The 60,592-nt window shown below is 34.9% G+C and overlaps 2 protein-coding genes across 2 annotated transcripts; one reads left to right on the plus strand and one right to left on the minus strand.

The window, feature by feature from the left end:
* Positions 1–21,158: 21,158 nt before the first annotated feature.
* On the minus strand, positions 21,159–41,515 carry botv (exostosin like glycosyltransferase 3). Its single transcript, XM_089235604.1, has 10 exons — positions 41,452–41,515; positions 36,733–36,967; positions 36,156–36,326; positions 32,549–34,208; positions 32,195–32,296; positions 28,986–29,140; positions 28,519–28,646; positions 27,758–27,902; positions 26,768–26,896; positions 21,159–25,655 (listed from the first exon to the last, which is right to left on the minus strand). The coding sequence occupies exons 2-10, from the start codon at positions 36,874–36,876 to the stop codon at positions 25,446–25,448; spliced, it is 2,844 nt and encodes a 947-aa protein (XP_089091730.1). The 5' UTR covers positions 36,877–36,967; positions 41,452–41,515; the 3' UTR covers positions 21,159–25,445.
* A 264-nt stretch (positions 41,516–41,779) lies between these two features.
* RagC-D (Ras-related GTP binding C/D) lies at positions 41,780–59,630 on the plus strand. The gene is made up of 9 exons (XM_089235605.1): positions 41,780–41,908; positions 45,153–45,304; positions 46,170–46,264; positions 47,024–47,157; positions 49,017–49,216; positions 50,921–51,035; positions 52,343–52,485; positions 55,717–55,865; positions 58,591–59,630. Exons 1-9 carry the CDS (start codon positions 41,906–41,908, stop codon positions 58,737–58,739), a joined length of 1,140 nt encoding a protein of 379 aa, XP_089091731.1. The 5' UTR covers positions 41,780–41,905; the 3' UTR covers positions 58,740–59,630.
* The last annotated feature ends 962 nt before the right edge of the window (positions 59,631–60,592 follow it).

A 60,592-nucleotide genomic window follows, 5' to 3' on the forward strand; every position in this document is an offset into this window, starting at 1 on the left:
GTATATGTTTTTCCTATTTATATTTTTGACAGTGAGCACATTTTACAAGTACGCATAAATTTATTCTCCTGTTTATTTTTCACCGATTTACAAATTATTTCTCGGATTTTCACCGATCCGCGAAATTTTTCAATTGCTTTTACCGGTATAACACTAAAAATAATGTCAAATGAGCTTCTCTTCGCATGTTTCTCATGAGTTGTAGCAATTTCAACGAATATTCCCCGTTCGTATCTTACATTAATCGCAAGTCGAGACATTCGCAGGTCGATCGTAGTCATCATCACCGTGTTTCAAAAAAAAACAAAAAAAAACCGCCCTCTCAGAATTCCATTTTCACGATCTTTGCCATAAAAGAAAATATCCAGCTGATATCTCATGCACACACCTACGCATTTTTTTATATTATATATAAAAGAACCATTCATTCACTAGACGCGGCCTGACTAGACTAGACTCGCCCACGGATAACACACCGAAACCGTAACCTAATCAATCAGAAAATGATAAGGGAGAGGAAAAACGATTTTGGTACTACCGGTCACACCTGAAAGTCCGACTGTTGGTTGTAATAAACGGCGAAAAACAGCCAAGAACAAGCGCCCGATAGTATCAATCATTTGAAAAGTAGAAGGGGGAAAAGAAACTTCCTCTCTCTCTCTTTATTTTACTTTTTGTGCGTGCCCCCCCCCCCCTTTGCACAACCTGTGGCCACCCGTTGAAACAGGAAGCCAGTGACCGCTGTATGGGGTTGACCTTCAAAATAAAGAAAGATCAGGGAAAGTTATCATTATATAGAGACATTCGTACGGAAGAAAAATAACAAGAAAACTTTTTTCGAAATGGATGGTCCGTAATTGGCTACTGCTGCCATTTTCCTTATACTATTAAATTCTGTACTTCATGGCACTCACATGGGCCAATGGGGGTAGGGCTACTAATACTACTTAGCCCTATAAATGTTATTCGTACACATTACTCTGCGGAATTTCTAGGGAATTGGTACATGTCGGAATGTGTTGTGTGATGATCTTAACGTATTCATGTTGTTAGAGTAGCGCTTGTTTCGTGTTCTTGCTGGTGCTGCCGCCATCTGTGTTTCATGTTTTGAAGTAAAGGGGGGTCGACGCTTGAATTTGCATGCATTTACCATCTTAATAATTGTATCGTTGTTTAGAATTATTAATTCATTACACTTCACTCATGGTTAGATGTCAGCACACTACACATAACAAACATTACACAGAAGAAAAAAATTTCTGAAAAAGGGGGCGATGGAACAAAATGTTTGGGAAACTATGCTTTGGATCATTTTTTAGCTGTAATGCAATTTTACTTGCCTTCGACGATTTTTATTTTAGCTGTAGTTGCCATCTTTATTTGCATTTAAAATTATTATTTTTTTCGGTGATGAATGGTGATACCCTATAGGCATCCCGATTTCTCCCGTATCATTATGGAAGTAATATGATCAGTCTAGGTAATATTATCGTGTTTGTTGTGTACTGATACTTTTCTACAGGGACATCTCTCACGTTCCGGAGGCTGTGAGCACGCACACCTGCTTTAAAACGTCGATAATTGTAATTTGTAATTTCAATTTATAAGTACTGGTCGAATAAATTCAATTTTTATTCCTTTCAATAGATTTTGAGATCCTGAGCCATTTTCTAAAATCATTACTGTGCGTGTGGGGTAGTTTTCAGCAAAACTCTAAAAAGTCTACTGCAGTCAAAATGACCCTATCTTGTGCTTTTGGGAAATTCCACGAAACTTATGATGGAAGGAGAAATTAAGGTAAATAATATAAATTAACGTAATTCACTTAAATTAATAAATTTCTAAGACACAATTCTCACACATACACATTTGAATAACGAAGAGTTAGGTTTTATGTGTATAGGGGAGAAAATAGTGGTATCATGACTTACTCCATTTATCGGGTCACTCCGCTTACAGGGTCGTATTTTTTCCTTTCCCAAGAGTGACCCATTAACGAGGTTTGACTGTATTAATGAAAGGCTTTCCTCTCTCGAATTTCCACTCCCATCTACGTCTTTCATTTTCCGAAGGACCATCTTTCTTCGTTCTTATTACCAAAGATGTTATTTTGCTGAGTTGTGATGCCATTCGAAGCGAGAAAACATCAAGTTATCCCGAGAACGAGGGTGTATAATAGACTCATATCCATTGTTCCTTTTATGCTTCATAAATCTACATGTTGATTGAATGGGAGGAAGAGGATTCACGATGACAAGCCCGTGTTCCTTTGTATCTAGTGAAAGTACTGGAACAGTTCATTTCAGATTGGTTTTTCCCCCCTTTCCTTAAGAAAACATTTGACCATGAAAAAGGTCGAGAACAAGGTGGAGTAATTAAATGGTAATTATACAGCTTGTGATGCAGATTGCGCAGTAGCGAGGCTCCTACCATTGATTGAAACTCGTCAGGGCCGGACTTGGGCTGGTTGCAGCGGCCGCTAAAAATTGTTGGGAATCCTTAAAAATGAATCTTAATACATTATACAATGATAACCACGTATTATTTTGATTATAACTGCTCAACGAAGCTATAGTTTGGAATCTTTCACATTTTTAACCACACATGGTTTGGATGCAAACAAAGATGCCAACATGAAGAAAGTATTGAAGGGCCTTGAAAAATGTTTAGTTTTGTGGGCAGCAAAATGGAATATTTTTTTAAAATTTCCGTAATAAGTCTAACTTCAAAAATTCATGGATCGACTCATGCAAAATGCCAATGAAACCTGTCTCTTATATCTTATTAAGAAAATACAGAGTGTCTCACATCAGGTATGCAAACTTCTAGGAGGGAGTAGAGTCAGGGACGTCATTTCTACTTTTTCCGGTGGGGGGGAGGGAGCAAAAAACATGTACTCAATGTATGTATATATATATTTCGACAAATTTTAAATTTTCATAATGTTCATTTTGACATTTTTCTATATATTTGATATATGTGTATATATATATATATATATATACCATTTTTAGTGTATTTTCAAAAGCCGGGTGGCAACGGCCCCACCACGACCCTTCCCAAATGACGGGCCTGGGTAGAGTATGCTTCTTGACCAGTGGTTTTCAACCTTTAGAAGCCCGCGCCCCGGTTGATTTCTTTTATGTGAGTGGAAGGCCCGGTCATACGTACGCCTAATTGGGGGTGTAAATGGGTAAAAATAAATCGGTGAGCTATTCATGGTTCGGTTTGACTGGTGTCATTGCCCGGCGGTTGAGAAACACTGCTCTAGACGACTCGGAATCACATAGCAATGCGTGGTTGGAAATGCTTCCATTATGCGGTAGGGCACATGGAAAACACCACAAGTGAAAAAACGCCACGTAAGTGAACACGTGTTTTAATAATAAATGTGCATCGAAAAAAGTAACAGAGGTCAAAGGTGTTCTAAGTGTCATCCACGAACTGTAATGCAGGTCTCACATATCAGGCGCATTGAATTTCGAATAGTCTGAAAGATTATAAGGGCATGTCAAGGAATTCTCTGCAATGCAGGCAACAAGTTCCTCAGTGCTGGCAATAGGGGGATGTTTTGATATGTTTCCAGTCGGGTTATCCGAGAGAAGTAATTCAGGCATGATAGATTCAGTGATCGAGCGGGCCGAAAAATGCACCAAACACCCGGACGTCACACAGCAATGCTATGTGATTCCGAGTCATCCGCGCATTACCCTACCCCTCCCAGAAGTTTGTAAACCTGATGCTGAGGCAACCTGCATACAAATATTCTATGGTGCCACCAAATCCCTAATCAGCTGAATGTAAGCTGACATAGACACTCGTAAATGGGAATATTAACGAAGGTGTCGGAAGGATATGGCAATATATTTTAAAACTTGTATTATAGTATTATATGCCTAATTGAAACACCAATCACACTGGAAAATCTGATGAAAGCTAGGAAAACTTGTAGGCTCAAGAGATGTACTGTAATCGTGTATTTCTCTCCGCCCCCCCCCCCATTCCACTAGAAAATTTCTGTCTGGCATAGATGTAAACTTGTATCCCGCACATGGGCCTGAGGGTTCCTCCCCTCTCAACATTTGCCACTATTAGGTTTGAACAATTAGGTTTATAGGGTCCCCTTCCCCCCATAACTCTGAGATTTCCCGATATTTCCAGTAACTTTGCACCTGTAGTCTCTGGAGAATTTTCTCATTTAAACGCTGTCAACTGGTGTCGTGCTCTGAGCGACCCGTGCCTTTGTGCGGCAAACGGTGTGGCAGCACAGAGCACGTAAGCTTTCAGTCAGAGCCCGAATTTGACTTAAGGGGCCTCTGGGCAAATCGAAACCTAAAGGCTCCCTCTATTATAGTGTTTCTCAAAGTGTGAGTCGCGTCTCTTAGAGACGTCGCCAACCTTTGTCAGCGGTATCGCGGCGAACTGGAGGTATTGTGTGCTCATTTATACTTTGAAGTGGTCCTTTTATAAGTGAGAATATCTACTATTAACTATTCTGATGAGTCGCAGACGAACCATGAATTGGGCAAGGGAGCCGCAGATGAACCATGAATTGGGCAAGGGAGCCGCCGGTGACAAAGATTTGAGAATCACTGCTCTAAAGGACAAATGTAAAAAATGCAGTAGTTTGCATTTTCCAATGGTTTCCAACATGTGCTCCCCGATTCCGACCCTTGCTCCGAATGAACTTTTCAGGGGCTCCCAGGCCACTGCAAGAAAATAAAATGAATTTATATATGCATAAAAAGACGCCTAAGGAGAGAGGCTCAGACATAGAAATTGATTCTAATAGAAAGGATTCCGCAAGTCAGAAAGTTTGCGAACTGCTGGCTTAAGCTCATAAATATATACATGCGATCTAAATTCACGGCCCTTCAAATTATAGGGGCCCCTCCCAATCTGATATTTCGCTAATTCACATTGAAATCACCTCTCATCAAATTTCAAACACTAACCACTTAGTGTTCGATTAAGATACATGTCCACTAATTAGTTGCACAGACGCAGACTAAACCAGGAAACAATCTCAAGGGTAGGCTCATTCATTTGCTATTCACGACCTTGGGGAAGCATACATTAGTGTAAATAAGCGGACACACACAGGAAAAAATAAAAATTTGGAAATGAACCGTGAAAAACAAGAAAAACAAAACGATTCAACTCCTCAAAAATGTCTTCGATGAGCCTTTTTCTATGGACATATATTTGCATAGTCAGGCTCATCATACTGCACAATAGAATAAGGGTCAAGAGACTCGAATTAGCAATCACGACAACGTCGAGTTAGGAAAAAGAGCATTTGAAATGTATTTTTCTCTCTCTCTCTCTCTCCCTGTACTAACCCTTCCTAATTTCGCTACTGTGTTGTGTGTGTTTTGCAATAAACAATAGAAAATTCTTCCAAGGCCGCTCGCTTCACTATTATCATCAAGCTGAGCATAGGCTATATGCTCTCTTGCAACACACACAATTCAACAAACACACAAAACAACAACAAAAACGTGACTGAAGGCTCTCTCTCTTTCTCTCTGACAACAGAATGAGAGAGAGAGAGAGAGAGAAAAAAGGGCTTCGCTGATGATGATGATGTAATAATTTTTCCTGAGTTGAACGAGACCTTAAATACATGCCCAAATACAATTCACGGTTTGTTTACCCTTCTGGAAGAGAGACCAGCGAGGAATGAATCAAATCAAAAAAAAAAAAGATGGCATCATCCTCGGCTGAGAGAGAGAGAGGCTCTTTCTATTTCTTTCGAGATAATATCGCTTTGTTTAGCTTAAGAGATTAGCTCATCAAGCTTTTAAACATGCGTGAATAAAATGACCATATGACCCGTATTTTCTCGTAATTTGGCTTCACAAAAAAGTCCCGTTTTCTCTTGTGTTTTCAATTTCTTTTGAATATCAACTGAAATCTTCGATTAGAAGATAACTTTCTCGTTCCTAGAAATTACACCGAAGTAATTATGACTATAAGCAGTGCCGTCTTAAACTCGTCAGGGCCGGACTTGGGCTGGTTGCAGCGGCCGCTAAAAATTGTTGGGTATCCTTAAAAATGAATCTTAATACATTAACCACGTATTATTTTGATTATAACTGCTCAAGGAAGCCATAGTTTGGGATCTTTCGCATTTTTAATGGCCACACATGGTTTGGATGCAAACAAAGATGCCAACATGAAGAAAGCATTGAAGGGCCTTGAAAAATGTTTAGTTTTGCGGGCCGCAAAATGGAATATTTTTTAAAATTTCCATAATAAGTCTAACTTTAAAAATTCATGGATCGACTTATGAAAAATGCCAATGAAACATAGAAACCGGTCTTAACACGTGGGCCCATCTGGGCGCGGCCCGGGAACCTCAAGAGAAGAGGGGCCTCAGAAAAATCACTTGGCCCAGAGGCCCATGATGCTCTTAAGATGGCCCTTACTATAAGTATAAATATTCATCTCACCAGGGCTGTCATAATATCATCGTGCCTGTCCCCGTCCCACGGAGAAGTGACGTTGATGTTCTGTCGGTCTCCTACCTTGCTCAAAGAACAAACCTACTAGTTTACATATTGCCAAACTTGGTTATTACGAAGAAAGATTCGAAAATTCCACGAAATATTGTCGTTATAACCGAGGTGTCGTTACAACCGAGGCTGACGTTGAAATGGGAGAAGATGATGGTACTCGTCAAGACAAAAAATTGTTCAGATTTAAGCTAGGGTCACTTACGATTTTTTTAAAATCGAAATTTAATTTGCAGTTTAAGCCACAGACGCCACAAAATAATGCCAAAGAGTGAAAAAGGTGGGGAAATAATATTTTCCTGTTACTTTTTTCATATCACAAGAGAGTAAAATGGATACATTTCCCCCCCTCCGTGATTGCCTATGACAGAAAGTAAGAATTCCAACCCTCTGTCACCATCTATGACAGTGGTTCCCAAATAATTTTGGAGACTTTTGCATTGAGGTAATGCACGAATCTTTGGAATTGGTGGGTTAAGACCCTTTATTCTGTTGCAAAAACTGTCTGTGTTGACGTGAACTACTACTTCACCAAACACCAACTCTTGCGCGCCATATCGCTATATTGCAATTTACTGTCATTAATGAGATGGATTGGAAATGTGAAGGCACAGTCTATCGGTGGTAGCCTCAAGCTCGTTAGGTGAAAACATCTTATCGATGTCCTCCCTCAGGTTTGAACCTGGGACCATGACGACAACCTTCACGACGGTAGACGAGCATCTTATCACCACGGCACTTGGGCGCAGTTGTTGTCGTAAACTATTACTCTTCTTATTGTGGCGTCAAAGTTCTGTGACAATGCCGCCTTAACGCATGGGCCCCGATCGGGCACTGCCCGGGGGGCGGGGCTCCTAAAAATGAGTTCTGGTTAAAATTTTTGCGTGTAAGCATGCAAATTGGTGGACAAGCATTTCTAGCCAAAGAGAGGGTAGGGGCTCAGAAAAATCACTTTGCCAGGGAAGGGAATGATGATCTTAACACGGCCCTGCTGGGACGCCTTGTACAGTCAACTCATATATAAATGGCACTTGCTGTTATCGCAACTCGTGAACTTCTTCCTATATGAGTACTTTAAGGGAATACTAGGCTGCATCGACTTCTCTATCTTTTAGAAAACATTTTTCTATGCTTTAGGTATTCAAATCATGGTGATTCAACAGGCCGTGTGTGTATACTGTATAGGTGGGATGATATCTCGGGTAATAGCTTTACCGCGTTTGATACTACAGAAGTAAATTATTGTGCCTATTGGGGCTATCAGTAGGCACATAGAGGAGATATACGAGCACTTTTGCAGAAACTACAACCCCTCCGAAAATTGTGTATTTCCCCTCGTTACCACATTCCTCCGGACGTCGATCTTCACTATTATCCTGATAAGTAAGCGCCCTCCTCCATGCCTCTAAGACCTCTAAGAATTCTACAACAGAACTTTGGTTATGCGATACTGATGATGATGATGCCCATTTAATTTAGAGATAACGTTTGCCGACACATGTCTAGGTTTGTAATCAGCTCTCATAAAGTAATACTCTGTACGAGTATTTCAGGTTAGCGTTATGTAGGTCTATAGTCTCTGGTATTTACATAAAAAATCATCAAGCATTCATGAAAAAAACTATTTTAATCTAGAAAAAAATTGTAATCGTGTCATAACTAGAGCTCGGATTATAAGAAAATGCATGTGTGCACATGCACCTGCGTATTTTGACCATTTTTTTTAGCATTAATGCTTATTAAATGCGTAAAATCAAAGAATTTTTAGAATACGTGCATATATTTTTGAAGGTTAGCCTAATTTAAGCTCAATCACTTTTTTTTACATAATTTTCAAATGAATATTGCTCATAATATTTTCATAACATCGGTTTTTTTTCTCCGCAGTTGCGATTTAGTGAATTAATAGAGACATGTTTTTTGTAAGATATTTTCATAATACACATGACAACTGTTTATTGTAACGTTATTTTTAGAACAGCGTCAAAAATGTTTAACTCTTTTAGAAATACCTAGGACTTTTTCTAGAGAAATAGCGTAGAAATTCTTTTGTTATTGGTGTTTCGTCAATGAGCAGCCACGACTAACTAGAAATTAAAGAATGCCTGAATAAAAATGCAGTATGTTGAAGCTATTTGCATATGCAGATTCTGTATATATATATGTAGGATATTTTTTTGTAAGTATGCGCACTAAAAATTAGAAAATATGCATTTCAAAAACAAAAGTTTATTTATTTTTTCGCATAGTGATTTTTTAGCGCATATTTTGTCCTTTTGGTACATATTTTTGGAATTGTTTTTAATTTTCCAGGATTTTTAGAATATATATTTTGTATTTCGATGCATATTTTGGCATTTTAAGTGCATCTTCTTGCAAGTTTATACTTTTCAGGCGTATTGAATTGAACCCCCCCCCCCCCATATTTTCTCTGCATTTTAGATTTTTTTCAGTTAATTTATAGTATGCCTATCGGAAATTCGAAAACGGCGCTCCCTGGATTTTGTTTATGTGATTTTTCCCCCATAAACCAAGTTCGACATGGTCTGGTCAAACCTTTAACAGCCGCATCTTCGATCGCATCGGCGATCGAGCCTGGCGAGGAAGTATTCGGTTCGAAAAGTGAAGAAATGTGTGAAGCAAGTGTTATCTTCCAATCTGGAAATAGATATCTAGTACCCTGCGTGAATTTTTAGTGCTGCCATCTTTATTTCGAATCGTGTGTTAAGTTTGATGGTTGAATATTTTTAACGTTGTAGGTCTGCAGCTCTCTGTGGCGAGACTTTTTCGAAGGGGGAGATCGGCTCGCATTCGTTCCTCGAAGTTGGGAAATTCAGAAAACCAACTTAGCCGACTTCCACTGTGCCGTCTGTAAGGTTTGAACTTGGATCCTTGCTGTACAAGTCCATGACGATATGTATGACGATATATATCGATACCCACACGACCGCACAGCGGCTGATTATGTGATGTCGGTGGTCAGAGCCGGGAATGAGGCGGCATGGTTACGGGGGGGGGGGATTTACTATGAATGACGGTGCTTTCACTCACGGAAATTTTTACACATAGAAATAATTTTGAAGGGAAAGTGCTAGTGGATAACTAAGCGCAGGTAAATGAAACACTTTTTGGTGTTGAAAAATGCTGCTATTCAATGCTTAATTCATCTAACACACCTTTCTTGCCATGGGCGTACCCAGTGAGGGGCAGAAGGGGGGCAGCTGCCCTCCCCCCAGAAGAGAAATTAAAGTGTAGCAATTGTACACAGCACTGACGTATCAATTTAGTATCGGTGAGAGTTGCCCTCTAGTTCAGATCCTGGGTAGGCGCTTGTTTCTTCATCTTCCAAAAAGTGTCACCTACCTCTAGAGAAGCTGGAGATGTACCACCTTCTGATTCTCAATAAGAATCCGCTTCTTCAGGTTTCTGAAAAAAAATTAGGTTCTTTCTCTTTTTTGTTAAGAAAGAGTGATATTTCACTCTTTATCACCGTCAAACCGAAAGATACCCAGGCCACATCGCCATATGGCAATATCGGCTCATTGTCCACACGGACTGGATACCTCTGGCAATTTATTCATAAAAAGCATACATTACAAAATATACATTACAATCATAACAACTATAAAATCATAATCTAAGTGTAAAATCAATTGCGAGATCACAAATCTACGTATACAATCGGAAATCAAGCATATAATCCTATATATTCCATATTAAATCTTAATTCGAATATAAAGTCCTAAATCACATATTGAAATCAATAATAAAAATCAGATAAAATTCATAATCGATTTCATCCTCAATTTAAATCGGCCGATTTCCATGACATTATACTGGTCTTGTGCTCTATCAGTCAGTCTTCTTTGTAGTTGATCAGTTTCTTTTTTCTTTGTGAGCGGCGAGGTGGGGCAGTTTGTACTTGTGCTATAGAACTCACGAGGTTGGAGCCCTGTCAGCCAACTGGAAGGCATATTCACAAATCCAGAGCTGTGATTATAACCATCACCAGAAAAGAACTCTCGTACAAGAACTGTAACACATGGCTTCAACTGAAATAATCATAATGATAATCATTGAATCATAGGGTGTTCATTTGAGTTGTCTGTGAATATCTCCTGAGCATGAAGTCAAGCATCTATCCTCAATGCTTTAAGCGAGTACTATAACCTCTACAAGGGTAGGGCTGGCAGGGCTCTAGCACGGGGACCGGGACAAACCTTATTGTTTTTTACACTAAAAATTCGCAATAGAAGAGGCCCCACTAAAGATCTCAGTAAGGGGGGGGGGGAGCTCCAGGATGGGGGTGATGATTAGCAACGAGTTACTCGGGGGGAAAGGGAAAATTTTATTCCACCGTGAAAAAAATGTGCACTTTAGCTTTTTTTTCCAGATGGCGACACATTGCCTTTTATTTCATCTGCACAGCCCTGTTTCTTTACTCATAGACCTTCGATATTTTTACGGAATGATAAAATAGCATGCTACCTTATATATTATAGGGAGTTTCTTTTTGCGCAGCAAAAAAAACTCTGTGTACATGGAAGCATTCTCAGACTCTAAACGGCTATAGTTTGTAAACTTATTCACCATGAAAAAAAGCTGCCTTTTCTACCTTTTCCATACTTTTGTCCATAACCAAAAAAAGGGTAAAAATAAAATTTCATGAGCAAAAATATGCCTTCTAGAAAATATTGAAAACTATATACAGTACAACTATATTACATGTGAGATAGACATCAATAAAGTAGAACTCCTTCCGCCACCTATCGAATAAAACTGTTACAATTTTTCCATTGAAATTAGCAACTGAACAAACAATATGACATGCGTAAACGTCCTCAATTTTCGTACTGTTATAATAGTATTCACGGAAGATCAAGGATAACTGATTAATTGAAACTACAGGCAGAATTTAATTTTTTTTATCGCTGCCCAACACGAGCTGCCTACACTTTACGAGCGTTACTGATGTTTTCTTACCACACACAAATATCAACTGTTAAAATTTCGAGATAAACACAACAATTTAACGAAAATATTATTGTTTATAAAATACTAACTAATATTATATCATATTAACTTTTTCATGCGGTACATTAACCAAAATTCAATTGCTGATTTTGATCCAATAATTGTAACAGTTTTATTTAATAGGTGGCGGAAGGGGTTCTACTTATTAGGGATTATCACGTGTAATACAGGGTGATTCTAGATTCATGGGACAAGCTTCAAGAAGTGATATAAAACACCTAAAAAAGCACTTTTGGGGGTCATAGAATGTGTGGTCGAATCGCAATAGCAAAGACGGTAGAGGGTGCTTTTGAATAGTGCACAACAGCACTTCATTAAAAACATCTTTCAGACGGATTTGCTACGACATGTGCTATCATTCATTCGAGGGTGCATATGAACCTTGGGATTGGATTGGAGTTTGTTTTTTATTGGTGCGAGGACGATCAAGGTTATGCGGCGTCAAACAATGATCAAGCGGTATAATGACTTGTGGCGGAATTTGCGTTACCGGGTTGCATCATTAGGAAGCCTACCACATTATATTACCTTGCACCCTGGTAACGAGCATTGGCGTACACAAGATCGGCCTGTAGGGGGACACATTAGGTTTTGTGGAAGCACAAGGAATATCTCCCAGAGGAATTTTGAGTTACTAACATTCAAAAAGCATTTTTAATTGACAGAAATTAATAAAGGTAACAGAGACGATGTAAAGATATTTACTTCGGATATTTTCACTTTTTCCCTAAAATATTTCTAATTTTTGTTCGTCTTGGGGGGAACTCCCCCATGTTCTTGCGCACGCCTCTGGTCACACACGCATGACCTCGGGGATGTCGCTTCGCTAAAATATTTCGCTGCAACGTATAAATAAAAAGGCAGGAAAAACTTATCTTTATATATATGCTACGCGTGTACAGGTAATACAACGCGGGGAATCACGATTTTAAAAACAAGGGAAATGAGGAAAGCGATTCTTTTATTTTCAATAAGTAAATTTTGACTATGGATTCAGAATAAATGTATTAATTAATTAATTTTCATGTTTTTTTCATAAAGTCAGCAAAAGTACATTTGTGACACTTGATTTGATTGAATAAGATTGTTCTTCAAATAACTTTTAGTAAATTTTACGTAGAATTTTAATGTGCTACATGATATATATGTGTGCTAAATAGCTTAATTATTTCTTCGAAGGGCAGAATTTTTTCCAAAACCCTTAGGAAAAAATTTAAACGGGTGCGACCCACTATATGGGACCACCCTCTCCCTTCAAAGAATAGTTATTAAACTGATTTGATATATTTACTCTCATCAGGACGTTTTTATTTAGGAAATTCTCTCGCTACATCTAAAACCATCATCAATTCCTACACCCCCCCCCCCCATCCAAGGTGGTCGTGATCAACACTTTGGGAGCCACTGTAGCAAAGTAATAGAGGTAAAGAAAGTAGTATCTTAAGGACGGCAAAATATTATTCGCCTCAAGCAGCAGAATTTCCAGGACCGGCCCTGTAAGTGGTAATGTCTATTTAGGGCGTTTGTTCAATCTTTAGGAGAGTACAGGAGACTTCATTGATTTGAAAACGCGTGGCGGGACACTTAAATAAGTGACCTGGAACTGTGCCGCGGTCCACTTGGGTAATCTATATTTGTTCCGTTGGTCACTCAAGTCATTTGTGAATGTGCTACGGGTCTGGAACTGTCACGTGGTGATCTGTAAATATGTCATGGGTAACTTAGATGAGCTGGGAATATGCTGCAGGACACTTTGAGCATGAACTGGGCTTCGGGTTTCTTTGATGATCTGAAAATGTCACGCGTGATACGTAAATGATCTGGAAATGAGCCACTTAGTCGATTTTTACAAAATCTTGTTTGGAGTCGTGGGCCACATCAGATGACTCCGAAGGCTACATTTGGCTAGCGGGATGTGGGTTGAGCATGTAAGATTTAAAGGGATAAGTTCCCTTATTAATTATGAAGTCTCTAGGCAAAATTCGAATGAGCTCATTGATTGAGACGGCCATGGGTCAATATGGTCATCACGAATAGTAAAAATATGCAGCAGACCTAATTTTATTGCTGACCCTATTGTAAAAGTACCCCGAACCACCCAAAAGAATGTATTTTTCATCCCTCGCAGTATAATATACTGTATGTTACGACTTCTTTTCTATTCTTCCAGACAGAGAAACTAAAATAAAAGAGATTATTCTCTCTTGAGTACGTGTCTAATGAATTTTTGTACTCCAGAATAGAACACTTGGATTAGTGCAGGCGCGGAATTAGGGCGACGTGTTTCAGCTGCGAATGAAATCGAGTAGACAATATCCGCTGCGAAAGAAGTGAAGGCAGACATCTTTAGCTTAGAATGGAGCAGTTTCAGCTCCATTCTAAGCTAAAGATGAATAAAGAATAAAGCCAAGGTAGATATCTTCAGCTCCGACCGGAGCTGAAGAAACATGCTCAAACATGCTTCGAATTGAATATAGGCTGACATCATCAGCTGTGAATGAAGTCAAAGCGGACATCTTGAGCTGCGAATAAAGTCGATTAGCAACGAATGTAGCGGAAGAACACACCATCAGGATCGTTAAATCGTCCCGTACTTTTCCGGGCAGAAATTTTACCCACTCATTTCTTGGCTCTTAAAGGGGGCGATCAGCCCTCCCCCCCACCTAGATCCGCGCATGGATCAGTGTGAGCAACTCCGTAAAGTCGTGGACGCGATATCACATAGACACATCATTTTGCAAGAAAATGATTCATTGCACAGAGACATATCATTTTGTACTAACTACTAACGTAAGAACGAGCTCGAATACGATTTCTGTGAGAAAGGAATTTGTTTCCATCGGATTCACACCTGCATCAGCGCACGTGCAAATCGAAGATACTAGTCGCTACCAGCAGCACTGTCAGAGTTGTATAATGATAATAGTAATAACGATTCCCTGCCAACAAGCAACAACATTATCATCATCATCGTCGTTTCCCTCATTTACTTTCACTTTGGTCCGTTTCTCATTCTCTCACCCACCTCCTTTTCCAAACACTAAATTATAGAGAGAAAGTGCAACTAATGTATATATATATACACACACGGCTTTATTTATTTTTTCTCCTATTTATATTGCCAGTGGCCTTCGATGGACGTATCCAAGGACATGTACGTAACTCCGTGAAAATGGCCACTCCTTTTGACCATCTTCACGTGTGATCTTGAACTTGGACGATTTTGAAAAATGACTTTTTCTCTCTCTCTCCCTTTCTTTCTCTTGTTTCTTTTAATTACGGATAACACTGTAACACGAGCTTGCAACGAATCCGATAAGAAATGCGCAGGAGTAAGTAGATGGAAAAGAAATAGTATTTATATATGGTGCACAGGTGCGGTAAATGCAGGCTTTTTTTCTTGCCCACTTGACCTGCAACTTTTATACATAAAAAGCTCAACGTTATTTGAATAGTGAAGTAAATGATATAATATGCATGAAGCGTTGATTGTGCGCATTATCAAATTTAGAGACTTACCTGATTACACTGTGCTGTTCGATTACTGTTACCGAGGCCCACCAACACCCTCTAGAGCAAGAAGGCATTTCTCTGCTTTAGAAGGTATTGGGCCCACCCGGCTACACGGTCGGAGAGGGGAGGGGCTCAAGTGCTTGAGGAGCCTCGTGACGATGAGAATTTGTGCTACGATTCTTCTAGAGTAAAGTTTGGAAATTTCTATCAGGTACATTCAGCTAATTAGGGGTCCCAGAACATCAATTGCCCGGGTGCTCTCCATGGGGCTGTTAAGACGGAACTGCTCTCTGTGTTAATGGACAGGGGCCTGGGACAGTGTCAAGCACATGGCCCGGTGCGAGAAAACAATCGCGGCCCTTTGCAATTCAGTTTAAATCAACAGGTTGCATAGCTAATTCCTCGGATTGCAAATTACTGGTGAACGTTGAGCCTAGAGGCGTACTTCCAATAAGAAAAAGATCCATATTGCAAGATTCATATTCCACAGATTCATATTGCAAGGGGCCCTATAGTAACTATAAAATTAAAATAAAATAAAAAAATTATACGAACAATCTGTGCTCAAAAAAGCTTATGGGAAAATTATTGCCCTGTCTCTCCTGAGGTAAGTTTCTAAGTGCAATATTCGCTGTGATATTTGAATTCAAAATGGGGGGAACATAAAATGCCCTTTTCTCCCTTACTTATGCTGTGTTTTTTCCAAACTTTTCTCCCCCTTTTTTAAATTCAAATTTTTCAGTGAATATTGCACTTGGAAACGTGGAACTTCTTTCGCATGCTCAGGAAAGACGGGGGCAAAGACTTTCTCATTTTCTAGTTTTCATTTCTCGGGTTTTTGAGCACCCGGGGTGTTCGTATATAAAAATTAATTTTTTTATTCAAATACCTATACAACACCTTACAATATGAATGAAGTATCTGAAGTCCACACGACATTTGTATACTTTTTCTCATTGGAAATATGCCTCAAGGATCAACGGTTCGCCAGTAATTTGCAATTCGAGGAGTTATAGCACCATATATGCAGGGTGTTGCTTTGAAGGGCGAAAAACTTTTAGAGGCGTGATATCAGGCACCAAGAGGAACAAAAATTGCCATAGACCATGATATCGCAAACCACGTTTAGGTGGAAATCGCAAAAATACTTTTGAAGGGTGTGACATCGAGTGGGACAGAAAGGCAAATAATAAGTAGAAAAAAACATTTATTTGGTAGCATGATTACGACACAGCCTGTGGTGTACAAAATAAAGTACAATAATAAGTACAAAAAAGTAAAATGAATGAGTGCAAATCTATTTACTTGACAGCATGATTATAATACAGCCATACAGCTGTGCATCGCAGTTCGATGTCAGAAAGTAGATGAAGAGAAATGATTTACAGGAAATTTTGTACTTATTATTGTACACCAAAGCCAGTGTTGTAATCATGCTGTCAATGAAATGTTTTTTCTACTTATTACTAACGGAAGTAAGGTGCTTTGCATCAGTCCGGGGTTGTGAGCGGTTCTATCTACTTATTACTGCCTCCCTGTCCCACTCGATATCACACACTTCATAAGTATTTTTGAGATTTTCACCGGCTAAACGGGGTTTGCGATAAGAAGCTCTATGGCAATTTTTGTTAATCTTGATGCCTATTATCCCCTCTGAGTTCCCCCCCCCCCCACTTCAAGGCAACACCCTGCATATTATTATTTTGCACGTAATACAAAACAAGCATTACACAGAAACAAACTTCAAGTCTCAGGTTTGCTACACATGCATACACATTCCAACATGTACCAATTCGTTAGAAGTTCCGCAGAGGAATATGGACAAGGTGCATGTCTGGTTTAGTAGTAGTGTATTATTATCATTATCTTACTTATTGTCTTTTTTTTAAGCCCCTTAACTCGATCAAGACGGGTGCATATATTCTAAGGTGGGCTACAGGAGAAAATTAAATTTATCACTTTTTTCACTAGCTTTTGGCAGGAAATTTGGATTACCTCTATTTGACGGATCGGCGAAAAATCTAGTATCCTAACCGCACGTTGGAATAGCGAAGAAAGGGAGTAAAGAAAAAATGGGAAAAGTATAATAGATAATAAGGTATCAATTATACTTTTATATTATTATATCTAAAGGTCTGATCTTTAAGTATAAGTATAAGGTAAAGTATAATAGATACGAGAGTATTTTATTTTACAGTCAATGTTCACCCTCATCCCTACCTGTTCTCTTTCGCTCTTAGGCTGAAAAAGGACAAGAGGGCAAGAACTCAAGAGAAAGAGCATCCATTGGAATCATATCAACATATTGTCACATTTTTGCTTGATCAAATCCTCAAAACCGAGACACGACTAGGGTGACCGTATGACCCCTATTTCCCGAATTATTCTAGTATTTTTGACCATTCCATTGTTTTACCGTCATTCCCACGATCTCAACAGAATTTTTTATTGAAATTAGTAATTAAAATTATTTCCAGAAGTTCATTATGATAATTATGGGTGAGAGGTATAAATATTCATCTCGCTTCAATTCACTTTTTAATTCATGTTTTAATATTTTTCTCATGAATTACATTTTGAAACACCGTGATTTGCAGTAGCACTTCATTTCCCGTGATTTAGCAATTTTTCAAATTATTTAGCCATAGTTGACAGTTTGCTTACCATTGGAACCATTTTTGGTGACAATCGACGAATTCCCATATTTTTCTCGAGGAAATACGGTGAGACAAAATATGACGATATACATCTCCGGACAATACGGATTTATTGGATAGGTGATATATGATCGAAATTACAAGAACAAGTGTACCATTTTACAAAAAAAAAGCACATAGAGTAATTGCCCCCTGTTCCGGCGTCCTTGTTTGTTCAATTTGGCCTCTGTTTTCAGTTTATCTCTGTGAACCTTTTGATACCCGCTACTACATAACTACATTATGTAACAATGCCAAAAATTAATGGATTAGCCTACTAGTGTTTTGTTGATCATAGAAAAGAAACGCAAATTTTTCTCGTTCACACGTTTCGGTTGTCCAAAGTGAGTTTAGGCAATACAGGTAAAGAAAGGAAGAAGGAAACAACAAAAAAAAACGACAGAGATGAGACCCAAAATAACAAAAAAACAATTTATTAAATAAATTTTCCAACAAAAAGATTTTACTCAGAAATCTCTCCAAAAAAACGGCGAGATCAATATTGATTGATATTAAATAGATAAACTAATTTCAAATCAACAAATTATGAACACGAAGGAACTACCAATAACAGTGTATTGTATATACTGCAAGGTTATTATTAAATGCAAGTACATAAAGGTTATGGTATTTATATAACTGCTGCGCACAAATGTAACAATTTGAATGCATGCAAAAAAACTTTGTAAATCAAGAGTGTACATGCTAGTATTTCTTTTCTCGGAAAGCATTCAGATTAAAAGGGACTCATTCACAAACATTAAATAAATTAACACAAGAATAACAACATGTATATCACGAAAAATGGCACACGAAATACTCCAAGCGATTAAATACATGTATGCAACACACAATACAAAAGAATACACATTACGAAAGATCAAACAAGCACATGAAACAATAAATAAATACATGTTTTAAATGCTGACAACCCATAAATAATTGCAATAAAAAATGTGTGTCTGATACAGCATACAATGTAGTCATAAGGTTGTGATTCTCAACCAGTGTGCCACATTCACAGCACCTTTAGGATGTCACCTATGTGAAGGCATCTAAAACCATAATCAGGGATGCTGCATATGCAAAAAAAGTTGGGAATCATTCTCTGACTTAGATTTAGTTAAGAAAGTGAGCACTGCATATGATAAAACAGAGAAACAACTGAATAATTCTAACATTGATCAACAATCCTCACTTGATTTGCGATTGGTTTTTGTATTTTCTACTGATGATGCCTGTTATACTTGCAGAAAAAAGTGCCTATTTGAATTTTAAATTTTAAACCAAGGAGGAATAATCTAGAACAGCGGTTCTCAACCTTTTTTGACTCGCAGAGAGCCCTTTTCAGTATATAATTTCTATGGCAGAGCCTTTTGACTCGAGAAGCCCTTTTTTGTACATAATTTTTATGGCAGAACCTTGTAGGCCTCTCTTATTTACTTATCTATCAAATTTACTGATTCATTTTATTTTACGCGAGTCGCAACGGAGCCCCTGGGAGGTGCACACGGAGCCTCAGTTGAGAACCGCTGATCTAGAAGAAAGACTGTTTTCTGGTATTATGACACAAAAAAAATTTATAGTGTAATAAATAATTTATTTTTGTGTCTCCTCTGATGGACATATTACTGTCTGTGGTCTATTGCCCCTTTTCCCGATATCACATTATTTATGCTTTGTGATAAAAGAAGATTAGACTGAGAAACTTTAGCAAGAAAAGTGAGCAAGAGTGTTAGAATATGTTCGAGGGAATGGCAGGTTGTGTTTTGAAGTTCGTTCAGTAAATTAAGATCTTCGTAATTTCTTTCTGTGGAAATGGATTGATTTACTGAAAATTTTCAAGTTTTTTTTTCAACTTTTTCAATTTTTTTTTACTAAAAGTTTTCAAGTACTTTTCATGCAAATTTTTGTGTGAAATAAATATTTTTGGGAATTGAAAAATGAAATGCGTCACATAGTATTTAAAAAAAAAATTGTTTACAAATAAATTTGATTTTTTATGACTACCCAAAATTAAATTTTCAGAAATTTTATCATTATTTCCAATATGAAAATTTTTTTTCATGACCATGAGCAGAAATAAATTAAAAAAAAAAAAGGAAAATTTTACCACAAAGTACATATTTCCTAAAATCTTAATTATTTATTAATTTAAGTTAATATATAATATATATTAATGAAAAGTTATATTAATTACAAAGAAAAACATGTTAACTTAATCGTCAGTTTTGCAAAACTTTTCAAATATGCTATATAAATAACCAGTCATCAAGTTCAAATAGTACGAATTGGCCAAGAACTTGAAGAGTGATCAGAAATGGGTTAAGTTATTCAATGTTTCTTCCAAAGGAATCAGTCACAATACTGCATTAATTCTAACTAGAGCCCAGAAGTAGAGGCAAAAATGTCATATAAATGTCTTTTCTTTGCCTATTTTCTAACTTTTTGGTAAAAATGTCTTTCTTAAGATTCCTCTGCCATAACTGTCTGTTTCGACATTGTTTTTATACTTATCAGTGAATTTTAGAGGCGATTTTCTGTAGAATTAATTTTTTATATAGCATTGAGAACTTCAAAAAACTTCTCTTCCTAAAATCTTTGACCCTTAATATTAAGTCTTATCAGAAAGCCTTTCTTCCTCCAGTCCTATTTAGACACAAATAGGCAAAAGTGTCTAAAAGATAGGGAAATTGGTGTTAGGCACAGAAGTGACAAAGACTTTTTCATCTCTACTATATGTAGCTTTCAGATAGCAATCAAAATACTGTCAAATTCTTATCAAGAATGTGAGTTCTAGATGAAAGCAACCGTTGCACAGCATAAGAAAGCTGAGAATAAATTAGAAGTTTGTTTCCCCACAGGTATTGCTTGTGCATCGCACAGCATTCAAGTTGAATACCTGACCGGTGACCGCCCACTGGTTGACATAATTAGCTACAACAGGGCGGGATGGGAGCTGACAGGTCTGACAATCATGGCAAGTTAATTCAGATGTGCAAAAACCATGTCCAGAATTTATGAGTTTTTTTTAATGGACGCAGACCAACTGAATATATAGATCAATATTTAAAAATTTGAGGAAAAATGTTCCTTTTAAATAGATTCATTTGAAAACGTTATGATTTTTAGATAGTTATGCTTTAATTTCAGCAAGCACTTTTTTTTGCATGTTAGCTTATTACATATCAAGTATTTGATTGAATCGAACTCTGACCTAACCTTGAGGGACCACAAACACTTTTTCTTTGGAATGATAATATCAAATAAACTTGTCTAATAATGCAGTAATTATAATCTTTTATTGAAACAGCAGATTGAATGAGTGCAGCCATACCAGTTTTTGAATCCTTAATATCCCATAGATTTCAGTTATTTTTTCCATTAATTATAAGTGCCCTTTTTTTAGTACCAATTTTAGGCATTTTTAGTGCCTTTTTACCTGCCTATTTTGACTATTATTAGTGCCTAAACATCGGGGCTCTAATTATAGCAATACCAACAACTCTTACACATTTCAGATCAATTTTGTTCATAATTAATTCAAATTTCTCCACCAACTATGGCACATGAATAACACAGCTTTAAATTAAAAACCTGAATGTTTAGTCATTCAACTTTTTGCAAATGCTTCCAGCATCGTCAGATGATTTAAGACATATACATGTCAAAAAAATTATGATTTTTATAAAAGTAAATTTAGTTTGAAAAATTTTATAAGAAGTCAGACTGTTTTATTTGACAAGTTGTTGAACAACAAATTTTCAAAAATAAATAAAAGCTTAAAAATTCTGTTTCTCTCCACTCTTTCTTTGGCAATTTAATGGCGGTTTTAACAAACATTGTTCAGCTGGAGTGTGTGGAGAATGTGTAACACTTGATACTGATTATGTTGCACAACATATGAACTAAGGTGTACCATTCAAAATCATAATCTTTCTATCGTCAATAGGAGTATGGGAAGTATTGGAAAGTACAAAGTGCATTACAATAATGAAGGTATATTTCCTTGATATCATAAGAACGATAAGCAAAATTTAGAAAATAGTTTCATTGCAGATGATCATGAATTGTTTCCATAAATTAAGCTTGGGCATGGTCAAGAAATTCTGCAGTTATGCTGACTCCAGAACAGTGCAATAATGTAGTGTAGCAACGTAATGCAATGTAGTGTAATGTATTTTAATTATAAATTATTAAAATTGGAAAAATAGTTTTGTAACTGATGATAAAATTTCAATAATTGATAATTGTTATTCTATGTGAATGTTGATGATTAAGTCACAACTGCAATTTGTAGTCAGTTTGCAGATCCAGGATAGATTAATTGGATAATTCAAATTTTGGATAATTTGAACATTTTTCCAGTGACTTTGATCTTCAAATTAACCAAGTTCAATAGCATTTTAAATAACTTTGGCCATTGAGGAATTATTAGCACATAAATGAAGTCTCAATTTGTAGAATGAAAAAGAATCATAATTTTTCGTGTGCCCATTCAATGTAAGCTATAATTAACATTCAATTACATGAATAATTTCAATTTTCGGGCATAATTACATTTATGGGAAAATTTTTTTTTGCATCATTTGAAAAACAATGACTATATTGGTATAGAAGAATACCAGAGTAGTATTCAAACTGAAAAATCGCATACAAAAATCAAACAACACAAACAATGATTTTAAACAAATATAATACCCATAATAAAATGATATCGAAAGCATATCCTACAGAAAGCATTTTCTATAAATACAAATAAATATCATTAAAAAATACTTCACTAACTACACTATATACAAGCGGTGGAACTATAACATATACACATAAAAAAGCTTTTGACTAACAATCTAAAGGAATATGCTTAAATAAGTGTTATCATTCAAAAAAAAAAAGCCTTGAAATAACTTAGAAAGCAGTGTTGAATCAATCTTTCTTGATGGAAGTAGTGCCCTGTCATTACTATAACATATTTCATTATGATAACAATTCAAAATCACACAGGAACATAGCAATTGGCATCTGAAAGCTGCAGAAGTCATTTAAAATAATAAGTAATATAAGGACGCTGGAAAAAATGCTTCTACAATAATTTATTCAGGAGCAATATATATATATATACTAATACTACAGAAGATGATCGAAGTTTTTGCCAGATGCATTGGCACATGCATTGCATCGCAATGCTATTCTTCATACCGACTATGGGGGACAAATCTGGGTCATATCAATTATTCATATATCATTATATCCGGATTGCTTTACAAGTGTGTCATGCAACAACTCCCTGTAATGGCTTTGGATGGTATTTGTGCACCTACATACTTATGTTCATTTGTGATTTTGGATTGTTATCATATGCCCGAATTACCCTTTCATTTTGCTGATGTTTTTTTAAACACTCTGCATGTACGAGTGATTAGTAATATAATTTTTGAACAGGTAAAAAATACTATGGAACTTCAGTTTACAAGTATAGTTTGTCCTGTAAATGTGCTCTCAATGCAAAACATTGCATATCAAAGAAAACTTTCCCATTGGCAATAATGGGAACAAATGTTTTGCTTCACAGCCTCTCTCCCATAACTTTTTAAGTAAAGCATTTTCAAGGATAAAGTGCTGGTGGATTTATTTTATACTGTTGTATTTTTACTGATTTTGTATAGAAGGCTCAAGTAATTTCGGAAGGATAAAAAAGAGCAGTGGCAATCCTCATTTCCATTAATACACAAGAGAGTTAGACAATCTTTCATGGACTTGTGCTATGAATGCCACCATAGCCAGTGGCATCTAAAAAAATTAACACAAGTCAATATCCCCCCCCCCTCCCTACTCGCCAAACAAACAATTGAATGTATCAATTGATACACATTTGCATACAATATATTTTGGTCTTTCATCAAAATATTTCTTGGATCCAGCCACTGAACTTGTTAGGAAGGCATTGTCCATAGTGGGAGAAAAAGAACTGTTTGCTTAGTTGTGATCATGTGATGCTTGACAGACAACACAAATAACCAGAGTATGCAAAAAAACCCCTCTTATCAATTAGTCCTCATTTAAGAAGCTTTGATATATGTGCTATTCATATTGTGAGATATCACTAGTTCATCCAACCAAAATCTGTTGAAACTTTTAAAATTTTTGCGTCTTGCTACACACTTGTGAATCAAGTTACTCATAATCATAGGTTTTCCTGTACCGTAATGAAAAAAAAATGCTTTCAATTTATAAATTGGCAAGTACTTCCTGAGAATAATATATTAAAATATCAGTTTTGTTTTTTGTCTTAACCCATTAAGAAGCGTTGCGAAGCTTTCTTAAAAGCTTCTTATTTTAGCACTGACAAGCCAAGATATTGAGTAAATTTGATTTCTCAGTGGAACACTTTTTCCCCATACCCCTTAGTTTGTACCTGCTGAAAATCAGATGGAATCCAACTAAAAAAGATATGGCATTTCGAAGGTGGTTCCGTGATTTCTGATTTGCTACTTAAAAGGTAAAAATAGACGAAATTAATTTTTTTCTCAAAAACACAACTGCGATTCCAGTTAGATCTGAGATAAATTATAACAATATAACAAACAGCGTGTTTAAGCTTCAGCAATTCTTTATGTATATTTTTATGGCAGTCAGGTGATGTAAAAAAAAAAACCATTAGTAAGTTTTTATAGTGGGAGATTCACAATCTTTAGCACTAAACCACAGTCAAGCCCAGTCAAATATCTTAATATTTGAAGGGGAAAAAATATTATCTCGACATTAAAAAATGAATTCTAATAAAATCATAGTTCAATAGCTACATAAAGTTTACAAAGTTGGCTTCTTTTTCAAAATGATACAGCAAAGTGCATCATGGCGACTAAAAAAATCCTTTACATACATTCTTACACATACATACAATCAAACACCCTAAAAATGTCTTAAGCAAATTAAGTGGGAATAGCAGATCCATAATTTCATGATTATAAAAGTAGGAACCCTTTCCCCAAAGGTTTTGCTGCTAAAATTCTACAGCACTATTAGAAAGTAGATTGCTCATTTTCCCCCTTTTGGGACGTTCAAGTATTGCGTCAGTAGATTTAGTCATTTTTGATCCCCCTCCATCAGCTCTGCCCCTTACCCCCCTAACACATATTGGGATCAGAGGCATATACGAGGAGGGGGACCCCCGATCAAATTTTTTTTTGATGCAAAAATATTCTTCAAAAAATTACAATTTTGGAAGAAAATATATTTATATGCTATTATTATAATCAATTTCTGTTATTTCAATGCTATTTGAAGCCTAAGAACTAAAAATTTCTTTTAAGAAATTCATTGCAACCCTCTAAGTCATATATACTAAACCCATGGTCCGTGATCAAATGTGGCCCACCACCTCAAACCTAATATTGTAAAAATGAAGTGGCACATTTACAGATTGCTTAAGTGACCCGTGGCACAATTCCAGAGAATTCATGCGGTCCATGGAAAAACTAGGGAAAGGTTCTTGTTCTTGTAACACAGAGTAAGTTGCCATTAAGAATATTTCATATTTTTATAAAGGGTGGTTGATGACATTCATTCCAACCCTGTCATCAAAAAGTCAGCAAACCCAAAATCCCCTCTCCCCATCGATGCTGACATAATACTTGAATGACCCTTTCTCCCTATTAATATCCAAAGTTAAATGTACAAAGCTTCAAATAAACTTGAAGCATTTTTGTTTGTCATGAGGAATGCGAGTTTTGAAAAGCACAGAATCAACTCGGAACTGAGTGTTCAAAAGTGGCATATAACCATACATTTTCACAAAGAAACTCATGCATTTGTGTCTCTCTTGAAAGTGAGAATCTTCTTCGGATAACGATATGGGGCAGCCAGGACAACGGAATGTCCATCTAGAAGTAACCTGGAAAGCAATAAACTAGATAAGCATCGGTAAAAATAACAAAATTTTAATTTCTCCATCTTTAAGAAAATGTGATGTTTCTTTAAAAGTCAATATAATATTTTTTGACCACCCCAATAACATTCAGTGAATTGAAAAAAAACTAAAAAAAACACAGTATCATTTCAATTTTAAAAAAGAAGAGGTTTATTTATTGTCATATTTCACTTTTACATGACAGATATAGTATATTCCCTTACATTAGCCAGTATGTTGGGAAACAAAAATTTGAGTCACAGATTTTGGAAAATTCTTAAATATGTGGACTTGAAGAATAGCATGAATTGACTCATGTAAATCTTGTTTGTTCTCACATTTTATAATCCTTTGTGTTTTACGAACCAGGTTGATTTGAATTAGTTCATTAGTTAAAAACGTCATGTTTGCATTTGCTACTATAAATCTTGGTTTCGAAGGTTTTAACAACTGGATGTTGCGAAGATATATTTTGGAAAGAGAGAAAAGAGAGAGGGAAAGAGAGAGAGAGTCTGGTCTGGCCGTCCATGTACGGTCCCTTTCAGTGAAAGGACGTGGGTTCGATTCCCAGCAGGGGCAATTGAATTTTCTCTCTTTCCAAAATATATCTTCGCAACATCCAGTTGTTAAAACCTTCGTATGATAGCGGAGAGTGACGTCATTATTGTGTAAATCTTGGTTTGTTTCATATGTGCATGATACAGGGTCTCTTGGAGTTAATTATAACAGGATTCGGCTGTACTAAGTATATTCATTCTCATTATTAAATGAGCGGAATTAGTAGACTGCAACGTATATTCACATTCTTTGATCATGATATAAGGATATAACAATGATATAATAATGAACTTTAAAAAAAAGTACCTGATATATTTAGTGTCGTTCCTCTATTAATAGAATGTTTCTAATTCTGTGTTATCCTGATAAATACTTGATAGCATTTATATATTTCACTTTTAATTACAATGACAAATAATAATTCTGAATACGAAAGTCAGCTCTTAAATAATCGTTATGGTTGATCTACATAGCCAAAATATTAACTGAAAATTCTGTCATGACAAACTATGACAGAAGAAAAGTGTTATTATATTTACCTTTAATGGAGGTTTTCTCGTAATGTGTGATACTAGAAAATTCATGGCTATATCCTCACAGTTCATGTATTCATCAACTTTATCTCTGATTACTTGTGGCATAGAGTAGCTGTACAAGTATGTGTAATACTAGAAGGAAAAGACATCTTCAAATAAATAAATAAATACATTTCTTATATCCCAAATGCCCAATATACAGGGTGATTACTTAAATTCTTTTGCCACAAATTATTGGCAAAAGGACAGTGATCAGATGTGAATTAGGATCAACATTTTGCCACAAATTATTGGCAAAACATTGATTCTAAATGCTTCAATTATAAAATATATCAAGATTAACATGTAGACCAGAGATACGCCATTCATATTGCAAGGGGTTGTATAGTTATTATAATTAAAATTAACTTTTTGCACAGACATCGCCCTAAAAACCCAAATGCCCAATCAGAAAGTTCTTTTCCTGCCTCTCTTGAGGCCAAAAAAAAAAAAAATCCCATGTTTTTAAGTGCAATTTTAGCTGAGATATTTAAATTCAAAATATTGCTGTTAAGGTGGAGAAGAACAGCATAAACTAATATAAACAACACTTCTTACCTCATATATATATGCGTATGCTGATCTTTCCTATCATTTCAATATTTTGAATTTAAATATCCCAACAGATATTGCACTTACAAGCATGAATTTTTTGTTAACCTCAGAAGAGTCAGGGAAACAACTTTCTAATTAGGTTTTTGAGTCCATATAAAAAGTAATTTTTTAAATTCTAATAACTACAACCCCTTGCAATACAAATGACTGTATATATGTACAGGTCTATACATGTCATTTGAATAATTTTTCTAATTGGAAGTATGAATTTAGGATCAATGGCTCATCAGTAATTTGCGGTGTGAGGAGTTAGTTATGCACCCTGCATATATATATTCACTAAATAAAAACTATTTCTAATTAAGTATATAGATTTTAATTCAGTAAAGAAAGCCTCACCTTATGGAAAAAAGCAGCTCCACTCAAAACCATGGACAACTCACATGAATAATTAGAGTTATACAACCAGCCACCATTATTGATGTCCCATGCATGATAGCGACCGGGAAAACCAACTATTCTATCACGTGCTTCACGCCATACTCTAAAAGTGAAGAATTTTTAAATATCTTTTTTTATCTCTGAGAGACAAAGTATAGCATATTTATATATCTCTGAAAAATAATTTGTCAGGCATTAATTTGAAATCATTCAAAATGTAGAGCTACTAATAATGTGGTTTCTCTAAAAAATATGAAAGGTGCAATTTTGCTGTAGTTTTTGGACGTAATTCCTTACAGTTTATTGTGCGTTAATTGAAGATACTGATTTGGTCATACTAAGTGGTGTCTGATATAATTATGAGTATACATATTGTGCAACTGAAACGGATTTGATCACATACTTATACACACTTACAGAGACTTACTAAATGAAAAAGAAAAAAAAACCCATAAAATAAATTTTCTAAATATAGTGATTAATTTAATTACATTAACAAAATTTGATTGCAAAAATGAAATTAAAAAATAAAAACTTTCCCATTTTTAGAAACATGCCACAGAAAAAGCTAACCTATAAATTAAAATAAAGCCAACTTATAAAAAGCCAACTTAAATTAAAAGAAAAAGCTTAATTCCATTTTTTTATTAACAATATGAAGCTGGCTAAAACTTTTGTTGCAGCATTAAATTGAAATAAATAAATGAAATTTATAATACCTAAAACCAAAAATTATTTCATCATGTCTAAGATGAGCATCATCATCAACAGAAAGAATTGCTTCAGTTTCAATGGAATCATAAGGAAGAAACCGGTTGTTCAAACTATTTTTCTTGGCTTTTATCACCTGAAAATTAATGTCAGAAATCTAAACAAAGCATAAGGTTGTGCCCAAATGTTCAAGTTTTAGAAAAAATAAAAATTAAACACCCACATATTAACACATTTGCATCAGGCTATTTTTCCTAAAACTTTCATATAACTCGGGATATTTTAGTGATATAAAGATATCTCAATATATGTGCAAAATGAGTTTCGTTGTCTCATTTCCTGACGACAATGCTTATTCTTTACAACATAGAATTTTTGTTTCCTGATGCGAATGTGTTAAGACATTGAGAGCAAAAAAAGAAGTCATGCAAAAAATCAACATTCCCCATGCATTTAAGAGATTATATTGCATTACCGTTATTGCAACTCCAATCTCTGGCCACCTCAAATCAGGGGCAGGTGGTCTTGCGCTATTCCAAACAACGATAACTTTGTTCAGATAAGGTAACCCACGCAACCTTTGTAACGAGTCAATGAGTACAGCTTCACGTTCATATGTGAGCATCACAACTGGAATAACATCATGTTTTATTATTGTGGGTAAAAAAGAAAATATTTCTTTCATTCTAAACGTTAAATTATACAAAGTATAAGAAAGAATAATAAAACACGTAAAAATTAAACATTAACAATAGAAAAGTTGCCCCCTCCCTAAAGAAAAGTTAAAACTTTTTTTACACTTCTAAGAATCTTATACAAATTCATCTATAGCCCACAGATGAATTTGTTCATGTTTTTTTTGTTCCCAATAAACAAAACCAATTTTTGTAGCATAGACTCTCTTTAATCCTTTAAGATGCAATTACAAATCTCTAAACTCCCCTTCAAAGTGTCATTTCTTTTTTAATGGGGTAGGCTTTCTCCTGGTTTTCAGTTTAACGATACAATTATTCAATCATTACACTTCAATCATAGTTAGTAAAAACTGGTGGCAGATGGCAGCACTACACATAACAAGCATTACACAGAAACAAACTTCACGTCAGGTTTCACTACACGTACACGCACATTCAACATGTACCAATTTGCTAGAGATTCTGCAGAAGAATATGAACGAGATACATGTATGGTTTAGTAGTAGTAGGTGCAAACTAAGGGGGATAGGTAAAAGTTTTTCATTGAGTAACCAACTCTACAAAACATCTAGGTTTGTCATAGTAAAATAAGAAACTTTAATGGAGGTGAGATATCTCCTTAATGCTGCTTAAAGGGTTAATCCAACCATGTGCTAATCTGGCCCATCAAATAATCCAGCATTTTTAGGCAGGCTTCCTACCAAAGAATGGTAAAGCATGTCATTATTTGATACTATTTTATCAAATTACACTATTTAGATGGGCCTTTTTTTCCGACTACCTTCCAGTAATACAGTGCTTTCTGTAATCCGACATTCTCTGGTATAGTGAGGGTTTATTGTAATCAAGAAAATAGTCTCTTGTAAATATTCTAGTAACAAAATATAAGTATTGATATACAAGAATTGATTGTATTAAGGAATATGGTTTTCTGTAAATTAAAAAAAATCACAGTGAAACTTAAAGTAGACAATTCTTTCCAAACATTCCCACCTGCATTAAAAAAATATAAACCCCAGCGTCATAACAATAGATTAAAATGCAAAATCAAACCTTATCTGTTCAAACAGCAAAAATGGCCTAAAAGTTATCAGAAAAAAACTGATTTGAATGGAATATTTTGTTTTACATTACAGAGGTACTGCAACTTATGTGTCTCATCCTGCAAACCATTGAAATAAATTGTGAGCAAAATATTCAATAAAAATTCCGACTTGTGAACATGAAACACAAAAGTTGTAGCCTTACATTAGCATTTAGCATACATAAGTATGCACGTTTGAAACAAGTTGAAGCTGAAAGCAATGCCAGACAGTGAAATGCAATTCATTCATCTTGTTACACATTTGAATTGCGTAAATAAAGCATTCCTATATAAAGTGATACCTAACAAATTTTTTGGCTAACGACAATTTTTTTTTAAATTTTTTTTTTTTTTGCTTCAGCTAACGAGTGCAGATTCAGCTAACAAATATTCTAGTTGATTATGGATGCATGTGCCAACATGACACAGCTGCATCATGAGGTAAATTTTCATACCAATCAAAATGAATCCAATGTGCAACTAACCACTCAAGTCACAGGTAAATTTATCTCCACTCCAGAATTACTTTCCAGATACACCTCTCTTTTTCTTTCAGAAATATTTTGAGGTAGGTCATGTTAAATTAATGATTAAGATACAAGAAAATGCATTTAAGAAAAAAGAAAGCCTCACACTTGAATGGTTTCAGTACATACAGGAAGACTCCTCATACCAAACTGAACAGTCTGGACATTCTGAAAACTCATCTGTTCTATCTGCATGTGTGTGTGAGAAATGAGCCGACTGGCACAGCACACCATCTCCTGCTCTTTTTTTCACTATGACTCATGAACCTGACTAATTCACTTTCATCCAATTGTGAACTAGTTTATCTCAGCATTCTGCCAGTATTTGTCTTTTTTACAGTGCTTCTTACTGTGTTATGAAAGTTACTTTGAAATTTTTAGCAATTTCTGGAATGAATTAAATGATTTCCCATTAGGAATCTAAAAAAATGAATGTGGTGAAACCACGAATGCGATTTTGGACTGAATTACCATTATTAGCTAACTGTATGTCAATTTGATATATTGTGTTAAGAGTATTAACAATTTGGAAGCATTGAACAAATTAATGTAACTTATAAGATTTATATTACTTTATAAGAGAATTTGCTTCAACAAAATTCCTTTAGGAAATATATTATTCCTTATGAAAAACCGTTAGGAACAAAATTAAATTAGGATTAATTAATCTTCAGTATAGAGTCAATATCCTGTTCTAATGAGCTATTAACCCTTCATCATTGAGCAATGTACTGGTCATGCTGGCAAATCTTAATTTTTTAATCCATTATATTATTTCAGGATCTTTGCATGTTTGGTATCATTCGGAAGAGGAATAATGTGGCTTTGTACAATCATAACTATTATATTATTTCATTTATCATGTTTTATTTAGAGTGATCAATGTTTGCTGCTTAGTAAGTGGGGATTAGAGATATTATTATAAAAAGCTTGTTTTAGCCCATTGAGCTAAAATGCCCTGTATAATTGAGATAGTAGTTCTTTTACAGCCATGAGGTTATAAATCTGATTTTTGGCAGCAGTAGAAAAGAAAAAAAAAACATATATAAAATTTTAGAAAATACAAGTGGTACTATATAATATTATAGACAAGATGTTATTTTACAAACAGAAAAAAATTCAAATTAATTCAATGATTAGTTTAAAAGTTAGAATTGTTTTATTAAACATTTGCAAAAACCGGCGATTCCATTCAAATCTCCTCTGGGCTTGAGGGGTTAAAGGAATTAAATTTTTTTTTGTTTGGTATATTCTATTCAATATGAGACCGTCCTATGAATGTAGGATAAAAAATTTTGATAATTATACCCAGAGGTTTTTTTACAAGCCAGGTTTGCTATAGCAGGGTAGACTGTAATTACAAGAAATAATTTCTCACTTGTGAACTGTTCTCGTGGTGAATTGCCTCCCAATGCCTCACTGAACTCTTTACCAGATCCTCCAGAGCCCTGACCAATAGGTCGGAAACCAAAACTAGATCCTGAAACGAGAAAAAAAGAGGAAAAAACTGCAGCAACATATGCTTCTCATTTAGATGGAACTTGATGTTCATCATAGAGAAAATGTTTTCATTTCAATAAAAAAAATTACAAATTAATCAACATCACATAGTAACATCATATAAATATAAGTGAAAAAAATATTACAATGAAATATTGAATTACAAAACAGAGAATAATTAAATAAAAATGATGCATGAAAAAAAAAAAAAAATGTGATATAAAAGTTTTACCTATGAATTTAGCCTCTGATGGTAAAATGGGGTCGAACGGTGTATTTGGGTACATAGTGAAAGGATCAATCACATCATTCCATATGAAATAATGCTGTCCATTAGTATATGACATATTGCGCTGATAATATGGTGAAGGAAAAGGTGGCTCAATTGGCCCAAGATTCTCTTCTGGTTCAGTGTCTTGCACAGCTGCAAATTCCGTTCTAAGTGGTTGAAAAGTAGCATTGAATACGCTGGGTGACGACTCTTCCTGTGCTGGTGCTGCAGGGATGTTTATCCGACTACGGATCACAGAAAGAACAGTATCCACAACTTGGCGAGGCTTTGCCAAGTAAGCATTTAACAGTAATCTACCCTGCCTTCTAAAAGACACTATGTCAGCATCAGTAAAAGTTCGCAAGTAATAATGAAGTTCTGTAACCCTTGCCTTAGGAAGGAATACTACTGCACGGCTCCAGTCTATAAACTCTTCAAATGGCAATCTCACATAATCACCTAGCACAACGGGTATGGCACCACTCTGCAAAGCTTCACATAAACGGACTAGTAGTTGAGGAGTGCTGACCAAATTCCAGTTCAATGGACTGATTATTAAAACAAAAGTTGACTCAGACAAAAGAGTTAATCGAAAACTTGTGGAGCCACAGAGCCACCATTCTGTGCTAAGACCTTGAATAGTGTTTCCTGCACAAGAAAACTGGAAAAAGAAATTGTCAGATGTCGAGGAGGATTGCATCTCTCTCAACACATCTATGATGAATTTTTCAGAATAAATATTGCTGTTGCCATTCACATCACCAGAAACTAGTTTAGCTGCCATAACCTCGTGGTCTAAAATATCCGAATCATCATGATATGTTGAATGATATGTTGTGTAAAGCTTAGCCGATGAATTAGATGTGTCTTTGACATTTCTGTACTCTCCCTGGAAAGACAATAAGAATTTTCTTCTCGCAGGAGAGTGTGGAATTGAGTGTTCAACATTAATATCTTCTAGATTGAACAAAGGTGGAACGATGATATCAAACTTAGTCCTAAAGTCTGAGGATGTGAAGTATGATTGAACTATCATAGCTCGACCTATATTAACGTGGTTGAATGTCTGTAATCCACCAAGATCAGATGATAAGCAAAGTAGAATGTGATTCCTACCATCTCCATTCCAATGAGCCAAACTTTTCAAATATTTTTCTAGAGAAACTTTGGAATACTTGCTACTGCTTATTTCACCTACTAAGACTACATAAATACAAGCGATGGCAGGATCAAATGTAATATGTACATTCATATTCAGGGCTTCGGTGATCACACTTTTAACAGTTTGCTCCGTTGGAGTCCAGGAAGTTTTGAAATCATCTGGGTGATAAAAATAAACCGGAAATCCGGATGTGAGTGAGCATCTGGAGAAATCAAAACACAGATGCATTTGGCACAATCTTGATTCCTTGGACAACACAGGAGAGATGAGAACACTATCTTCAAGAGATGGCAGTATGCGTTTAGGAGCAGAAATATGTGGCATATTTCTCTCAAGAACTTCTTTTTGAGCATATTGGGCTTGCTCAACAGAAACACGAAGTCTCTCCAGTTCAACTTGCTGGTGACCAAATTCAGATTTTAGCTCTTCAACCTTTTGACTGAGGGTGCTGATATCACTCTGGAAAAAAAAAAATGTTTTTTTTTTCTTTTTCAAATTGCAAAAATATATTTTTCAATTGCACATCAACATAAGACCATTACAAACAAAAACATAAATCAAGTATACTCCAAATATTCTCAACTTTTTTTAGTCATAACCACACAAGCGGTGCATAACCTATTGCTTGTGGGCTGAGTGTAGCCCACAAATGGGTTCCATTCAGCCCACGAAAAATTTTCATAAAAAAGTATTGATCCAAACAATACAGTAAATACAATAGCATTTAACCCATTCACCACTGATAACCATCTCATACAGGCCTGTACAGGGTGTCCTGCAAGTCCTAATTTAGCTTTTATCTCATCAACCATTTGTTTTTATACTTCCCCCCCCCCACCCCGATTCTCTAACTTCCAATTAGAAAGTTGTTGCCCTGTCTCTCCTCAAACTAAATTCAAATATCGCAGCGAATATTGTACGTGGAATTTCTTTTGTTGGCCTCGGGAAAGACAGAACAACTTTATGAATGGAAATTAGAAGACGAGAGACAATGAAAAACCTTCGATTTTTCATTTTATGATACACTACATTTTCATTCTCCACACTGGTACAGTGGGATTCTTGAACACATTTTAAGCATTTTTTAAATTCAAACCATAGTTCTACGACGAACGGTTGATGAGATAAAGGCCGAGATACCTTGCATATGATCTGCATGCTAAAAAGATAATGGTTTACACCATATCCTTAAAATACAATCAGAAATTATTTTGTTGGAGATAATGGGTAATGATGCAAAAATAGAAAAAATCAGTTTTGACATTCACTAAGTGAAGTTGTCTTCAATGCAAAGTACAATGCACATGATAATTTTTTGAAAACATGTGATGGAACTGTTCAAACTTTCAAACTGCTCGGCAGGGAATCTAAGCATTTCCAACAAAACCATTTCCATTTTTTTATTGAGGAGGTGAAGCCAAGTTTACAAGAAAACATGCTTTGCTGTTAAAAATATAGTGATTCTGCAATAAAATCTTTAGAGAGGATTTGAAAAATTTCCCCTATCCCTTCATTAAGAAGTTCCTAAAGTGCTATAATTTCCTGATAGGTAGTTATGGTTGTAGACCGCTCAGAAAATGTGAACTCTGATTATAAGCCCTTGAATATTAACAAATCACAAGCAGAGGAATTGAGATCTCAGCCAAATTGTCTGGTTAGATTCTGAACTTGTTCTTCTGCTGCACAAAGCTGAAGCAACGGCTCTTTGTTCGAATTTTGTTAAAACAAGGATAGAGGGGAAATGTTTGAAATAGATCTTATTTTCCTTCCCCGTGTGATTTAAGTTGGTGAAAAAATATATGTACTGGAGGTATGTAATAGATAAAGATAGGGTATTTCTCTTCTGGGATTATACATATGTAATCCAATTTTACACACATATTTTCAGTGAGGTATGGTGTATGACATATACTGTATATATCTAGTGTGTGTGTATATTATGCAGAAACACCAGAACTTAAGGCATTTTTAGTTATATAAGGTAGCCTTTATATTATAAAGGCTATGTTTTTTTCCCTTGATAATTGCTATTATTTTGGGTTTCTGTATTTTGATATAATTGACATACATATTTTTTGTATTTATGTAAACTTTAAGGTTTATGCTGATGTTTTAAGTCAACATTTCCAACCTACTGCTTCAAGCATGGAGAGTGCTCAAAGCTTGTGTCTGATTTCGAGCTCCCAAGCACTTGATCATCTTGATTAAACACCTTGTACAAATTGTATTCAAGGATTAAAATTTTTCTGATTTTCAGCATGTTTAACAAACATGCCAAAAGAGTGCTCCTTCTTTGATGATGGGCATAGGTAATGCTCGAGAACCAAAAAAGGTTGAAGACTCCTGTTGTAAGTGGTTCATACATGGAAAATATTGAATATAAGATGTCTGATTTCCTGAAATTACCTGCAATCTTTGCCGCCTACTTTCAAGATCTCTGAGTTCACTGCTAACTGAATTTTTTATTCTGATCATTTCTTCAATTCTCATTTTCAAGTCAACAACTTTTATTGACTCAATGTCTTCAAGCTGCACACCTTTACTCTGAATTTCTGATGAGGAGGAATGACCATCAAACTAAAATGAAAGAACATGAAAAATAAGAGAGAGAATAACAAATATCTGTATATTACCAAGATATTTAGTGCAGAAAACATGAAAAAAATATGAAAATTTCGGGTTGCATGTTATTTTAAGCACGCAAAGGCTAATTAGACCAGGGCAGTTCAAAGTTTTATCCATATTGTTCTTTCATACAACTTCTAAGATAGAAAAAAGTGTATTACACATAGAAAAATGGGACCTTATCCCTGGTAGAAAGAAGAGGAAAAACTAATAAATTTCATGCCATTTTATATCAATAATCAAAAAATGTCACAATAAAATATTTCTGACATTAAAAAATATTAATAAATAATGAATAAGATAATCAAGATATTCAATAAGATCGAACTTGATCTATACAAAGCATAGGCCTACTTACTTTTGATAAATAATAATGAGCAACTAGCGAGAGCATGACTAGCAATGCTAACAACACTGCAATGGCACGGGACAAGCGAACTGCTGAAACAACAAAACAACATGAAGAACAAGACTGTTTCACACTCTGCGATTCTAGAGTCATCCTATCAGACTTGAGGTTCTGGTCCGATACAAGGTCAAGTCATTACAATAACGATTACATCAGATATAGGTTGTAGTGACTCCATGTTTTCCTGCAAAGCATAAATATGAACTACAATTTATTTTCATTGAAAACTTTGTTCATTGATTAGTACAACTTGGCAACTGTACAGATTTATACAGATCTGTACATTTGGTAACTGTAAGATTCATTGCACAGTTACCAAAATACTGACATGCATGCAGAAACATAAGTAAAACAATGTTTTAAAATTTTTGTCTCCCATTCATTAAAAAATCAGACATGATTGATTATTTGAATACAAATATGCAATTCACAAAAAAGGGGATTCATCTATTTGCCAACTTTATGGAGAGAGCTTGAATTCATATTGACCAAAATAAAATATCATGGTACAGTAGAGTGTACCTATGCTTACAGAATAAAAATAGTTTTGCTCATAAGATCAATACGGTACAGATTAACAATGCTCTCAGCTTTGCCATGTTTGAAGCAACCCAGCTTTCTAGTGCAAAAATTAAGTGAGAAGAGAATCTGTAATATGATGATGTTTATCTCTTTGCATTCAGTAATGCTGGTCAATTAGATAAAAAACTATGTTAATTGTTTCCCTAAAAAAATTATGCAAAAGCTTCATTTATTGAGTATAGACTGATCTGTAGAATATACAGTAGAAAACACCTGAATTTATTAAGACATTATATACAGTCTAATCATATTATAATGAACTCCAAGAGACTGGAGAAATAGCTTTGTTATAACGAAATCTCGTTATAAAGGAATTGCAGATCCTTTTGCATTGTTCCTGTGTAAACTTATCTGGAGGATTAAAATAGTGTTCGTTAAAACAAGATTTTCGCTATAACAGTATTCATTAAAATGGGATTCAACTTTTTTTTTTTTCCCAAACCGAACACAACTCAGGTCTATCGCCGTAGGCAATTTTCTACCTAGTGAGTTGGCCGGAAGTGTAATTGTGTGTACCTAACAGTCTGAGTGCGTATCTAGTGTTGTGTATGATTTTTCAGTGCTGCCATCTATATCTCAGAAGTGAAGTGAGTGATGTGTCGTGACTGAATATTTGTACTGTTTGTAGGTCTGTTGCTCTCTGTGGCGAGACTTTTTAACGGGGAGATCGGCTCGCCTTTGCGCCTCGAAGTTGGGAACCACAGAAAACCAACTTCAGCCGACCACCACTGTGGCGACGGTGGGGCTCGAACCAGGGTCCCCGCGATGCGAGTCCGTCACTATGACCACTCGACCACCACAGCGGCAATGGGATTCAACTGTTCTACCACCAAGTTTTTTTTTTCCTGACAGATCGGCATAGGAACAAATATTTTGATAAAATTTATTTTTAAAAGATTTATTTACGGCTAGATGCAAGTTGAAAAATCAAATTTTTTTTTTTACAAAAAACTAACCAACCCTTTCTATTTCTAAAGATTTCATCGTTGGTGAATGGTAATCTCTGTATTTATGCAAAATATGAATCTGCTTAGGCTATAAAATGGAAAATATTATAACATTTTTTCCCCAAAGCAGCCAAGTTTCCATCAGCAGATAATAAAAATTGTATACAATAAATTTTATTAATAAAAATTCTCCTGTGTTTTTCTGCATCTGTAGGCAGAAAAACACATTAATTGACTCTGCCACAAAGATGGATTGGAAGAGATAAGTAGGGACGGAATTCTGGGGTTAATTCAGTCTATGTGGGAAATTAAGGTAGTTTGAGGAAGTAAAAGAATTAAAAATCTTTTCCTATTATAACAAAATAATTATGTTCATTCCATCAATTCAGTTATTTTATCCACTCACAATTATTTTATAAAAAAGGTTAAAATAAGATAAAGACCCACTATTGCAACTATTGCAATACTGGTTAAAAATAGCTATGCCTTTCACCTGAATTGTAATACTAGAGTTGTTGAGCTCTGTATACTGGCCATTTGATTGCCAAATGCATTTACTTAGGTGATGATGTGGCAAAAATTTTGATGAATCAAAATTGCAACCAGGTTTGTTGTCAAACTAAACAAACCTCCTCCATCTGTGAGTAGTAATCTTTTCTTTGCATCAAGAATGTGACTATTCTGTCCCGGGTCTCTGGACTCGCATTGCTAAAGAACCTATGCCTTTACAGAATGAAGGTTTTTAGTGGGACCAATGAATAATATGTACACATGTCTGTGTGTCCATGAAATTTGGAGTACAGTGAGACTTTGTTACAATGATAATAAAATGATGAAATTCTCTACAGCGATATTTTTTGAAATCTTGTTTAAAATCACTTATAGTCTAATAGGTTGAATTTTTCTCAATACAATGATATCTTTTACTACGATAAATCCCACTATAAAACGATATAATTTTTGGATATTTCAAAACCCTGCTACAACAATATTTTTCATATTTCACTTAAAATAACTCTCAATATGTTTTTCAATTCGTCACCAGTTTTTGTTTATCCAGGATGTTCAGGAAGATAGGTATATTCCCACTATCTACCCTGTAAAAGTGGATACTAAAAGTAGTTAATGAAGTTATCATGAAGCTGATTTCTGTGTAGTGTACAAAAAGTGTTGTGAGGGAAAATTACTTTACAGGGTGAAACTGTTAACTGAATTTCATTAATTAACTATAAAAAATTAGAATTTTTTGCTCCAAATAATTACTCATAAATGCATTTTACATGGTTATAACAATGCCACAATTCAGAAGAAATCCAACAATATTATAAAATTAGTGGTGCCTAATGGCAATGCTACCTCTCGATATAACAATAACCTTTTTTGGTCCACAGAGTATCGTTGTATTGAGGTTTCACTGTATTTAATGTGTTACAGATTCTACTACTACAATCTAACCATACATGCACCCTATATACATTTCATCAGAAATTCTGCATAATTTCTAATGAATCAGTGTATGCCTGGGTGGGTAACTATATCTACAGACTGAGAAAGGAAGACGTCTGCACATGCATCCTTAGTGTGATGGCACTTATCACAATTTCCCCAATAGATGGCGCCACTATTCTCTCAGATGAAACCGGCCACAACAATAATTTTCCCCAACTGTCAAACAGAACCGCTAAAGAAAAAACAGAAACAGAAAAAATTCTGGGAATTTCGACAGCTATTGGTGAATGTGTGTGGTACAAAAAAAGAAAAAAAAAACACAAGAATGCAACAAATGAAGAAATATATGTTTCAAAGTGGGAAAAAAATAGTTTCCCCAGAAAAGAAGAAAAATAATTTGGGAACCCGAAAAAGAGGAAAAAAAAGCTGAATTTTCTGAAATGTAGGACGACGCTTGAAATGACATCAAAAAGAAAGATGGTTGGTAACCCTACCTGTGTGCGGCCCTAACAGTATTTATTATTGTTTTGTATTTTGCTGGTGCTGCCATCTGTCTTCCATATTTTGAAGTAAAGGCAATAAATGTTTGAGTTTTCCTATTTTATGTGAGTATCATATTGTGTAGGCCTACTTGCTCCGTGCGGAGAGACTTTTTCAAACAGGAGACCGGCTTCCATTTGTACTTTGAGGTGGGAAACCACAGAAAAAAGTGCAGCCGACCACCACTGTGCCATCAAATGGTTCACATCAGAGTCCAGACCAATCATTATCTTGTCTACACGTTAAAAAGCATCACCCTGAAAGCAACAGGTCTACAACAGCACGAATCACCAACCATTACACTTCACAAATAATGGAAAAAATAGATAGCAAATGGCAGCAGTATAGCAAGCATTACACAGAAACAAATGTCAGGTTAGGTTCACAACACATACATTCTAACATGTGTGGTTTAGTATGTGTGGTATATCGTGAATTATGAGAAGCATCGGTTGTATTATCAGACGGTTGCGTATAGTTTCAAGACAGAGACATGCATTTTTATCTTACACGAAGGGACAGACTTTATTTACACAACATACTATGTACAGGACGAGAAACGAACCGCGTAATAACTAGAATAATCACATGATGGTGCTTTGAGTGCGTACATCAATCATCGCTCTGAGGAAGTGGCTTTCTTTTCCCACTCGTGTCGACGGAGACGCCACAGGTATATTCCCCAACTTACACGCAAATCTATACATTATAGTACTGAAGGGCTACATTTTTATATTTTTACAAATAGGATTTAAATTTTCAAAGCGCTTCCTACCTCAAGAATTGACACACCGGTTTTCACTCATTGCTTTAACGTATAAGTGTATTTATTATTGACAATAGCCACAACCAGGGCCGTCTTAAGAGCATCATGGGGGCCCCCGAGACAAGTGATTTTTCTGAGGCCCTACCTGACCAATTCTCAGGACCTTCAACTACTTTTCGTTTTTCTGACCCCTCTCTTCCGTTGAGGCCCGCGGGCCACGCGTTTAAGACGGCACTGGCCACAACTTCCTACCACATACGAAAAATATATGCACAACACATAATCTAAAGAATCATACACATCAATACGTCATAGGCAATAGATAAATCACGAAAAATATTGACGTCTCTAATAAATAGATCTATTACTAAATTCATTAATTACTTGAATCTACAAATCAAAGACTCTTTCATCAAATTGTAAACAAACTCTCACTGACACAATGCAGTTATCGGAACGACCTTGACTTCGAGAAACTGGATGCGGGTCCGTTTGTTTTGAAGTAAATTCAAGTTTTCGTACTGAAAACAGTAAAAAGGACTAAATTCTATACACAATTCAAAAATAAATCGAATCTATCATTGAAATTTTGTTTTATATTTCGATTAAAATGGAAAAAAACTTGAGAAATCAAAAATATGGGAACATCGGGTAGTATGGTCATCCTATATTTTGAAGAGGGGGGAAAACGTAGTGGACGGAGGGTGAAAGAGGGAGTCAAGTCATATGACCCACTGAGCAACTATAAAAAAAACAGTTTGTTTTTGTATTTTTACTCGAGTTTTGCTGGGAGAGGTGTTGCAGTCAGTTTGACCGATTGAAAATATCCGTAGAAATCATGGTAACGTGGAATTTTACTATCTCTAGTAAAAGATATGCAATGACAAAATGATTACAGTTGTAATTGCCATTTAATGCATTTCATCTCTGAGTTATTTTTCTATTGAAGTAATAGTTTTGTGTGTGCGTGTGTTTTATATGCCTGGAAAGTATCGAATCTATGATAAGAATATTTGTCTTGACACTTACTCATTATTTGTCTAGCTCTTGCTTCATGCAAGCTGACTTATCTGAATCATTGTTGCTATGCATATGCATGCCTATGAATACCACTAGAAACTAGGATATTTTTAATTAGCATATTTGAATCATTGTATGAAAATGCAAAATAAAAACATCATGCAACAACATGTTTGTGTTGCAACAATGTTAAAAGTTATTAGCTCCCAACCTGCGATATGTGATAGCGAAGGTGCCAAAATATAGAAAACATTGAGGGGTTTGGAAGTTACCAGTTGTCCTGTTTATGCAGGAATACAAGTGGTGCATCATTGTGTGCTGATTAGTTATTAAGGAGAAGTGGGGGGGGGGGGAGGAACCAAACACAACCTCAGTCCTTGGGTTTTGCATCTGTGTGTGCATGCATCCTAAAGCCTGGACCCTAGGCTGGGAACTTCAGTGATCTCGCAGGTTCTTTTATATATATATATGTAGTGACTTTTTATAGTCGAGAAACATACAAGATTGTAAGACATGTTCCAGGACATTAGACTAGAAACCACTGTCATCCACCCTTATTATGAAAAATGATAATAGTGGGAAAAGTAAGTAGAGTTAGCTGAATTTTTTTTAATTACTCATCTATTAATAAAATATGCAATCATAAATGTGTTTCATCTCGGAGTTATTTTTTATTCAATAGGTTTATGTGCCTGAGAAGTATCAAATTATCAAATCTACTATAAGGATATATGGCTAGACACTTACCATGGGTGGAGATACGGGGGGGGGGGGGGACATGCCCCTTCAGAGGTGGAGTAGACTAATCTGATGTATACGAGTATATATGAATTGATATCGTCATGCCCACAGACTTTCAAGTCTATCTCTACCTATGATACTTACTCATTGTTTGCATACATATTGCTGTATGAAAGCTATCTAAATGATTGTTACTATGCATACAAACTTCATTAGAAACTACAATATTTAATTCATTTCAATCATTTCATGAAAACACAATCAAAATATCATGCAACAGCATGTTGGCATTACATATTTGCTTAGATCATTAGTTCCCAACTTGTGATATGTGTATGCATTCTCGAACTGTGTGAGACCCTAGGCTTGGAACTTTGGTGAGCTTGCAGGCCCTTATGTAATGAATTTGTAATATAGAAAAATAGTGAGATTAGTTCCAGAACCTTGATTTATGTTCCCATGTGGGTATGCACAATTCAAGATAAAGCCAACTGGTAGTCAAGTGGTTAGAACTGCTGTGTGGTTGCATAGATATCGTATTGTAAGGACCTGGGTTCGATCGCCACTGGCAGCACAGTGATTGAAAATTGCATAGTCAGCTGAAGTTGATTTTCCAACCTTTAAATTTCTCAAAATAAAAGGTTGATAATATCTTTGTTGGGTTAGAAGGCATAGTATACATGTTAAAAGCAGGCTTTTCTCTTTTATCGTTTAAAATAGTTTCATTAATTATTTGTTTCCTTAGTTATCATTGTTATCCAAAAATGTAATTTCGAAAAGTAATTTCACACCTCTCCAAAATTTTAAAGGGGTATTTTTGTGAAAAGAAGAGTGGTTTTTTTATCAATAAGAAATAACTCGCTAAAAAAAAGATTAACTGTAATTTGAAGGAGTATTTTCACTCCTCAATGAAATTTGGGGAAGTAAAATTGAATTTTGATGCGTATTGGTGATTGGCACTGGTAGATATACAGTCGATGCTTGCAATAATGATCCGGTTCGTTCCACCGAAAATGGACATTATATTGGGAGCTTAAACGTTTTCAAAAAAAATCATGAAATTTATCTTATCTGTTTTTTCCAACTGTTGCGATTTTCCTTCCTGTGATCAAAGGAAGAAACCCTGACTCTCTCCTGCTTTAGTAATTGAATCACTTTTTTTAAATTATGGTGAACAAATTACTCTTTGGAATATTCAATGATTCAGCTATTTTGACTTTTAACGTGAATTTATAGTCAACTTTTGCCAAAACTTTCAGTTTGAGATGTACTTTTTTCTTGCACTTGCCAGCATGTCATCAAACTAGAGGGATGCCAAATTTTTTAATGTAAGGATCTGGTCCATTCCTGAAATGCTGGGAAAAGCAAGGTTTAATAAGGATCATATTATACATTCAGCAGTTGCAATCAATTTTTATAATAAAGATATTTAAGAATTTTAAATAATCTGATTCGAATTTTCCTGCATGCTGGTAGTTCATTGATGTTTCCCGGCATGCCACATAATTTGAAGGGGGAATACAGTAAAGATATAGTGCTTCATGTATTTTTAGACAGTCATATTGAATGAATAATGTTCAGAACAAAAAAATAAATTCAGTTACTTGTGCATTCTAAAATTCAGAAATTATGCAAAATATTGTAAAAAATCAGCTACATGGGAAGTAGGAATGAGCCATTGTGTGAAAAAAATAAAACAGAATGGTAAGTGGGGACATTGGAATTGTAGCCATCTAGTTGACTCGAGCCTTGTTACAGCTCTCCCTATTTCCAGTAAGGGCACTATTTAACGATAGGGTTTTTCTGCAGAAGTGACAATGCTTTGTCTTGTCTTCCCCAAGCATCAAAGGTCAAGATCAGATGCACTCAAAGATGAATTTTGTCCTTTTTTGTGTTTGGAAGAAACGGGAGGCTGAGCTGAGTTCGGTCATTGCAATAAATTGAATATTTACTGGTCGTTATATCGGATAAAAAAATAACATGGCAGAAATAGGAGAAAAAATTATGACCTCGCACCAATCAGTGCCATCTTAATGCATGAGCCCACCTGGGCCTCACAAAAATGAGAAAATTTTCTGAGTCTGGTGGGCCTCAGAAAAATCACTTAGCCCAGGGGACTATGATGTTCTTAAGATGGCCCTGTATCACGTAACAGTTATTATAATGATTGCCGACTATTATTTTATTAGTACGATGTATCTAGTTTAGAAGGCTTTGAGAAAATACGGATGTCATTCTACAGAGTCCTAAAATACTTTATTTTATTTTCATTGAAGCTTTTGTTCTTAATATAAGGCTAAATATTTTCAATACCTTTTTTATAGTCTTACGATGAGGGTACAGGCTACAATTCCAATTATATTGTTGGCTCGTTCAACAAGGACTTTGATTACGGATCAGATGAATTGGATAATGACTTTCAAAATGCAACTCCAGCTGATCAGAAACCCAGGATCTTACTGATGGGACTTAGAAGGTATACATGCCGAAAAATTGTTTCTCTTTTTTTATCATTTAAATTGGTTTCATTAATTATTTGTTTCAGTAGTTACATTATTTTATTAACATGATCAATGTTGCACTTGTGAAGAAATAAAATTCAGCATCAAAAGAGTTTTTTTGGGGCATGACTTATCTTACTGTCAAGATCTTTTCCAGTCTGTCTTTTTGGCCGAGGTGTCTTTTGGGGTGGAATGCCAGGGCTTTAGAAATTGAGAGAATATTCAAGTATACCAGCCAAATTTCTTAGAAACCAAGTAGGGTTTGGTCATTCTTAACTGTTTTTCTTCGATTCTTCTGGAACGTCGTAAATTCTTCCCATGTTAAGAATGTTTAATGAAATCAGAAAATTTTGTCATCTTTAGACTCTAGCTATCATATATAGGAAATTTTAGGCACCAATACAGATTTTCTAGTCACCATGGCAACTGGGATATATGTCAGCCCCAAAAATAGTCAACAGTAGGTCTATAAGTTAATTTTCTTTTCAATGATTCCCCAATACTAGTATTTAGAATTTTTAAGTTTCTAAGTTACATTACTAGGTACGCCTACACTAACTTCACCAACGTAAAACCGTGTTTACTGTCCTTTGTGCATAAAAAATTAGAAACACCTTTTCCTTTTGCTTCCTGCCATCAACATTAGGAAATAAAAAATTTATTTTTTCCTCTGACGATGTTTAAATATTACTAATAGATTTTTTGTTTTATAAATTTTTATGTGTCATGGTTTCATTTTGACTATTTCATGTCTAATAAATTTACTCTTTTGGCCAAATATTGATAAGATTCATAAAGCCATATTGATCATCTATTAAAATTCAATATTTTTTTTTGCAGAAGTGGCAAATCATCAATCCAAAAAGTGGTTTTTCACAAAATGTCTCCAAACGAAACATTATTTCTAGAGAGTACAAATAAAGTGACGAAGGATGGTAAGTTTTTTTTTTTTCCTCTCCTTAAAACTCTACATATAATACAGTAGATGCTCGCTAATTCAGCACGTGTCAGACCAGGGTGTGCCGAATTTGCCAAAATCACTGGATTACTGGAAGGTAACTAAAAAAGCCCATTTAAATTTTAACAGTGCATAGACATGTAGTGGCAAGTTTTCTTCCATGCTCTAAGGAAACTTGCCTAAAAAATAAGGCTGTCATTTCAACTTTTTCCGGGGGGGGGGGGGGGGGGGGGAGAGGCAAACATTTTCCAGGGAAGGGCAAAGCACATGCATTCAGTGTGTGTGTGTGTATACACACACACACACACACACCATTCTTAGTTTATTTTCAAAAGCCTGCTAAAAAAGCTGGATTACTGGATGAGCCAGACTAGCGCAGCCAAATTATTGTCTACTGTAGTTGATTGGTGTGAAAAAAAAATCACATTAGCAAGATTGACTTTTTAATGAGAAAATCGATGCCTGATGGAGCAGATTCATATGATTATATTATATTGATCGTACTGAAATCTCTGTACATTTGACTAGCCTTTTTCTGTTCTGGATGACGCATGTCAATTTTCAATAAATATTGGCTCTGCATTGAGCCAAGGTAGCTGGAGAAAAAAGAAAAAGCAGTTTGTCCCTGTGATCTATAATTTTTCCATCCATTTCATTTGTAGCTTTCTTACTGGATTTTTCATGATTATTTGACAAGTAAGTTTTTTTGTGAACCTCTTTGTCTCCTCCATTACAGAAGTGTCAAACAGCTCATTTGTACAGTTTCAAATATGGGATTTTCCTGGACAGATCGACTTCTTTGATCAGACATTCGATTCTGATATGATATTTGGTGGCACTGGAGCTCTGGTTTTTGTCATTGATGCCCAGGTATGCTAATTTTTTTTTATTGAAAACTAAGGTAGAATGTAAAATAAGTTGCCTTTTTGTTTGCTCAATTCATTTGAAAGTATATTTGAACACCAACCTGATTTTCAATCTTTTGCTATTCATAGACTTCCTTCCCTATTAACTATACTCTGTAACAGTGGTTCTCAAACTTTTTTTAACCCATGGCGCCCCCTTGAATCATATTTTCATCTTGTGCCCTCCTACTTTCACGCAGGAGTGAGACACTCTATACTTATCGAATTGAATTTATTTAGAATTAAATTCATAATGAAATTTTTTTTTATTAATAAAATCAATCTCTTCAATCCTGGACTAAGCATGGATCCAGTTAAGGGCTCTTTTAAAAGACAAATTATATGGGAAAAATTGGTCTGTGTAAAATATGTGACAATTCAACACACCTCCATAATAAATTGCCCTGCATGACATGCTACTGTGAATTCACACCTACCCTGACTAGATTTTGGTGTGCTTTCTTTTTGGAAAGGGAGAGGGGTTTGTGCATGAATCTTCTGGGGGGCCCCCATACTTAGCTGGAAATGATGTAACAACTTGTATATTTACACTCAAAAATCATAGTACCAGATCTCATCATGTAGGCTCCCTATGGATGCAAGGATTCACAAGCCATGCCCACAGGAGGGAAGCGTGCGCGCGTGTGTGTGTGAGAGAGAGACACATACACACACAACCTCCCCTCTGCCATCATTGCTTTGATTGTTGGATTCTTGCACAATATAAGACAATATAGTATCTGTATTGTCACCAACCAGAGCCATCTTGAGAGTATCACGGGTCCTCAGGCAAAGCAGTTTTTCTGAGACGCTACTTGGTAAATTTTAGAAAATTGCAACCACTTTTTTTGTGAAAGCCCTCTTGAGACTCCCGGGCCGTGCCTGGGTGAGCCCATGTGTAAAGGCAGCAGTGCTACCAATCAATGAATTTTCTTGTATAGGCCTCTGCAAATAATATCGTCTAAATAGTGTTTTCTAATAAAACCAATGGATCTCAATGTTTTGTCAATCGTAGTTCCCTTACCCAATTCATGGCTCATCTGTGGCTTCCCTGAATAGTTTGGTAGTTATTAATTAATGTTGCATCCATATAATTTTCACTTATGAAAGAACCACTTCAAAGCGTAAATGGTCACACAAATCAATATCCTCAGCTTGTTGCAATAGCCCTGACAAACGTTGGCAACACCCCCTAGGAGCTGCAACACACACTTTGAGGAAACACTGAATTAAACCAAGAAAGTTTCCCCTAAAACCATTTTTTTGTTCTTTCTTATCAAATATGTACATAATTTCTAGGAACATTATTTTGAAGTGTAATGTCTCTATAGAAATATCTCACAAGTCATGCCTATAATTTTTTCCTGGAGAATGTGAGAATAATGTGGAATTTCAAAACGTACACATGAAAGAGAAAATTGTATGGAGCTATGAACAGGTCATGTTTATGAAGGATAGATGGGAAAGCAACAACAAAAAAAAGTCATTAAAACAAAATATGGTTTTCAATGCATGTATCCAATTCCATACATGACATTAAGCCCATGGCAACCATTTTTTCTCATTGGAGAATTCTAGTTTTTGTTTGTAATTTTTCCCAACCTGTCACACAAGACCTACATTGCTGATATATTTTTATGATATAATGCAGCACTCTTTTTTATTTTGCACATTTTGAAATTTTTCTCATCTCTCATTTTGGAGAGAGTGAAAAAAAAGGACACTCCATCTACCTTATAACCCATCCATCCATTTACCACCCAATGTAAATGTTGAATAATATTTTTAAATTACTAGTAAAAATCCTTAATATTTGTTTTTAAGGATGAGTACATGGATGCACTCGCAAGATTAAGGATGACAGTTGGCCGAGCTTATAAAGTGAATCCAGACATAAAGTTTGAAGTCTTCATACACAAAGTTGATGGGTTAACTGATGACAACAAAATTGAAACTCAGAGAGATATTCATCAGCGGGCCACAGATGATCTGATTGATGAGGGACTACAAAATGTAAATTTAAGGTAACCATATAAATATGATCTGAATTTCATTTTAAATTTTACTGATTGACATACTTTGTTGTTTTTGTTTATTTAAAAAAATTCAGAAATTCATGGAAGTTCTTTGGTCTCATTGTGAGGTTTGATTTCTAATTTTTTTAATTTCAACAACGAAACATATGTAGCCTATATATATATTTTTCTAATAACTATAATATTAAAACTATAGTTTCCAAAGGGCCAAAACACAGCGAGACCTTGCATATACACAGTGTCGTATTTGCAGGTGAGGGGCTGTGTGGGCTACAGCCCAGGGTGGCTAGCTGTACTAGTTGAGGGAGGACAAGACCATTAAAATAAAACGGGAGAAAGGCAGTAAAATCTGAATAGCCCCAATAAGTATTTTATCTGTCCACAGTATTTTTGAAAATCTTGTTTGAAATTGTATCTAATATAGTGTTGAACTTCTCTTGATAAAAAGATATCATTTACTGCTATAAATCCCTCTACATTATTTTAGTTTCTAAAACTGTTACTGTGATATATGTATATGTATTTTTATAGCTGGCTCAAATTATCCTTTCAATGAATCAAAATGCTTTTCTTTAAAACTCCTCACCAGCAGATTGTATCTATTTTTGTATCACTGCTTTTCTGTTTTGTTAAGACACTAAGTGTATCGTCACAAACACCTTACAAATATATATATATATATATATATATATATATATATATATATATATATATATATATATATATATATATATATATATATATATATATATATATATATATATATATATAAAATACACAAATACCAATATCTAATGAACAAAATACATACACAAATAATACAAACACTCTTTTTGTAGCCTCAAGGGACTGAAAAGTTCTTCCATCATGCCTAAAGGAATTGTCTATTAAATATTTTTTTGCAACACAGTTATATTTATTAGATATGTGTTCAAATGTATTTTCGTTTGTGTACATTTTTGAATGAAGTTCAGAATGTAGTTGTTTATTGTGAAGCTCATTATAATTATCGTGCATAATTTCTTTTGCATTATTGTAATCTTTACTTGTGCTCTGTTCAATATTGTTTTTATACTCTTACAATATATTCATTAAAATGGTTTCGTAAGGAAGCTAAATACTATGATTTATGTTTTTATTACTAAGTTGATTTTCAGTGTGAAAAATGTTTAATATCTTAGAGGCAATGCAGGAAAAGCTCTTTTTATATAATCTTTTATTAGGTTTTAGGCCCTATATACCTAATCAATTTCTATTAATTAACTTAAATATGTCATAGTGCCCGATCATGACAGCACCACCAATTTAGAAGAGGTGATGACAATAGCATTAATTTAGAAGCCTGTTATGTTGCCTCTTTATATAATGATAATCTCTCTGCAACCATATTTTTACTTGGTCCACAGAATATCATTTTATTGAGATTTCTTTCATTGTATTAATATATGCCTTTTGACAATATTTTGAAAGAAAGACAGAGATACAATTAGAATGATAGTTTTTTTCTTTCTCGTGAAAGAAAAGTGATGTTAAATCAGAAGTTCTGAATGATTATTTTTATTTAGCTTTGAAATTATCAAAGCTATAGTATTTGGGGGAAAAAAAACCATATTATATGAAAAGTGCACAGTATATATTTTCATTTTTTGAAACATAATAATGGCACTGGTATTGTGTTCTCTTATTTTTCAGTTTCTATCTCACTAGTATATACGATCATTCTATTTTTGAAGCTTTCAGTAAAGTTGTACAGAAACTCATTCCCCAGTTAGCAGCTTTGGAGAATCTTTTGAATATTTTTATAACTGTAAGTACGTATTGTGATATATTGACATATTTTTATTATGATAACTCATTTCATTAAAATCAAAGATGTTTATTATATCAAAGATCTTTAATTTTTTAGTAGATTCAATTTCTTTAACATAGAAATATGCTGCATAATTAAGTTTTTTTTTACAACATAAACTCTCGAATCATTCATTAGGGGGATTTTTTACCAAGTGAAAAGTTTATCAAGATAGTTTATTCACACACATCATATCGCAATTATCTTGACATACTTGGAGATTAGCCAAGTTACAAGCTAAAAATTCCCTACTTCTGATAGGTAGTTTCATGCCCATTTGTCAAATATCCAATTAAGAAAACACACGTTTAACTTATGAAATCTTGAGTGCTTTAAAACAAGTTAATATCCATGGTATTGTTGAACTGTACTGTATGCGCTTTGTAGATGAAACTATTTCAATTCTGTATACACTGAAATTGATGGTAATTAATTTTCACAATACAATTTTTGTGAGAAACATTTAGAAGTATTCTTCACTTCAAGTGACCTAGATATGAAATCTCTTTTTAAAAGGATTAAAAAACTTTAACAGCAAAAAGAAAGGTAAGTTTTTCACTATTTTATTTTAAACATGTTACAGCAGGAGTGCTCAACCTTTTCAGTTTACAGACCAGAAACTGGTATATGCAGCAGAAATTGTATATAATAATATCCTCTATAATGATAGTCACTGGTATAATGTTATTCTCTCAAAATTATTGACAGCCTAGTTCAAAACTGCAACACTTCAAAATTCTCTGTTTTGAGATATCTATTTTAAATATTCACTTTGTATGGAATTCAATAAGACTCGGTCCAGATTTAATTGTGGTAGGCAGCGTGTAAGCAGAGTTGGAGTTCGGTATATGTGGAGGCTTTTTCCACCATTCTCAGTTTGCATAACTTGAAATCCATTTTCTTGAGTTGCTGTTTTGAGCCAGACTTTTAATTTAATATATTCTATGACAATAACTCTTTACAATGAAAATTACAATTGTTTCTCTGGTTCTTTTGAGTATCCTTATATATAGATATTTTACTGGATATAGAATGACCAGATTTATATATTATATAAATATATAATTGTCATAATTTTTTTTTTTGTGTCAAAGCTTTTTCTTTTCTAAAATATATTTTTCCTGTGTTTTTACAGAAGCTTAAATTTTTATTCTTTACTGAAATTATAGATCAAGATTTTTTTTCATGTCATGATAATTCTGACTATAATGAGACCAAGTTATATTTAAGTTTCTCCTAATGTTAAATTTATTTGTATCGTACAGAATTCTGCAATAGAGAAAGCATTCCTGTTTGATGTTGTGAGCAAGATCTATATTGCTACAGATAGTTCTCCTGTAGACATGCAATCATATGAGCTTTGCTGTGATATGATAGATGTTGTTATAGATATTTCATGTATATATGGGTGAGTCTCCTCTTTCAGTATTACTTTTTTTGAAAGAATTTTAATTCCATCTTTCATCTTCTGTATTTCATTATTATACTTTATTCGCATCATTCTTTTCTGTGATATGATAGATGTTGTGGGATGTATTTCATTTTCAGGGTATCCCATAAGTTTATAAATAGTTTAAAACTCATAAAAATTGACATTGGTATATTAGAATGTGGTTTTCGAAAAAAGTTATTCCTGGGAGGATGATTTTTTTTTATACAAAGAGCAAAAAAAGTTTGTACAAAAAAAAAATTATCTCAAATTTAAGCACTAGAAGCATGAAAATTAGTCCTATGAAATGCAGGATGTATGAAGTCATTTCTGAATTTTCCCTGTTACTGGTGGTTTACACTTTTTACTTACCTGTACCATAAGGTTTTCACTGGGATGTCCACATTGGCGTATAAAACACTATTGGTGAAGTTGCTTTACCCTGTCCACAAATCATCAGCTGAAGCTTCACAAACATTTCTGAATCAGAAGACATTGAAAAAATGTTCAGGCCTAGAATTCTATGATTTGCTTTTGTGTAGCACCCTCTATTGATGAAATTTGAATTTTTTTTTTTCTGTACCAAAAACTTTGAATGTGGTTTGCAAAAAATTATTCTCAAATATACCAATTTCTTTAATTTTCATGAATTTTTAAACTATTTATGGGACATCCTGTATAATATGGATGTCTTTTATGTATTTTTTGAGAATTTTGATTCCATTTTTGTTTATTTAATTACTGTACTTCATTTCCTTTTCATATTTGCCATATAAATACATTTACTCCTCCAATTGCAAATGTTTGACTTTCAGATTTGTCAAGTTAGAAACCGGAATATTTGATGCTTTTGGTGAATCCCAGAATTTACCTTGGGGAGATATTTCATGAAAATGGTTTAATCAAATCTGCCTGCGTTCCCACACTGCAGTCCCAGTTGCATACATGGCTACCGAAGGGACATAAAACTCTTATTAATATACTATGTATGCAGTGTGCATCACATCAACAGCCCAATTTAAAAAAAAAACTCAGATTTTTGTTTTGAGATATCTGCATTTTAACTGTTCACTTTGTATGGAACTGAACGGGAATCCACTCAGATTTAATTATAGTTAGGAGTCGTTGCTGGTTTGCAATGTGTAGAGCATTTTCCACCATTCTCGTGCCGTGCATAACTCAAAAATGCAATTTTCTGAGTAGTTGTCTTTTTCAACTGAGCGAATAATGTTATGACTTGATAGAACTTGCCAAAGTAGCTGAAATAAAAATAAAAAAGCAGAGAGAAGAGAGCCATAGAATTGTGGGCCTTTAAATTTTCCACTGCAAATATTTAGATCTAGCTTTTTAGTTAAATTTGTGCAGATGATTGAAAAAGTGGATAGAAATGGAGTCTGAGAAAGATCTAAGAGGGTCTAGCCAGACATGCATTTACAGGGAGGGGAAAAGGACTAATTACAGCCCAGAATGGCTAGTTAAGGCAGTGAAGAAAATTGAACTAGAATAAGAGGAGGAAGAAAAAGGGCAACCTCCTCCTCCTGTTCACTACACATTCACACTCTCTCTGTGATTCAACTCCTTTGTTCAAAAAAGAAAATATCCTCTTATGATGGAAAGTGGGTAGCAAAATATACATAATCCAGCTACCTGTAAGCCAGTAGGTAGCTGGATTATATATTTGCCTCTATATAGATTTCATTGATGAACAAATTAATAATGGGACAAAATAAAAATGCTGTTAAATCCCTCATTATAGCTTTCTGGACTTTTTAATGTAACCTCTCGTTAAAATTTTTTTTTTAACTTTCCTTCCCATAACCTAGACTGTACATTCCATTTCAAATATGTTAGTTTTTTTTTTTCGTGAAATTTGTTCAAATTCGTTGTGATTTGCTGTCACCTTTTATTTCCAACCATCATTTGTCAATATCCTGTATCAGGGAAGTCTGATTTCCTATACAAATACAACGCAACCACAGGCAAAATACCCACAGAGGTGGCTGAGAAAAAGATGCCCATAACAAATATGGATGTCATTTATTTAAAAAATACAACAACCCAATTAAAAATGCAATTACAAACAATATATACATACATGATGAAATATTATACAATGCCCGTAAAGAATACTTATGGTTGTCTAATTATAAGTATGGATAGCTTCTCGATTTATACCCCAACATGTTTATCGTATCTTTTTTTAAACGTGTCAGTTGTGTGAATTTACTACCTCTGGAGGTGAGCTATTCCATTTATTAACAACCCTTTCAGAAAAATTCCCTGCGTTACCATAACCTTGTATTGTCCTTTACCAATCGATACTGGGGTCCCTTTATGAAGGCAGTCGATTGACTGTGTACTAATAATTCCTATACATCCCGTTAAAAATTTTGAACATTTCAATCATATCTGCATTCATCTAATGTAATCATATTAAAAAAAATGAAGTCTCTCTTCATAACTCAAGCCCAGTGTGCCAATAAGGACATGTGTAGCTCTTTTCAACACCCCTTCAACCACGTCTGTCCCTCTGTAGGTATGGTCTCCAAAACCTTACAGCATACTCCAGTACAGGACGAACAAAGCCTCGGAAAAGCGGAAGAATGACTTTAGGTGAACGTGAAGAAACCTTTTCGAAAATTAAACCGAGCATTCTATTCACTTTTTTGACCACCGCTGAACAATGTTCAGAAAACCTAAGCCGCTTGTCAATGAGAATTACCAAATTGGAGACCCTAGTTGCATCTGAGATAGTGACACCATACAATATTTTTCCCCATTCTATTTTATCTAGAACACCATTTATATATTTCCACCACTCTATATTTTATCTATATTATTTCAAATATGCTCACTGTAGGTATACTATAAAGCAATCTCTACATTCTTGTGTTCCTCTTGAACCACACTAGTCAACATTTGTTTGCTTTATCCAAAAAAAGAAAAAAAAAGTGTTTGTGTCAAAATTGTTTAAAGTACCCAACATTTAATATATGTACCTATTGCAAGAGGATATAGTTAATCTTTCCATGATATTAACACATTTCACCTTATCTCTCCATGCATCTAACTACGAATATTTATTGATTTTCCCTTAAAAAATGCATATAAGCATGAATTATATCAAGATGCATTTATTAATGTAATTGAATTTTTCATTTTGTTCAAACTGTAATTTAAAAAATAGAATAAATTTGTGTTCGTTTTTAGAATTAGAGAAGATGGAGATAATTGTGCCTTCAACACCAAGTCATGTAACGTGATTAAATTGAACAATGGTACTGTCTTGTATCTTAGAGAAGTCAACAAATTTTTGGCATTGGTATGCATATTAAGGGAAGACAACTTCAGTAGGCAAGGTATGAATTTTTTAACGTGAAATTTTTTTTATACATATCATATACCTAATTTTACCCTTTCAATGTGGTGGTTAATAGTTTTTTCCCTGCTTACATCATGAAAGTGCAATATTTTCTCTGTGCTAAACCTTGTAAATCTGATTCCATCGATTGATCTTTTAAAATTTGAAGGGGAAAAAACTTAGTTGGTTATTTGGAACTCCGTCTAGTTACCATCTGTTTACAGTAGACAAGAAAAACATAAGGTTGATTCGAACACAATTTTAATAATTTTCAAATACAGTAGACTCTGTAATCTGGTATGCATCAGACCAGGGATATGCCGGATTACTGGAAGGTGTTCGAAAACAACAATGCATTCAAATTATTTAAACCATTGTACGCCAAATTTATATTAACAAAATTAAAGGATCTGTACACCTTTTCCATAACAAAGAAAATGTAGTTACATTTGGTAACTGTATTATTCCATTGGAGTTATAAAAAAACTGGGGATGCATGGGGGCATGATATTCCTTGGCAAGGTAAACCATCTTTCTCAAGCTTTTTAATATTCTTATTTTTTTGAACGAGAGGTGATGTTAGACTAACAAGACCAAGGCTACCTCAAATTATCTGAAAAAACAATTTACATTCAGTCAGAGGCATATGCATGATCGATCTTTGGCTGGGTCACAAAGGGCTTGTATGGGGTGGGGGTTTTTACACAAAGATTTTCTTGAGAAATTTTGAGTTGCCACTTTTCAGAAAACTTTTAAATTAACAAATGAGTTAATATAGCATAATAAGTATTTTGTTTTGATATTTCAATTTTCTCACTGAACTATAAACTTTTTTAAATTTTTGGTCGGGGTGCACCATATTGCTTCCAGTGATAGTGGGGAGGGGAGTCTTAAATCTATGCCACTTGTACAGTTTTTTACCAATTTTGTTCTCAATGCAATGGCTTAGTTCATTGAGATTAGGGTTGCAATGACTGATGGCTTCTCTGTAAGAGAGGCTGACCGGTAGCTCTCGTATCCCTGAGGCTCAATATTCGATATGAATGTTATATTTTTTTACATTATGAATTTACTATAGAGGGGCTGGTGAAAAATTCTTAAGGAATCCAGATCATCTCCTTGAAACAAATTACTCTCATTCATTTGAAAAATCAAACAAAATGAAACACACTGCATTTTCGTAGAAAAACAGAAGTTTGAGAAGGAATTTTGAAAAATTCTAGAAAACCAAGTTATCTGGAAGTTGGAACTTTCAAGACTCTGACTATCGGGACTCTGTAATTATATTTTGTACAATTATACCTTTTAAAACCTAGCAAATTATTTTTGTGAGGTCTGCTGTAATAATGTAATCTCTTTGCTGCTGTGGGGTCTTGCTGGACTCTCATTGCGATGATCTAGGCTTGAACCCCATTGACTGCACAGTGGCGGTCAGCTGAAATTGGATTTCTGCAGTTTTCCTACTCCAGTCATGAATGCAAGCCGATCTCCCATTTGAAAGTCTTACCACATAGAGCAGTTAGATCTTTAACACAATACTTATATAACATGAAAACTCAAGCATTTACCATCTTCATTTCAAAGTATGGAAGACAGATAGCAGCACCAATGAGAACACAAAACATGCACAACTCTGACAACATAAATACATTAGGGCCATGCATACACACACGTCACAATCCAGCATGTACATAGTCATTACAAATTCCACTGAGGAATCTGTACGAAGTGCATATGCAGTTAAGTAGTGGAACCACTGTAGTCAGGTGGTTATAGTGACGGACTGGTATCGTGAGGTCCAGAGTTCAAGCCCCCACTGGTGCTACAGTGGTGGGTGGCTGAAGTTAGTTTTCTGTTGTTCCCAACATTGAGGTGCGAATGTGAGCTGATCTCCCCGTTATAAAGTCTCGCTACAGAGCAACAGGTTTACAAATGGTACAAATATTCAATCATTACGTTTCATTTGCTTCGCTTCTGATATATAGATGGCAGAACTGGGAAAAAAACCTCCCTAGGTAGTAAATTGCCCATGGCAATAGACCTGAGTTGTGTTCTGTTTGAAAGAGAAAGGAAGCTAGGTAGTAGTAGTAATCTATGAGCAGATCTGGGTTATATGTTGAGGGTAAGGAGCTTAGTTGGAGTGAATGGTGTACAGAAACCACACATGCAGGGCTGTAACTAGGATTTTTGCTGCTCAGGACAAACATGATTCATCTGCAAACATTATTTTGCCTCCCCCCCCCCAACAACTTTGAAATTAGATAATTCTATAACTGTGTTCTTACCTAAAACTGCCTTCCTGTAAATTTTGCCACCGGGGCAGTTGCCCCCCTCTAGTTCTGGACCTTACCACATATTTTATAGGCCAGCACCGTTAATTTCTGCTTCCAAGGTGTCCTTGAGAATGGGGAATCATTTCTCTGGATAATCACATGATTATATGATTATTAGTAAATATGTAGTGTACTAATTTTGTGTGCCACATACAAAAAATATTTTTGTACTTGTGTTTTTTTGCCAATCGGTTTTTTAACCAATGTTTTTTGTTCTAATTAGCGATGCTGGTGAAAACCAATTTGATCCCAACGAATATAGCCAAGTCTTGAATTTATGCAATTGCAGCTGTGAAATTTTTTTTCAATAAGAAATTACTTACCTTTTTTTCTCTAGCATCTGTGATATGTGTTGTATTTTTTGTAATTATTATTATCCTTGAATTACAGCTCTGATAGATTACAATTTCCATTGCTTCCGACAAGCAATTCAAGCAATTTTCGAGGTTCATTTCAAGCCAGGCAAAAGCATAGCAAGTCCATCTCAAGTTAACAACTCCTTAGATGAAGCTCGAAATGGTTACAGTGAATATCCATGAAAGTGAATGTTTTGTGTATAGTTGTAATATTTGTGTATGTATGTATATTACATGGCCAAATGCTCTGTTCTATAATTGAGTATCCATTATCAGTGTCTTTTTTTTTTTCTCCCCCTTCGTACCATTTCAGGCATGACATTTTATCTTCTCCGCATAGTTGTAGTAAATTATTTGTAAAGTAAAAAGAACAAGATTTTTTGTGACATTGATAGAATTGTTGAATATTTTCTGTGCCTGCAATGTTTTTAGATGTTTAAATATGCTTCGAATGTGTCATGAAATACAAGATAATCTCATAGGTTTTCATCATTGAACTTTGATGCCTTCCCCCCCCCCTTTAGTGTGAAAATTTTATGGAAAATCAGTTTGTTTTTAAGTATTCATTGAGAAATTTTAAATTAAGATTCAATCCAGTGGTGGTGAGATATATTTATTTCAGTTAATTTTTTTTTTCTTGGGGAAAGTTTGATTCAAATATAATTTTTATGGGCTTCCACAATTGGTTTAACAGTGCAGTTTTATTTTGTCAAATTGTGGAAGGCATAATGTCAAATTTCGATTATTTACGTTCCATGTTCAAAAGTCCCTCTCAATAAGTTTGAGTAACCTAAAAAAAAATTAGTCTTGCACAATAAAATTTCTCTTGTTTGAAATTATGCAAAAATTTAATTGGCTTGGCTTTCTCCAAAAACTTCTAGATTTAAATGCAAGCATTGCATTGTAGAAAAATTTTGGCTCCATGATTACATGCAATAATTTTTTTTCCAGAGTCTGTGATTGTTCAGAGTTGCCTTTTATATATTTGTGGATCAATGTTTACAAAGAAGAAAAACAAAAGTATTTCGCAACCCCTGTAAAAAAAATTGAATAAAGCTATATGAGTGTTGGAAATACATTCTCTTGACGTGCTTTTTTTGGTTTCGAAGTTGAGGCTGGGTGCACACCGGTTAAACACAGCTACACATTTGTATGACTAACTGGTGTGTGTTGTGCCATATTAATCAACATGAATGACAATGACTAAGGGTGGTTTCCACCAACATGGTTTGACCTATAGTCACAATTTTTGGATAACAGATCGACGTGGATTGATTTAAAAACTTAAATTTAATTAATCCATATCGATCTATCCAAAAATTGTGACTGTTGGTGAAAACCACCCTAAGAAATAGGATTTTTCTGGATGTTATGCTGAAATAAATTTCCGGAAAGAAAAGTAATTTGTCTCCGGGAATCAAACCTGGATCCCCTTGCACACCAGGCATATTTTACGCTGAAAAACAATCTTAACAATAAGCTTGTTTAACTGGTGTCCAGCCTAGCACGCACACTTCTACCTAATTACATATCCAGGAATAAATGTTCCGCCAGAGGGAAAAAATTTCTCGGCATGCCCATAAAACACTATTGTTTACTGTTAAAAAGTTTCATCACAGAGCAACTGCTACAATGGTATGGATCTTCAATCATTACTTTGCAGAGGAATATGGATGAGATCTGTTGATAGTATCTGTTATATACAACACAGAAGGAAAAAAAAAACCCTTTAAATAATTGATGCCTTGTCTGCTGTACATACATATAGACAAGACACCCAATTATTTGAAATTCTTTTTATGTACTGATTTTGAAAAATATGTGCAGTAAATTAGCATACGCCCCCTCTCCCTTTTATGTCGTGACAAACTGGTTCATCTACAATGTAAACACGTAGCAAGAAATCTTATTGTGTGAAGGTATATACCGTTTTTTTTCAAAGTGCATAAAATTTTATAAATTATATGTACTATATGGTATTTTTATATTTGTGTGCAGTAAAACTCTCAACGGACACCCTCTCAGATGCGGTTATG

Source organism: Pholcus phalangioides, unplaced genomic scaffold (assembly GCF_987345545.1).
Source record: "Pholcus phalangioides strain wild (caught in Gottingen) unplaced genomic scaffold, Ppha-v1.0 ptg000009l_1, whole genome shotgun sequence".
Taxonomy (NCBI): domain Eukaryota; kingdom Metazoa; phylum Arthropoda; class Arachnida; order Araneae; family Pholcidae; genus Pholcus; species Pholcus phalangioides.

Excerpts from the sequence above, each read along its gene's own strand:
- botv (XM_089235604.1), bottom strand. The coding sequence starts at position 36,876 with ATGACTCTAGAATCGCAGAGTGTGAAACAGTCTTGTTCTTCATGTTGT. Across the intron at positions 32,297-32,548 it reads ATCAGAGGCTAAATTCATAG|GATCTAGTTTTGGTTTCCGA; the intron begins GTAAAACTTTTA and ends TTCTCGTTTCAG. Across the intron at positions 26,897-27,757 it reads GAGCTGCTTTTTTCCATAAG|TATTACACATACTTGTACAG; the intron begins GTGAGGCTTTCT and ends TTTTCCTTCTAG.
- RagC-D (XM_089235605.1), top strand. Across the intron at positions 45,305-46,169 it reads TTACTGATGGGACTTAGAAG|AAGTGGCAAATCATCAATCC; the intron begins GTATACATGCCG and ends TTTTTTTTGCAG. Across the intron at positions 46,265-47,023 it reads AAATAAAGTGACGAAGGATG|AAGTGTCAAACAGCTCATTT; the intron begins GTAAGTTTTTTT and ends CCTCCATTACAG.